Genomic DNA, 72089 nt, shown 5'->3' on the forward strand with positions numbered 1-72089 from the left:
AGACCCCAAAACCCACCCACAACAACCTAAAAGCCCGCCAAACAGCACCCCAAAGACAGGCAAGTGATCAAAATGGCAACATCTTTTTCTGCTCGGAAATTCTCCAAACCACTTTTATCCTGTATTAGACCTTTCCAGCAATGGCCCCAGACCCGTCAACCCAGGCGGAAAGAAGTAGAAGACCCCAAACAGCCAAAACGCAAAACTACAAAAATGGGGACTTAGAAATTTTCAGGCAAATTTCCAAAATCACTCCACGAGCGCTCTGCAGCTAGGCCCTAACTCCCCTTTGCCACCATGAATTTGCTTCAAACCTCTTGCAATCAAAACTATCCATACCCAGCAGTGCTCCCAGACCCCAAAACCCACCCATAAACACCTGGAACCCCCCCAAACAGCACCTCAAAGACAAGCAAGTCAGCAAAAACGCAAAAAAATTTCACATCCGATTTTGTCCAAACCACTTTTATCCTGGTATTAGACATTCCCAGCAATGGCCCCAGACCCCTGCAGCCACTCGCAAAAAAGCAGAACACCCCCAAACAGGCAAAAAGCAAAAATGGGCCTACTACCTTCAATTCTGTCCAAATGCGCTCTGCAGCTAGGCCCTAACTCCCCTTTTCCACCATGGATTTCCTGAAAAACAAATGCAATCAACATTAGACTGTGCCAGCAGTGCTCCCAGACCCCAAAACCCACCCACAACAACCTAAAAGCCTGCCAAACAGCACCCCAAAGACAGGCAAGTGATCAAAAGCGCAAAATCTTTTTCTGCTCTGATTTTCTCCAAACCACTTTTATCCGGTATTAGACCTTCCCAGCAATGGCCCCAGACCCGTCAACCCAGGCGGAAAGAAGTAGAAGACCCCCAAACAGCCAAAAAGCAAAGCTACAAAAATGGGAACTTAGACATTTTCAGGCAAATTTCCAAAATCACTCCACACGCGCTCTGCAGCTAGGCCCTAACTCCCCTTTGCCACCATGGATTTGCTTCAAACCTCTTGCAATCAAAACTATCCATACCCAGCAGTGCTTCCAGACCCCAAAATCCACCCACAAACACCCGGAACCCCCCCAAACAGCACCTCAAAGACAAGCAAGTCAGCAAAAACGCAAAATAATTTCACATCCGATTTTCTCCAAACCACTTTTATCCAGTATTAGACATTCCCAGCAATGGCCCCAGACCCCTGCAGCCACCCGCAAAAAAGCAGAACACCCCCAAACAGGCAAAAAGCAAAAATGGGCCTACTAACTTCAATTCTGTCCAAATGCGCTGTGCAGCTAGGCCCTAACTCCCCTTTTCCACCATGGATTTCCTGAAAAACAAATGCAATCAACATTAGACTGTGCCAGCAGTGCTCCCAGACCCCAAAACCCACCCACAACAACCTAAAAGCCCGCCAAACAGCACCCCAAAGACAGGCAAGTGATCAAAAGCGCAAAATCTTTTTCTGCTCTGATTTTCTCCAAACCACTTTTATCCGGTATTAGACCTTCCCAGCAATGGCCCCAGACCCGTCAACCCAGGCGGAAAGAAGTAGAAGACCCCCAAACAGCCAAAAAGCAAAACTACAAAAATGGGAACTTAGACATTTTCAGGCAAATTTCCAAAATCACTCCACACGCGCTCTGCAGCTAGGCCCTAACTCCCCTTTGCCACCATGGATTTGCTTCAAACCTCTTGCAATCAAAACTATCCATACCCAGCAGTGCTTCCAGACCCCAAAATCCACCCACAAACACCCGGAACCCCCCCAAACAGCACCTCAAAGACAAGAAAGTCAGCAAAAACGCAAAATAATTTCACATCCGATTTTCTCCAAACCACTTTTATCCAGTATTAGACATTCCCAGCAATGGCCCCAGACCCCTGCAGCCACCCGCAAAAAAGCAGAACACCCCCAAACAGGCAAAAAGCAAAAATGCGCCTACTACCTTCAATTCTGTCCAAATGCGCTGTGCAGCTAGGCCCTAACTCCCCTTTTCCACCATGGATTTCCTGATAAACAAATGCAATCAACATTAGACTGTGCCAGCAGTGCTCCCAGACCCCAAAACCCACCCACAACAACCTATTATTATTATTATTATTTAGCTTATATAGCGCAACAGCTACCCAACAAAGGGTTTCCCGGCGCTATGATTCAGTAGTAAATGACAGGACCGGCAGTTTAGATGTTGAATAGCCACGTTTTTAAGGCCTTCCTGAATCTTATATAGCTTGCCTCAGAGCGCAGTGCAAGTGGCATAGTATTCCACAATGAGGGACCAAGGAAAGCAAAGGATTTTCCACCCATGCGTGATAGTTTTATTTTAGGGATGACAAAATTGTGGGCTGTTGTCGATCTCAAAGCCCGGGAAGGGAGGTAAGGGCGGACAAGATTTTGTAAGTACTTAGGGGCTTTTTTTGTGGAGATCTTGTGCATGAAGCATAGGGATTTAAATTTAATCCGGTTCTCTATTCTCAACCAATGCAGCTCTCGGATGTATTTGGAGGTGGATGAAAAAGTAGGGATTTTCCATAACAGTCTCGCCGCTGCGTTCTGCACTGTTTGCAGTCTGTAGATCGTTGCCTTTTTTGCCCCCAGATATAACACATTGGCGTAATCAAGCCTAGAGGTTATTAAGGCATTGATGACCGTTTTTTAGTGTGTTCTGGTAGCAACCAGCAAATTTATTTTAGCCATTTTAGAATTGCGAAACAGGTGGCCGATGTTTTCACAGCTTGCTGGTGCATAGTCAACGAGTCATCAATAATGAATCCTAGATTACGAGCCTGTGTAGTTGGAAACGGGGGGGTACCCATTTCTGATGGCCAATGTTGGGGTCCCCAAAGTTCTTTATTTTTCCCAGGACAATTTACTCGGTTTTATCCCCGTTCAATTTGAAGAAGTTTTCTTGCATCCACCCTGCGATCTTTTCCAATCCTAGTTTTAGGGAGGAGGGATTATCGCTTCCCGCGGAAGAAAGAGAGAAGAGAAGCTGAGAATCGTCAGCGTAGGAGAACATCAGCAATCCAGTCTCCTCTACTACTTTTGCAAGCGGACTCATGTACAAGTTAAAAAGTAACAGGCTTAAAATTGAGCCTTGCGGTACTCCGTGTTTAAAAGTCAGGATATCTGAACAGGCAGATTGAGAGAAGACTTGGAAAGTTCTATGCTCTAACAATGATTTGATCCAATTTAAGGCAGCGCCACAAATGCCTATCGATTGGAGTATCCGTGTTAGTACCGCATGTGACACCGTATCAAATGCGGCACTGAGGTCAAGAAGCACAAGTGCCACCGTTTCGCCTCTGTCTATCAAAGCTCGGATATTCTCTGTAACATCTAACAGGGTAGTCTCAGTAGAGAAACCCGAGCGAAAGCCTGACTGATGAGAGGGCAGCAAGTCATGCATGGTTATAAAATCCGTGAGAGATTGGTGAATGTGCTTCTCCAGAATCTTAGAAAAAATGGGGAGAAGGGAGATTGGCCGGATGTTTGAGGGTAGATTTGGATCAGCATCAGCTTTCTTCAACAGTGGATGGATCATTGCATGTTTCCATTCATCTGGCACATGTTCCTCCTGCAGGGATGTATTTAAAAGGTCGGTGATAATAGACATAGCTAACCTAAAAGCCCGCCAAACAGCACCCCAAAGACAGGCAAGTGATCAAAAGCGCAAAATCTTTTTCTGCTCCCATTTTCTCCAAACCACTTTTATCCGGTATTAGACCTTCCCAGCAATGGCCCCAGACCCGTCAACCCAGGCAGAAAGAAGTAGAAGACCCCCAAACAGCCAAAAAGCAAAACTCCAAAAATGGGAACTTAGAAATTTTCAGGCAAATTTCCAAAATCACTCCACGCGCGCACTGCAGCTAGGCCCTAACTCCCCTTTGCCACCATGGATTTGCTTCAAACCTCTTGCAATCAAAACTATCCATACCCAGCAGTGCTCCCAGACCCCAAAACCCACCCACAAACACCCGGAACCCCCCCCAAACAGCACCTCAAAGACAAGCAAGTCAGCAAAAACGCAAAAGAATTTCCCCTTCCGATTTTGTCCAAACCACTTTTATCCGGTATTAAACATTCCCAGAAATGGCCCTAGACCCCTGCAGCCACCCGCAAAAAAGCAGAACACCGCCAAACAGGCAAAAAGCAAAAATGGGCCTACTACCTTCAATTCTGTCCAAATGCGCTCTGCAGCTAGGCCCTAACTCCCCTTTTACCACCATGGATTTCCTGAAAAACAAATGCAATCAACATTAGACTGTGCCAGCAGTACTCCCAGACCCCAAAACCCACCCACAACAACCTAAAAGCCCGCCAAACAGCACCCCAAAGACAGGCAAGTGATCAAAAGTGCAAAATCTTTTTCTGCTCCGATTTTCTCCAAACCACTTTTATCCGGTATTAGACCTTCCCGGCAATGGCCCCAGACCTGTCAACTCACCCGCAAAGAAGTAGAACACCCCCACAATTGCAGAGTCTTTCTTCATTGGGCGTAATCCAGCCATCTGCTTTGAGGGAAATAGGAGTCTGGAGGAGGAGGGGGAGGATAGAGGAGCATGTTCTTGTGAACTTGTGAACCTGAGGAATGCAGACTGCGGCACCTTCAAATCAATAAGCAAATAAGTGAAGACAGTTCTGTTGATGGGATTGTTTTTGTGATTAGGTGATTAAAGTTTTTTTTATATAGATTTTGCAAAACAAAGAAAGACAGACACACAGGAATAAAAGTGAATAAGGACGAAAAAGAAAGTTAGTGATTCATTGACTCATTTTCAGGGCTCGGTGTCAGGGAAGAAGAGCTCGTCCTCAAACTCTGCTAATTCAGACGGGAGTAGGTCAGTTGACAGGGAAGAACTTCCCTCATCTAAGTTGGTGTCCTCCTCGTCTTCTTCATGCGTGCATTCTCGTATTTTGTAATCTGGTGGTATGAAGTGCTGATTCATCTTGATCATTGTTAACCTCTCCCCATTTTTGGGCGAGAGGCGGGTCCTTTTTGAAGTTACAATGCCACCAGCAGCACTGAAAACACGTTCAGAAGACACGCTTGCGAGTGGGCAAGACAAGTAATTTATAGCCAGGTTGGTGATCTCTGGCCACACATCTCTTTTCCCATGCCAATACGCCAATGGGTCATGATGAACATAGACCTCTGTTGAGTCATTCAGATAGGCCTGCACCATCGACTCAAAGTTCTCCAGGGTTCCTCCACTTTGCTTACTTTTTTCTGGGACCTTTTGAGAAGCAAACCCGAGCTGAGTTAGCCAATCCTCTTCTTCACACAATGTTACTGTTGTGTCTGGTGCAGATGATATGGTTGCTGGTGTCGTTAACGGCTGAGAGGGAAAATCTCTCACTTCTGCCACAGCCACAGATGCAGAAGTGGATTTTTTTTGACTCCGGATGGCCTGCTGATGCTGATGTACTGCCTTTTCCTTCAATTTCCTGCCGTTCTCTTTCAAACCGAGTGGCTGACACAGCTAGCCAATGTTTGTACTTTGTAACATCTGCGTAATCAAAAGGAAAGAATAATCTGCCTGCCACTGCCTTTTTGTACCGTGGATCCAGAATAGCAGCAGAAATCTAATGCTGTTCTGTGTGGATCTTTTCAAGACGTTCATCGCAAAGTAGGCGCTGTAATAACTTCTCCGCCAACTCAAATGCTTCTTGCTTTCCATCTTTTTGAAACGTAGAAGACACCTCCTTCAGTTGGTGCTCTAGCATTCGCAATAATCGGATAGCTTTTCCCAAATTACAGTCCTCCCTGCTGACTGCACGCGTGAAGACTTCAAAACGACAAAGCATGTCTGTCAGGCTTTTAACTAGCTCCCATTGCTCCACCTGTATCCTCAGGTCTATGATAGGTGTACCCAGTTTAAAGAAATACTAATCGACTACCGCATACTGCTCATACAGACGCTCAAGCATGTAGAAGGTTGAGTTCCAACGTGTTACCACCTCCTGGATGAGTGCTTTCACTGCCACTTTACGTTCATGTTGCAGGCACCTCAGCTGCTTCCGGGCCTTAAAAGAATGGTTGAAATATGTGGACATTCTTCGGCAGGTGGTCAGTAACTCGTACACTGGACTTTCTTCACTCAAGAATTTTTTAACAACCAGGTTTATACAGTGCGCCAAACACGACACTCTGAAATAGTTACCCCTATCCATGGCCTTAACTACATTGACGCCATTATCCGTGGAAACATAACCAATCATGCGTTTTCTTGGGGACAGCCATTAAAAGACCTTTGTGTTAAACTCATGCAAAATGTTTTCTCCTGTATGATTTTTCTCCATGGCAAACATGGCTAGTGTTGCATGATTCCGTGCAGCTTTAAAAACTTTGTCCGTGTCAACACCTGCGTTTACCTTTGCTTTAACCCCTGAAAAAGAGACCCAGTGTGCAGTGATGCACATGTAATCAAGGGCTTGGCAACTGGTCCACATGTCTGTTGTCTGATGTATAGTGTTAACAGCACTCTTCTGCAAAGCTGCCCCAATCACCTCCAGCACATCTTCATGTAGTGCTGGAACCGCAACTCTGGCAAAATAGAACCGCCTAGGAACCTTCCATTTAGGGCAGAGCGTTGCCACTAATTCAAGAAAACCCACCCCTTCCACAAAATAAAAAGGGAGAAGGTCCAGCGCTAGCATTTTAGCCAGCTTAGTGTTATACAGACGCGCCGCTGGGTGGTTGCGTTCAAATGGCGCATCTGAAAACAACATGCTTCTAATGGTGGGCTGGACCATTTTACGGGATGATGATGACTTCTTCGACCCAGTTACGCTCAGTGATGATGAACTTTTTCGCATTGGTGTCTCACTCTCTCTAACACTCTTAGCGTGGCTCATATATCTTGCAGGGGGTGTGCTGCTGACAGGGCTACTGGGTGTAACTGAAGAAATGTTTGACGCTTCTTCCTCCTCGTCATCATCAGATGAAACATCAACGGATACAATTTGTTGACTTGCAATTCGGGCTGCCTTGATCTCCCTTAGGTGCGCATGCCATTTGACAGTGTGCTGTCTCTCAAGATGACCTCTCTGGTCTCCGGTACCATAGTTGGTACCAAGCTTACCACAACTAACTCGAACCTTACAAATGGTACAAATGGCTATGTTTTCCCTTGTTGGGCTAACACTAAAGAAGTCCCAAACTGCGGACTTCAAATGTCTGTGGGGGGCGGAGGAGGCGATACTGGGAATGCTAATGCCAGATGAAGTGGAGGATGTGTGTTGCCGAAATTTACTACGTTGTGTACTTACAGCACCACTAATTGAGGAAATGGAGGTCGAGGTGGATGGAGGTCCCTTCTGGCGAGAAACTATTGAAGCTGTAGGTGGTGGTGTACTAGTTAACTGCATTGGTGGTGGTCCCATTGACACGTCGCCAACATCACGCTCAGCAGCATTTCAGGATAGGGTAAAAATGTCTGTTTGCTGCATGCCCGCTGAGGCTGGAGTTACGTCTATGATGACTGCGTCGTCGTTGTGAGAGTCTTCATCAGCAGGAGTATACGCCACTTCTTGTTCAGCGTCATCATCACACTCCATAACTATGAGACTTTCAGGGACCTTCCTTTTACGCTTAGCTACCTTTGTCAGATCATGGTGTGCCTCACTCTCAGACGGCACTGGTGGTTCCCAATTTTCATCCATATCATCAGAAGGAAGGGGGCTTGAAGAAGATGTAGACACCATCCTTGAACTTTTCCTTGCTGAGGATCTGGAAGACAATGAATAATCAGGAGGAGTGGCTTCCTCAGATGATACCTTGGCTTAAATGTCGATTTCCTGATGTGCCCCTACTTCGGGAGGAACAACTATTGTGGGCTCTTGTGCCGCTCCATGCACCTCTGCTTGCGCGTCTCCTTGCGCCGTCTCTCCTTCCACATGTACTTGGGCTTGTACTTGCACATGTGGTTGTTGTTGCGGCTGTGGTTGTTGAACATTCGTCAGATGAGTTGCAACAACCTGTGTTGATTGAGGGATGCTGCTACTTTCTTGCGATGAGACAACATCACTGGTCGATGGTGATTGAACAACTATACTGGCTGCCTCTGCAGCACTCAAGTGCTTGGACCTAAGTTGGCATGTTGGTGGTGGCTCTGAGCCCAATGGAGGGGAGGTGCAGCTCCCAGCTTGGTCCCCAGCAGACCCCGCTGCTGCTGCAGGCGTACTTTTTTTCCCAAAAAATGCAGCGGTCGGCACACCAGTCTCCTTGGTAAGTGGCGCCACTTGCTTCTTCTGCTCCTTACTGGCAACTTTCTTGCTAGAGGAGCTATGGACAACTTTTTTGGGGCCATCTTCTTCAGATGTCAGAACAGCAGGCTGCAGTTGCACAAGTTGCAGAGTTGTCTGTGGCCACACGTGACGTTGTGCTGCACACACCGCAGCAGGACTTGTTCCTGGCACTGATGAGGAACGATGAGGCTGATGATTCGTCTTTCTGCACCTAAGGGCAAACGAAGCCAGAGGAACATCAGTTAAATAAATGTTGCATATGTAGCGCTTCAATTAATAGTTTGCAAGTAAGCATTTTTATTGTACCCACCCCCCAAAATGGAAAGACCAATAAAATGCACCACTGACAGAGTACTCCTGGGCATAATGGATGAAAGCATGGCAGACTGGGTGCAGGCCTATGGCACAACAAAGCACACTGCCTGGCTTCAAAATGGCCCCTAGACCCCCACCCACATGGCCAGGCCCTGCCTGGCCCAGGCCTCAAAATGACCCCCACCCACATGGGCAGGCCCCAACACCACCCCAAAAATTCGAAAAACACACAAAAAACACCACAATCCAATGCCATCCATGCCCTCAATGATGTTTACATTAAAGAGACCCCACAGAAAGACTCAGTCCATGCACCACTGAGTACCCCTGGGCAAAAGGCCCCAACAACAGCCAAAAAATCGAAAAACACACAAAAATCACCACAATCCAATGCCATCCATGCCCTCCATGATGTTTACATTAAAGAGACCCCACAGAAAGACTCAGTCCATGCACCACTGAGTACCCCTGGGCAAAAGGCCCCAACAACAGCCAAAAAATCGAAAAACACACAAAAATCACCACAATCCAATGCCATCTATGCCCTCCATGATGTTTACATTAAAGAGACCCCACAGAAAAACTCAGTCCATGCACCACTGAGTACCCCTGGGCAAAAGGCCCCAACAACAGCCAAAAAATCGAAAAACACACAAAAATCACCACAATCCAATGCCATCCATGCCCTCCATGATGTTTACATTAAAGAGACCCCACAGAAAAACTCGGTCCATGCACCACTGAGTACCCCTGGGCAAAAGGCCCCAACAACAGCCATAAAATAGAAAAAACACACAAAAATCACAACAATCCAATGCCATCCATTGGATAAGTGTGGCTCACTGGTTAGAGCGGCAGACTCCGAAGCAGATATCAGGCCTGGGACCAGGGTTCAAGTCCCGACGTGGCAGGGTCTTGGGCTCAATGTTCACGGACTCGATAATTCTCGCATCGGCGCCTACTCTAATCATGGGTCCCATGCTGCAACTCTGGGCAATAGCTTGCTTAATCTCCGCAACGGCCCCTACAACACTGGGATGCCTGGCTTCACCTTGAGGGTGCCCAGTAGAGGCATCTCACAGGGAGAGCCAGGAAGGGTTCCACAGCGTTATACAGCGCCGGGACGCCCCATTGGGGCAGCTGTGCGCTTTACAAAATACACTACATTCTCCATACATTCTACATCCATGCCCTCCATGATGTTTACATTAAAGAGACCCCACAGAAAGACTCAGTCCATGCACCACTGAGTACCCCTGGGCAAAAGGCCCCAACAACAGCCAAAAAATCGAAAAACACACAAAAATCACTACAATCCAATGCCATCCATGCCCTAAATGATGTTGAAATTCAACAAAACACTTGCATCATGCACCCATAACTCGTGCTCGTGGTGGGGGGTGGGCCTTCTGCGTGGTCGTCTGCGTGGTGGCCACCCTCCTTGGGGGAGGTCCCCATTCCCTGCCTGGAGGCCAGGAATCTTGGCATGTGGCTGGACAAAGACCTTGCCTTTGGTCCCCAGGTCAACCGGGTGACGGGGATGTGTTTCGGTGTCCTAAGAGCTCTGAGGAAAGTCCTAGACCTGCTTCCCATCTCTGCCCGAAGGACCCTGGTGCACGCCTTGGTCACCTCGTGGTTAGACTATGGGAACTTGCTCTATCTGGGGGCCTCGAGCAAGGTCATGGGTCGCCTCCAAGTGCTTCAAAATGCCACAGCGCGGCTTGTGCTTAGACTCCCCAGGAGGTCACCCTCCAAACCCGCCCTTCAAGCCCTCCACTGGCTTCCTATGGAGAAGAGGGTTGAGTTCAAGGCCCTCTCAACATGCCATCGCATTCTGAGCGGCAAAGCCCCTTTACCACTCCAGAGTCTGGTGTCCCATTATGAGCCCACCCGCAACCTACGGTCCTCTCAGACTGGGCTACTAAGGGTGCCCAGAGTTAGGAAGGCACGAATGGGAGGGAGATCTTTCAGACATCTTGCTCCCAGATGCTGGAATGTCTTACCACCAGAACTGCGTCTTGAACCATCAGAAATCCTGTTCAGGAAAAAACTTTAAACTCACCTTTTTAGCAGGTAGCTTCTGCGGGAGGGGGGGACGGCAACCACTCACTTATCATAGCGCGGGGACACGCCATTGGCGTAACCAGGCGCTTTACAAATGCCCTATAATAATAATAATAATAACTAACCCTGGTCCTACTGGATACTGTGGCTACCCACAATATATTGTATTTAATGTACTGAAAAAGTTCAAAAATTGTAGTTGCAGCAACTGTAATGCCCCAAACAAACTTACTTGTGAAATTTCTAATCCAAAAGTGATACAAAGAAAGTCGAAAAAGGCCTAAAATCCAAATATCCAGCAGCATCCACAAAAAGTAATCCTTCCAGTTCAAGATCCAAATCAAAGTAACCAGCACATGAAGAAAGCACTGGGAGGAGCCTGCTGGACAGGAACAGGAAGTTGGAGACTCTGGGGCACTTCCTTCCTCCCACCCCCCCAAAATGGACTCCTTGCAAAAAAAAGTGCAGGCAAATCTCAAACTGAGGAGTTATTCTGATACAAATCATCATTTTCAGAAGGTGCTGACTGCTGGTGGATTTCTTGTGCAAAAGTGCAAATTTTGCAATCTCGCAATTGCGAGATTGTCGCTGCCCACCGCATCTACGTGTTCGCAAGTGTTTACTCCCGCGATGCGTGATCACGGGCCTTTATGGCGTACTCACGTTGCCAAACTCTCGCTGTGCAAGGTGCCAAGCCGCGATGACGTAATCATCCAGGCACTGCTCTTGCACTCATCCATTCAGTCAGGCACTACACTTGGACTTATTCATTCACCATGGCACTAAACATGGACTCCTTCAATCTCCAAGACACTACTCAGGCATTCATCCAGTCACCCCGGCAGTATCCATGGAGTCATGCAATCACCCAAGCACTGGACTTGCACTCATTCATTCACCAGACACTGCACTGGTGCTCATGCATTCACACAGGCATTACATTTGGACTCAACAAGGCACAACACTTATACTTATCTACTACCCAAAGCACAGCACGTAGACTCTTCCAATGATCCAGCCACTACACTTGCACTCAGGCACTCCTCCAGGCACTTCACTTGTACTCATACAATCAATGACATAGTACCCATGCACTCATCCAATCACTTAGCCACTACCCATACATTCATACAATCGCCTATGCACTACTCATGCACTCATTGAATTACCCAGGCACAACACATGCACTCTTCCAATCACCCAGGCACTACAGATGCACTGATTAATTCAACCAGGCAGTACACATGCACTCATCCAATCACATAGGAACTCAACACACAGTTATCCAATCACTCATACACTCATCTAACCATCCATCCACCACTCATACACTCATTCTAAAATCCATCCACCACTTATGCACTCATCAAATAATCCATGCATTACTTATGCATTCATTCTAACATTCATACACCAGTGCTGTACATATGCAACAACTGATACGCCAGTCATTCACTATTGCAATCATTATAGACATACTTTTACATTCATTCATTCACTTCGTTTTTTTTAACTGTAAAAATGTTATTTTTAGGGGGGGGGGGGGTTTAAGCTTTTTTTTAGTGACAATTCAACATATTTTCTTTCCTTTCCTTTTTTGATACAAATATTAACTGGCAGTGGAAAAATTTGAAGAAGCTCTCAAAAATATGAGAATACTTCAAGGAACAAAAGAGAAATTCAACATTAGCGAGGTTTGCAAGTATTGCAGAAAGCTGTTATCACCACCCCCTTTTGTACATACTTTGCTCACCAGCACAAATCCTAACACCACAGTCCGTATAATAAGATGCCATCCGGCTAAATTCTGGAGAGAAATCTTCAGACTGTTGTTGTACTTCTGAAGGCACTCTTTGTCCAGGCGTTGATGCACTTGCTTAATAGGTAGATAGTTCTTCAGCCTCTTGTTGACTCTTTGCAGCTTTCAATCGGTTGTTGTGGAAATTTTTCATGCAGTAGAGCATTGAAGTTCTTCCACAAGTGTATTTGTTACTTGTGCCTCTCGACAACTTCTTATCACAAATTGTACATTGCACAATTTTAGCCACAGTTTTGGATTCTCCAGAAGGAATTGTGAAGAAGTTACATGCAATGCTGATTTTTGTCTGTGTAGGCCCCTCATCTTGAAACTCCTCAGAATGTACTTCCTGCACTTCCTGGTCATCCTGCTGCTGATTGCCCTCCACATTTTGCAGTTCTAGTGGCTGAGATGCCATTTGTAGAACACAGTTGGGAAAATCACAGCAGAAAATTGTAGACATCTCCTCACATTGATGTGCTCCCAGAGAATGGAACAGAGAGGTGTATGGGTTTGTTCTTCCCAATCTTATAGATGAAAAGTGTACCATCCAATCAAATTCCTTTCTTTCATGGTCACATGATCTTCGTGATGATCAGCATCTTTCTGAAGACCACAAATTGAAGAGAATAATATTTTATTTGAAAATAGGTACTCAAACATAAGTGTTAGTCGATTGATACTAAACCACAAATGTGGATCATACAATGTAATATGTAAAAATATGTGTTATACACTTTACTAAAATTCTTGAGTTCATCGCGGTTAAGGACGTCATCGCGACTTCTAACATCTCTGGGATCACACAAAATACCAAGTTAAAGGCTTTTAATTGAACAAGTGCTTCCAAAAGTTAGGTTTAAAGAGTATATCCATAAACAACTTTCGTCTAATATTAATAAAAATGTGTCTACACGCACATTGAGACTACCGACAATGCTGAAAATATATAAAACACCAAATTGAAGAGGTTTTTTCACAAAAGCATTACACAAACTCAAAAATAAATTCTACATTATAAAACAACTAGTTTCTGCTATTAAGTAGAATCTGTTCATATATATGTTTAAGACTTCCTCAAAAACATGCACGTTTCACAACGTCACCACTGGTATGGAGACGTTGACTTGAATATAAGAACATTGTAAAGAAAAAAAAACTACACTTATTAATCCACTGAAGAAAATACAAGGTTACAAAAATATACAAAATAGAGTCATACTAATTAAAACCTTAAAAATGTAATTAAAAATCATAGGTCACATGGACGTTACAGTTGGGAAATAGAATTTGGAAAACCTTAGAAATTCAGTGGAAAAAAACAAAAGTTACAGGGACGCTATAGTTAGGAAATAGAATTTAAAAAAAACATAGGAATTCACCGAAAAAGCAAAGGTTACAGGGACATTATAGTTAGAAATTAGTATTTAAAAAAACCTTAGAAATTCAATGAAAATACCAAAGGTTATAGCGATATTATAGTTTGGAAATAGAATTAAAAAAAAACAATATACATTCACAGAAAAAAACAAAGGTTACAGGGACTTTATAGTTAAAAATTAGCATTTACAAACCTTAAAATGTCACTGGAAAAACCAAAGGTTACAGGGACGTTATAGTAAGAAAATAGAATTTAAAAAAGTTCTCGTACAAAATTAGTGAAATTCAGCAGTTATAAATAGCTGAGGTTACTATAATATGCAGCCCTGCAGTGCACTGCTTATGACCTCACATATTACATCACTCATGACATGGTAAGTGACATCACTGATGACATTTCTACATCACTGCCAAGTGAAAAACTATTCGCAAATCACTCCGTCGGTATGGCTCCTTCTTCTAAACCCGAAAATCAAGATTGGAGATACGGAGAATATGACCGTAGGCTGGGCGTACATTGGTGTCTTTTCATTTTCCCATATATATATATATATAAATATTACCTACTGACTGTCGCCCGTAGGTAGTTACAGTTAGGACCTATTTTCCATTGGAAATCTGCAACATTCTATTTGGAATAACTTTGGCGCCGGTTGACGAATCTTCGCATAATTTTCAAAACTGGTGGGGCGCTCCGTTCTGCTCCTATCCTGAAAGTCGTGGTGTGATTCGTGAAGCAAGAGCTGAGAAAAAAGGGGGTCACAAAACTTTTTTTCCCCATGCAATTTTCCATAGGAACCGTTCATCGCTGCTACAGCCCGAATGGCTGAACGGAATTACATAAAATTTGGCAAAGTTGTAGTCCTTGGTTCAGACTCATGCCTTTTGCTTATATGGTGTAAATTTGTTCAGTAGTTCCTGAGAAAATCACAATGAAAAGTACATATATATCTATGGCCTCAGTGGATACGCGCATCTTGCGCGGACTATAAGCGCACCGTCGCGATCACATGCTGAATGCTGATTGACTGTCAAGTGGTTGTCAACATTCGAAACCAGGAAGTGGTGGCAGCCATTTTGTGCCTCGGTAGGAGCAAGGAACTAGAAATTAGTGGTACAAGTGTTCAAAATGTATAAAGGGGGCAGACAAGAAATATTTTGACCCTCTAGACCTGCTCAGGGTGTCCCACAAGGACCCCTAGGACCCCCCCCCCAATTTTTTTTATTTTTTTTTTAAACGGAGAAATGTGTGCTGGGTGCATGGATTCTCTGTGAAATAAATAAAACCAAAGTGCGGGCTCCTGAGCTTGTTTAAAAATTAGCTACCTGGGTAGGACCAATCCCGTGCATTTGAAGCGGGGGCAGAGAAGAAAGGTGGGGTCCCAAAACGTGTTTTCCCCATGCAATTTTCCATAGGAACCATTCATTGCGGCTACAGCCCGAACGGTTGAACAGAATGATACCAAATTTGACAAAGAGGTAGTCCTCAGTTCAGACTTGTGCCTTTTGCTGAAATGGTGTAAATATGTTCAGTAGTTTCTGAGAAAATTACAAGTAAAAGTACATATATATCTATGGCCTCGGTGGTTGCGCACCGTCCCGATCACACGCTGAATGTTAATTGGCTGTCAAGTGGTTTTCAACATTCGAAACCAGGAAGTATTGGCAGCCATTTTGTGCCTCAGTAGAAGCGATGGTCTAGAAATTAGTGGAACAAGTATTCAAAATGTATAAATGGGGCAGGTAAGAAATATTTTGACCCTCTAGACCTGCTCAGGGTGTACCACAGGGATCCCTAGGTTCCCCCCCAATTTTTTTTGAAAGAATGGAGAAATATGCGCTGGGTGCATGGATCTGCCTTAAAAAAAAGATAAACGAAGCGCAGGCTCCTGTGCTTGTTTAAAAATTAGCTACCTGGGATGGTCAAATCTCGGGGTCTAAAATATTATGTTTGATGGTGGTCCGGAGGGGCCCTGTAACCCAGGGACCGTCATTCCTCGGTGCTACAAAATACCTGGGTGAGGAAGCTCAAAGGTCCGTCTAAGCCCTGGGGATTACCACCCTCCAGGGATTTTTATATTTTGGGAGGGGCGGCTCGTGGTCTCCATTCTGGAGCAGTGGAAAGTATTGTTAAATTTGTTGTGGTTTCCTGGAAACGTAAGCGTAGTGGGCTGGACTGACGTATGCCAGTGCCGCCTGAGGTTGTGAACAATGATTTCGGAGCTATGGGCGTGGTTCCGTCGTGAGCTATATGAGAAATCGACTGATTTGGGTATCCGTGTTGTAGTGCTGACATCACCTGGGTCTTGAAAACAAATGTGTCATTATATCTGTAAAGTACTACAGCATGGCCAACTTGGAAGGTACGGGGTATCACTGACCCTATATTCATCCATAGTTGCACACATAAAACATGGTGGACATGACGTATTTCTGCGAATATGAATGTTTGTTGTATATTCAGCGGAGTGTTTTAGCTGTAGAATACAGGGCTATGAAAGGTTTAGGATGCAGTTTTTGATACATGAAGGGCAGCTAATATATATACGTATATATATATATATTCACTGAAAAAACCATAGGTTATAGACCATATATAGTTAGGAATTAGCATTTAAAAAACCTTATTTTACTCACACAAAACCATTGAAATTCCATATATAGTTAGTTGCACTAACTATATATCGCGCACCCGCAATCCACTGCTGATCATGTCACATATTACATCATTCATGACATGGTCAGTGACATCACTGATGACATCACTGATGACATCTCAAATGACATCACTGATGACATCACTGATAACAACATCCAGTGACTGTATGTTTCTGTAAAGTTAAAATATGTCTTACATATTGAAGAATGAGTGGATGTATAAGTGTCTGGATGAAGGATTTAGTAGGTGCGTGACTGACTGTATGAGTGAGTGATTAAATGTGTCTCACTGAATGCATGGGTTAGTGACTAAACTGTCTTAATTTGTGCATCATTATGTCTGTTGTTCTGTAAACTGCTGCATGTGTTGATCATTAGCTATACGAGAGGCTATATGTGTTATTAATTGGTTGCCCAAGTATTTCTATGGGAGATTGAGTTTGTGTGGGGGTGGCTGGAAGGTGTGTGACTCTATGCATAGATGTGTGAGCAGTTTATTCACTAGGTGTATGAGTTCAAGAGTGCATGTGGAAACAGCTACATGGGCAGTTGACTGTGTGCATGAGTGTATTGATGAGTGAATGGATATCTCAATGCTACATGTCATAGTAAGTACATATGTAAAACACAGTACATGTGAGAGTTGGCATATATAAATAACTGTGCATGAGAGCCACTGAATGAGTGAGTGGTTGTATCGATCATTGTGAACTTGTATCAGGGATTGTATAAGAGAGTAAATATGTGTTAGTATATGTTTCAATAAGTAAGGTGTGTTTAACTGTATAGTTGAAGAAATGGAGGTGAGATTGTTTCTTTGCATGACTGACTGGGTGTGTGAGTAACTCCATGGATGAGTGGCAGTGTGTGAGTGTCTGTATACACTGAGTGTATCTAAGGTTATATTAGAGTCTGAAGAGGTTTATCGTATTAGCACAAGAATGATGTCAAATGAGATGTCATCAGTGATGTCATCAGTGATGTCATTTGAGATGTCATCAGTGATGTCATCAGTGATGTCACTGACCATGTCATGAATGATGTAATATGTGACATGATCAGCAGTGGATTGCGGGTGCGCGATATATAGTTAGTGCAACTAACTATATATGGAATTTCAATGGTTTTGTGTGAGTAAAATAAGGTTTTTTAAATGCTAATTCCTAACTATATATGGTCTATAACCTATGGTTTTTTCAGTGAATTTTCAAGGTTTTGTAAATGCTAATTCCTAACTATATATGGTCTATAACCTATGGTTTTTTCAGTGAATTTCAATGGTTTTTTAATAGCAAATATCATAAGCTGTCGAATGTCAAGTACGTGGTAAGTGAAAACATTTTCGTGTTTATGCACACTGATCTGCTTTGAATGGTGCCCCCCCCCCTCATTTCTATTAGGAGTACTCTCTCTTTGCAGATAGGGAAAGGTAGTTAACGCAGGCCTTTGCCCCCGTTGTAATCCGTCGTGCCTGCTTCTCTCTCCATTTGATTGATTGTTATCCAAGTATTTACTATTTTAGAATTAGTTCTCTTTGGTTCATTCTCTATTTACAAACAAACACAGAGTCGCAATACTCTGTTTAGTCTTTGCAGATAACGAAAAATCGTGTAAAAAAAAAGAAAAGGAATCGAGCAAAATCAGTAGGCCACTAATGGGATCTCTTTTTGACCTCGCTAAAATAGAAACATTAGGAACAACCCCTCATGACAAATACAAAACTAGTGAGATGAACTGAACTCCACACAATGATGGCTGCAAAACAGCTCGGCTCCGCCACCCACCCCGCCCAAAATAACGATAAAGAGCGGCTGCCATGATTGGTTGCGGAATGGCCACGACGGAGCTACGAAATGGTGCTGCTCTCATGCTAACCCCAGCTTCAGTCTGAAACATCCAGAAACACTGTAGACTACCAATTCGATCAGTTCCGGTAGCGCCCCAATGTAACCCGGTAGAGAAGAACTAGCCCTCCCCTCTTTGACTGATGGTTCTTGTTGCCTGTCCCTTCTGTTGTCATTTAACAGAACTATTTAGCCTGCTGAAAGGGGTTGTGTTTCGACCGCTGGTTGGTGGAGACATTTTGACTATATTCTGGACCTGCGTTGTCGCGCAATGCGTCATATGACGCGCCGCGTTAGCGCATCCGGAAGTCATCCGGGGCGCGCAGCGCGTAACGTAAGCATAACAAGTCATGTGACTTGTTAATAAAACTTTTCATTGGTTCATTTTACTTTTCTTATTCTAATGATGAAAGCCTTGGTCATATCACCTAAAAATTACGCTTTTAATTACTTCCGAACATTATTTTTTCTTAAATATATGTTATAATGTTCCAGGCTAATGTACTTTCCCGGAAATTTTACAACTGTCCTGCAAGTAAAATATATTCTTTTTTCGAGAAAAAGAGCGTTTCTTCGTCCCATGACGGAGCCGTTGAGCAAAAGAGGGTCGACCTGCTGTCTTAGTCGCCGATACGCCTGAATATGAGATTCTTATCGATCACTTTATGTTGCAGGAATAGAAAACACAACAGCCCTTGACCATTTATCTTTACTGCGTTCCTTCGTATTATACCTTTTACCCTTCATGTAATTGGTCTGCTTTATTTCACTTGCCTTTTAATGATTCTAAAACAGTGACTATTATTAAAAACTTTACCAATGTATATACTACTACCATGTTTTCTTTTAAAAACCTTTATTGTGAAAATTTCATTATACAAATACGAGCCTATAACCACGTGGGCCTGCCACGGAGCAAACTGTAATCGTATATGATGAATAGACATTTACACTGTAGAGGAACGTAACGGGCGGGCCATTAGGTTGCAAGAACTAAGGTGTCTAACAGTTACGGAATCGGTGGACGTACATTTTATAATTAAAATACGACAGGGCCAGTTACAATAAAATTATCTAGATATATATTTGCGGGCAAGTACCATGGGTGACGTTAATTCGAACTTTCAACAGTACAGTAATCAATAACACATCAGAACTTAATATCAATAGGGATGTCGAAATATTCAATCAATTCTCGTCCCCGCCCGCCATGTGCTTCAAAACTGCATACGTATCTCGTGATTTCAAGGTTCTGCAACCAGTACACAACAAGGAGTTACGAGTCCCATTTATTCTGGCGCCATTTTGGGCGAGGACGGGCAGGTCCAGGATATAGTCAAAATGTCTCTACCAACCATCGACTATGATGATGTTCATATGCTGTATTTATTAGAGTAACACTCATCTGTCCACATGAAATTAATTTACCACAATCTAAACATGTCATTTTAATCTTTCCAAAGTTCTTCTAAATATTTGGGACCGTTTCCCTTGCCTCTGAAGCTCTCAGTGCCACTTCTTTGATGAATGTACTAGCAGGTCAGGGGTTCTCCTCCAAATCTCTCTTTTATGCAGCACTATAATTAATTGGTGCCACCTCTCCATATGACGATGCATGGTATAGTTACCACAACTATATATTTTTTCGGTTCCTCTGGAGAGTTCATCGTGGCAGATGAAGCGTGTAACGTACCGGGCATTTACCTTTTTTTGCATGTACAGGAAAGGAAAAAAAAATCGAGCGTCCAAGTTCTAAGGTGTCCCAGGGCCATTTTAGTGGACCAGGCCCAAATCCAAAGAACAGGCCGCCATTTTGAGAGTCCTCTTGCAGCCGCCTGTCGCTGTAGCATCAAGAGCAGCCGAAACTCAGCTGAATGGCAACTGAAACGGTAAATGGGCGCCCCACTACATTTCAGCATTGTAGGATGACCACACCAGTACAGCAACTTGCTAGACATCACCTCGGTGCCATCCGGATCTCGGCGCCCCACTGCAGATGAAGAGCCTCTCAACTATGAAACCACCACGGTGACATCCGGATCTTGGCGCGTTGTGCTGCCTTCGGCCTATTCGCACATCGGTCCGCTACTGACGCCATCTCACAGGCTAATGGGGTGACCCACGCCGAGTTTCAGCATTGTAGGATGACCACACCAACTTGCTAGACATCACCTCGGTGCCATCCGAATCTTGGCATCTCAACGCCTAGTTGTATCTTCCATACAGAAAATATTGTTACGCTGCCTTTGGCCCCATTCGCACATCAGTCCGCAACTTAGACATCACCTCGGTGCCATCCGGATCTTGGTATCTCAGCGCCTTGTGGTGTCAGTCAGAAAATATTGTTGCGCTGCCTTTGGCCCCATTCGCACATCAGTCCGCTACTGACACCATCTCACAGGCCAATAGGGCGCCCCACGCCGACTTTTACCATTGTACGATGGCCACACCAGTGGCACAACTTGCTAGACATCACCTCGGTGCCATCCGAATCTTGGCATCTCAACGCCTAGTGGTATCTTCCATACAGAAAATCTTGTTACGCTACCTTTGGCCCCATTCGCACATCGGTCCGCAACTTAGACATCACCTCGGTGCCATCCGGATCTTGGCATCTCAGCGCCTTGTGGTGTCTTCTACTCCGAAAATATTGTAGAAAATATTGTTGCGCTGCCTTTGGCTCCATTCACACATCAGTCCGCTACTGACACCATCTCACAGGCCAACAGGGCGCCCCACGCCGACTTTTACCATTGTACGATGGCCACACCAGTGCCACAACTTGCTAGACACCACCTCGGTGCCATCCGGATCTTGGCATCTCAGCGCCTTGTGGTGTCTTCAAATCAGAAAATATTGTTGCGCTGCCTTTGGCCCCATTCGCACATCGGTCCGCTACTGACGCCATCTCACAGGCCAACGGGGCGCCCCACGCCGACTTTCAACATTGTAGGATGGCCACAGAAGTGCGACAACTTACTAGACACCACCTCGGTGCCATCCGGATCTTGGCATCTCAGCGCCTTGTGGTGTCTTCTATTCAGAAAATATTGTTGCGCTGCCTTTGGCCCCATTCGCACATCGGTCCGCTACTGACGCCATCTCACAGGCCAACGGGGCGCCCCACGCCGACTTTCAACATTGTAGGATGGCCACACCAGTGCGGCAACTTACTAGACACCACCTCGGTGCCATCCGGATCTTGGCGCGTTGTGCTGCCTTCGGCCTATTCGCACATCGGTCCGCTACTGACGCAAACTCACAGGCCAACGGGGCGCCCCACGCCGACTTTCAGCATTGTTGGATGGCCACACCAGTGCGGCAACTTACTAGACACCACCTCGGTGCCATCCGGATCTTGGCGCGTTGTGCTGCCTTCGGCCTATTCGCACATCGGTCCGCTACTGACGCAAACTCACAGGCCAACGGGGCGCCCCACGCCGACTTTCAGCATTGTTGGATGGCCACACCAGTGCGGCAACTTACTAGACACCACCTCGGTGCCATCCGGATCTTGGCGCGTTGTGCTGCCTTCGGCCTATTCGCACATCGGTCCGCTACTGACGCAAACTCACAGGCCAACGGGGCGCCCCACGCCGACTTTCAGCATTGTAGGATGGCCACACCAGTGCTGCAACTTGCTGGACACCACCTCGGTGCCATCCGGATCTTGGCGCATTGTGTTGCCTTCGGCCTATTCGCACATCGGTCCGCTACTGACGCCGCCTCACGTGCCAACGGGGCGCCCCACGCCGACTTTCAGCATTGTAGGATGGCCACACCAGTGCTGCAACTTGCTGGACACCACCTCGGTGCCATCCGGATCTTGGCGCGTTGTGTTGCCTTCGGCCTATTCGCACATCGGTCCGCTACTGACGCCGCCTCACGTGCCAACGGGGCGCCCCACGCCGACTTTCAGCATTGTAGGATGGCCACACCAGTGCTGCAACTTGCTGGACACCACCTCGGTGCCATCCGGATCTTGGCGCGTTGTGTTGCCTTCGGCCTATTCGCACATCGGTCCGCTACTGACGCCGCCTCACGTGCCAACGGGGCGCCCCACGCCGACTTTCAGCATTGTAGGATGGCCACACCAGTGCTGCAACTTGCTGGACACCACCTCGGTGCCATCCGGATCTTGGCGCGTTGTGTTGCCTTCGGCCTATTCGCACATCGGTCCGCTACTGACGCCGCCTCACGTGCCAACGTATTTTCTCCGCATTTTACACCCTATGCCGCATAACAGGTCATGTGACTTGTTTATAAAACTTTTCATTGGTTCATTTTACTTTTGGTTTCCTAATGATGGAAGGCTTGATCATGTGACCTAAAAACAACACTTTTCATTGGATGAAAACTTTTTTTTTTTCCCAAACGATGAAAGCCCCACCTTGTTTCTGGATGTTTCAGACTGAAGCTGGCGTCAGCATGAGAGCACCACCATCTCGTAGCTCAGTCGTGGTCATTCCGCGAGCAATCATGGCAGCGGCTCCCCACCAGATGCCTGCAGGAGTCGGAGCCCCCAAAACTTTTGATGAATTCTCAAGGCGGAGGGGACGCTTTCGAGAATGGGGTCCAAGACCTAGCAGACAAGCGTCCGATTTCCAAGGTATCCCAGGGCCATTTCAGTGGACCAGGCCCAAAAAGGAAACAGCCTGCCGCCATTTTGAGAGTCCTGTGACAGCCGCCTATCGCTGCACCGCAAGAGTGGGCGCAACTCAGCTGAATTGCGGCTTTTGACACAGTGGACCAAAAACGGACGGAATGGCAACTGAAACGGTAAAGGGGCGCCCCACTACAACAGATGACACTCCACCTGGACAGGCCCGTTCACCGCCTCCCCCGGGGCGCCCCGCGCCGTTATTCGGAGCAGCATTGTAGGATACCAAAACCAGTGCGGCAACTTACTGGACATCACCTTGGTGCCATCGTTCTGCTGCCTTGGAACTATTCGCGCAACAGTTTGCTACTGATGACCCACCCCCCGCGACGCCCCATGCCGTTATTTGCTGGGTGGCAACTTACTAGACATCACTTTAGTGTCATCTAGATTTCAGCGCGTTCTGCTGCCTTGGAACTATTCGCACAACAGTTTGCTACTGATGACCCACCCCCCGCGACGCCCCACGCCGGAAATCTGGACGTTGTGCTGCGTTGGGACTATTCGCACAGCCGACCGCTACTTCGTTGTTTTTCCCTAAAAATGTTTATATGTTATTACTATTTTTGTTTTCTTGTATATATTTATAAATTATTAAAGTTTTATAATCTTACTACTTTGTCGGAGTGCTATATATTTTTAATGTGACACATAATTGTAAAAACTTTGATGTATAAAGAGTCATCCCTGGAATCTTCCGCTTCAGGCTCGGTCCCCTCCCCAATCACAATACAGGATGGTTTTCAGATAATAGCAACGCTTCTGCTGTGACGGATCTCATCGAGTGTGGGCCTTGATCTACTATAACTCCTTTGAAGAGGGGTGATTCTTTACAGCTGTGGCCATAAACTACATCTGCAGGGCTAGCTGATACCCTAGGACCAGCCTGGACAATCGGACACAGAGGAAAAGGAGTATCAGAGGGTGCGGTAGTGAATAGGGCGAAAGGGAGGTGTCGGGCGGGCACAGGGTGTGATTCTCAGGGAAGAGCAGCGCAGATGGGGGGAGGTTTATTACCCATGCATAAGACAGAGAGCGGGGGTGACCACTGCCTGGGGGAGATGCTTGCGAGGGTGGGGAGCCATGCTAAGGATCGACAGCGTGCACAGAGTGGGTCTGGTCAAGGCATCTAAAATGGCTGCCGTGCACGACAAAAGTGTGGCATTTGAAAAAAGACAAGATGGCGCAGACAATGTTTTTCAACACTTCCTGATTTCCTTCGAATCGAACGTTAACAGACGTTGGGGCATATTACCAAAGTTAAGCGATATTTATCCCTAACGATGCTTAGCAACGATTTTTTTACCGTCAGAAATTATCGCAGATAAACCTTGCTATTATCAAGGTTTATCGGAAATACGATAAAAAACGACCGCAATGCATTAATATCGCTGAAAACTCAGCGATATTCATGCATTACCGAGCTAATGCTCTTAGCCATGTTATCCACCTCCCATTGGATAACATGGCTAAGAACTGCTCAGGGCAGGTGGTAGCTTTTGGAGATATTCGCGCTTATCTCGAATATTTCCAAAAGTTGATAATAGGAGATAGCGATGTTAGCGACTGTTTCCAGTCGCTAACATCTTGGCATGCCCACTTTGCATGTCATTAGTGATAAATATCACTCACATGCAAAGTGGGGCCCAAGATGGTCGCTATCTTCTACTAGCCGTCGCTAACTGGTGTTAGCAACAGCTAGGTAATACACATATAATTTTATCTCCGCGAAGCGGAGCGCTGTTACAGATATATATCTTGTTTCTGAACGTTAATTTCTCAAAATGCACTGAAGCACATATATTGAGACCTAGCAAAGGCACATCGGGCTACCAGTCCCTACAATTTTGCCAAGTTTCGTGCAAATCCATTCAGCTGTTCGATCCTACCGAGAGACAAGATGGCGGCCGCTACGGACTGTTTGGAATGTTTACAGACACCGGAGAGCCAATCAGCTTCGCTTCGCAAAGCTCCGTAACGCGAAAAGTACGCGAAGCGGTGCGCTGTTACAGATATATATCTTTTTTTGAACGTTAATTTCTCAAAATCCACTGGAGCACATATATTGAGATCTAGCAAAGGCACATCGGGCTACCAGTCCCTACAATTTTGCCAAGTTTCGTGCAAATCCATTCAGCTGTTCGATTATTATTATTTTTTTTTTTTTTTTGCCCCGCGGGGCCCTTTTAAAACCTCCACATCAAACCTAGGGGGTGAGCGACAATGTACTATGCCCCCTTATGGTCATTTGCCCCTTCGCTTTGGCCTCCTCTTGTCTCTCGATCCTACCGAGAGACAAGATGGAGGCCGCTACGGACTGTTTGGAATGTTGACAGACGCCGGAGAACCAATCAGCTTCGCTTCACAAAGCTCCGTTGCGCGTAAAGTACGCGTCCTGGGACGCTGCCAGGTCCGCTGTTACAGATATATATCTTTTTTTAAACGTTAATTTCTCAAAATCCACTGGAGCACATATATTGAGACCTACAAAAGGCACATCGGGCTACCAGTCCCTACAATTTTGCCAAGTTTCGTGCAAATCCATTCAGCCGTTCGGGCTAAAAGTGAGGCCAACCGCCCTATGGAAAACTCAATGTTAAAAACACGTTTTGGGACCCCCCTTTTTTCTCGGCCCCCCCTTGACGAACCCCCCCCAAATTTTCAAGGGATGCTCAGAAACAAAATGTGCCATTTTCCTGAAAATTTCAGCCAATTCCGTCCACAAACGCCAAAGTTATTAGACATAGAATTTTCAAAAAACCCATAGAGAAAAAATCCTAACTATATATACCTACTGGCGACCGCCAGTAGGTAATACGTATGTGGTCATTCAGGTACACTGTCAAACTTGGTGCTGGAAATCAGTGTTCGAGTCCCTGAGTCGCATACACATCCTGTTATTGAAGAGAAATGACATAATCTATGCCTGCCTGAAAATATACTGTAAATGCGGTGCTCATGTAAATTGCTGATATAGTTTTGGGTTGACTAAGCGCTATATAAATATGCACACACTTCCTTTTTTCTCCGCAAACACTATTTTCTATTCTAATCTTTTTTAAAGTGTTGCCCCAAATTCTTATTAATATAAGAGGGCATGATTTACTTTCAGATAAAATAGAATAAAGTGCTACTACAAACACTCCCTCACTACTTCATCTTTCTTTTTTGTTTTTTTGTACATTTCTTTTCAATGACTATTTACGAAAACATTGTGACTGTTAAAAAGGATTATTTTATTATTTGTTAATTGACATTAATATTTTTTCCCAAGTTTACTGCTTGCAACGACAAATCTCCAGTTCTTCATGAGTGAAAATACGTCACAGTACTACACAATATACATACTGATAAACCCATTTTCACTCTAGAAGAAAAAGAGAATTACTTGATCATTTTTTTGATTTGTACATATTTCAAACCTTCTTTTTTCTGCTTCTTCGTAGTATTTTCAGTTTGCGGCGATAATACATGAACTGTTCCTACATCATTTTGTTTCTAAAGTACAATTATACTTTTACACGCTACATTTAGAAATTATTTTTTTGTTTAATGCTTTTTATTCAAGTTTTCATATTTATTACATTCCATTCCCCCCCCTCCACCCCTTTGAAGACCAAGATCCAAAAACAGAAAATATGTTACATCACCAAACAGAGAACATCTATGTAGATGAAAACAGCTATATAAATAATATTATAACAGGCATAACATAAAGACAGTAGGCAGCTGAATAAACATAGAAGACAAATTACCCTGGATCCTGAGCCTGTATCCACTGTAGTAGAGGTTCCCATATCAACATACCTCTTTGTTTTTTCCTGATCCCTTTATTTTTATATATGGCTATCTCGATGCTACAAATTGCCAATAGTCTGGCCCTCCAGTGTGTTATGGATGGTGGCTGGTGGTCCAGCCAAGCGGAGGCAATACAGAGCCTTAGGACTGCCATAGATACAAAGATCAGCCCCTGCTGGTTTAATGGGCGCTCAGAGCCAGCCAAACCAAGCATTATCTCTTCAGTTGATATGCTCAATTCTACGTTAAATATTTCAGAGATAAATTTAGAAATCTCATTTCTAATATTGGTAAGTTCTGGACACAAGGCAAACATATGAATATTATCGGCTGCCACTAGCGAGCAACGGGGACAAGCAGTGCCCGTTCCGCTAGCCCACTTAGACATTTTGAGCGGGGTGTAATATAGGGCAAAGAATGTTTTATAGAATTGTGCCTGCAATTTTATTGAGATAAGCCAAGTTTGCGATAGCTCCAGCGCACGGGCAGGCGTTCCATGATGCACCGCAAGATCAGAATGCCATCTATCCAAATGTTTATCTAAATCGTCAGGAATAGATTTATAGAATTCCTTATAGATTTCCCCAATTTTTGGGGTAATTTCCCTTCTTAAATTGTCTATTACCGCAATATTTTGAAATTTGCCTCGTCCCCCCGTTTTCCTTGATAGGAAATCCCTGACCTGAAGGAATTTGAAACAATCCCTATTGCTGATGTTATAGTCGCCATTGAGTTCTTGGAAACTTTTTATCCGATCTGCAGTAAAAAAACAGCCTAGCTTTGTGATCCCTGCTCCGATCCACCTAGCCATGCAGCCATCTAGAAAAATCTCTGGAAGATCGGTGTTATCTTTGATAGGGGTATAGTAAGAAAAGCGCCCCAGCCCTAGCAATTTACGGATATTAATCCAGACTTTCCAAATGCTCGAAATTGTCTTAAGTTTAGTTTTCTTGAAGAAATTATCATTTCTATGCCGCCATAGACATCCTTTACTTCTATCCCCTAAAATCATCTCCTGTGGACTTGGGGTTACTGCGGCACAGGAGTCGTTGTCTAAAAGATTCCCACAATATTTTACAACCGTGGCCCAATAGTACATCCTGAGATTTGGCATAGCCAACCCCCCTCTTTCTTTCGGTAGCATAGTCCATTTTACTGCCCTTCGAGGTTTCTTGAATCCCCAAATAAATCTAGATAACATAGATTCAATGGTTTTAAAATAACCCGGGGAAAATTCAAGGCAAATTGTTCTAAAAAAATACAAGAATTTGGGTAGAATCAGCATTTTAATTATATTACATCTGCCCCCTATCGTCAAATGTAAATTGTCTAACCTAACCAGATTTTTCCTAGTAGTTGCTATAAGGGGATCAAGATTTTTCTCTATAATTTTGTCCACCTTGGCGCCTATACAGACACCCAGGTATACAGCATGCTCCACTACTCTAGCATCATGCATCTCTATTTTATCGTTAATAACAACTTGGGTTTTTGCCGAGTTCAGTTTATATCCCGATGTTTTCCCAAAACGTGCGGCTTCTTCTTCCACAATCTTTATCGCCTCTTTGGGGTTGGTGGTTACTAAGGCTATGTCGTCTGCATAAGCAAGGACTTTTGTTTCAAAGTTATTAATCCTGATTGGAGTTACAGAAGGGTGGTTTTCGAGTTTACGAATGAACAGGTCTATGTATATCGCGAACAAAAGAGGGGAGCATGGGCAACCATGTCTTGTTCCTCTCGATATCTTGAAGTTCTCGGTCATCTTTCCATTTATCACAACACTCACGCTTGGGTCGACATAAAGTCCTTGGATGGCCCTAGTAAAACCCCTCGTTATTCCACAGTTTGACATTGCTGCCCACAAAAATTTCCAGGAGACCCTATCAAACGCCTTTTCCGCATCCAGCAGAATGAGGGCCATAGGGTCTCCTGTATTTTCAGTATAATCGAACAGGGAGATCACTCTCTGTATGTGGTCGGTTGTCGATCTGCCTGGAATAAAACCATGTTGCCGAATTGATACAATCTTGTGGATTATAAGTGCCAATCGCCTAGCCAAAAGTTTAGAACAGATCTTTGAATCTCCATTGATCAACGTTATAGGACGGTACGACCCCATCTCTGATGGATTTTTCATCTTCTTAAGGAAGATCATAATCTTTGCAGAAGACCAGGACTGGGGTGGTTTCCCTCCTTGGAATATTGACTTAAAGAGCGGTAACATGATAGATTTTAATTGCTCTGCGAATTTTAGAAAGAACTCCATGGGAATCCCATCTACGCCTGCCGCCTTGCCCATATTCAGAGACTTCATGGATAGCATAATTTCGTCCCAGCTGATAGGTGAATCTAATCCTTCTTTATCCTCTAATTCCAGACACTCTCCCAGATCGACCCCTAGATAATCGACAGGGATATCTTGCTCACTTTGTGGTTCGTTGTATAGTTCTGAATAGAATCTATGGAAGGCCTCTCTGATATCGTGTTCTTCTACTCGCAGCGTGCCATTGCTATCTTTAATAGCTTTGATCATATTCGCGGTTGTTTCCTCTCTGGTGCATACTGCGAGCTGGTGTCCCACTTGTTCGCTAAGTTCATAAGCTTTTTCTTTTGATATCATTGCTTTTGTTATGGCTTTTTCTGTAAATATCTCTATTATCTTATTTCTAGCTATTGCAATTCGCGCTAGTCCCTCCGTACCATGACCTGCTTGTACAGCTGTTATCAACTCTGTCTCTACTTTGCTCAGGTTCTGATATAAGCAAGCAAGTTGTTGTTTGCCTATTCGGTTATTCCTAACTGAGAATTGTAATGTCTCCCCTCTGACGCTAGCTTTCATTGTGTCCCATACTATCTCGATAGGAGCGCTGCCCATATTTGTTTCCAAAAAGGATGGGAGCCACTCTTTCATATAATTGCAGTATTGCTCATTTCTTAAAAGCGCTCTTTCGAAAGTCCAAGAACTTCTGGTACGAGAAGGACTATTGCATGATATATTAAGTTCGAGTGGGTTATGATCAGAGAGTACCCTAGGAAGCTTCCTTGTGGTACAGCTGTTCCTAATTGAGTTAGATAGAAGTATATAATCTAACCTGGCATGGCGGGCATGGGGATGGGAGAAAAAAGTAAATGCAGGATCCCCCTGATGTCCCTGTTGCCACCCATCCAATAATCCATGCCGTTTACACATGTCTTTGAAAGCTCTAAAAACTTTGGGTTTTCTCCCTTGATATTTAAATTCCAGGCCAGATGTCCAATCTCCTGGTAAATCAAGGTTGAAGTCTCCACATAAAATAAGAGGCAAAGGCCAATGTACCAGTTCGTTAGAGATACTTATTACAGTTTCGGGGTCATCGCCCAAATTCCCATAGACTGTGCATAATGTTGCTGTGTTACGTCCGTTATTATAGTTACACTCCGTGATAGCCCATCTCCCAAGATTATCTGAGCGTGAGCGATTAAATTGCAAGCCCCCTCCTTTAGCTAAAATGGCTACACCCTTGGTACGTGTTCCCTGAGTAGAGGCGATAATTAGTTGGAACCCTAGGGATTTTAATAGATGTTCTTGACTTCTCTCTATATGTGTCTCTTGTAGACAGACTATATTGGTCTCCATCTCGTGCAGGCCTTCTGCCACCCTTTGTCTTTTTTTGAGATCATTAAGGCCACAAATATTTATAGATACTATTCTTAATCTAGCCATTCTTCTTTTTTTTTTTAGAAATTATAATAATATACTTGCATTAGAAAAATATATAAAGCATAAACTTATACTATTAATTTACCTCTCTTTAAAATTCCTTCCTCCTTTCGTCGACATACATCCAACTCTTCTGGAGGGGATATAATGTTTTATATATTACAAAATATACTTTAACTTTATGTTCCCTCTGAGGAAATGGATGATAAAAATGGACGATAAACTGAAGATGAATCTGACGATCGTGAACTTTATCTTGCTCATAGTTTGGTCACCTGTAGTTAAATCACAGAAACGAAAGTAATCATCCTACGGGTGTGGTTTATATACGTTTTAGTTATTGAAGTCACTATGGAACCAATTTAGTGCTCCTCCCATTTTTTTGTCATGTTTTTCAGTTGAAATGAGCTCAAATTTCCACTGTTTTACTTGCGTACATGTTTTTTGTAAAAGTGAAACTTGTTAAACAGTTTTAGTTTCGTTTTATATCCTCATACGTATTCGCTCTTTCTTTTTCTTTTTCTTTTAATTCTTTCTCTTTTTCATTATATGAGTATTAAAATAAATACCTTTGTATTTATTTTTTAAAACAAGTATATTTATTGGTTACTGTGTACAGTTTCTGTCCACAATTTTAATACACTTCCCCATCCAAAACCCGTATTATCCGGATTTTTTTTAAAAGGTGCTATTCGTTTTTTTTTATTTATTCGAGTATTAAAATTAATACATTATTGTTGATGTGCGAGTTCCTTCCCTTATACACAGTTGATTGCCACATCTCTGAACATCTGGAGGTACCTGGTGGGCTAGTTGACCCCCAGGGACCCACAGGATTGAGGAGGAAATAATTCTCTAACTTATAAAGCACCACAGGGCATGTTTGCAGACATGTCACCTCAGGCCACGTCCCCTTTCTTCACCACTGGACCCTGTTGCGGGTTTTAAGTTGGGGAATTAATTCTCCTTCAATACTGATGGTCCCTGAGGGCCAAATAGCCTAACAGGTATCTCCAGTATGCTCCAGGGAGCTGCATTGCAGATACGTGTTCAGAGGCCTTGCCCCTTTTTACACCTCTCTGCAACACAGCTCTGTGGCACTTATTGGAGGTACCTAGTGGGATAGTTTGACCCTAGGGACCCTCTAAAATCAGCCGCACTACGAATTCTGATTCACTCACCTGATATCAGGAGATACCTCAGTGCTGCATCTTTGAGCCCAGTACTGATCCTGAAAAGTAATTCTAACCGTACTTACCAGTAACTTGAATGTCCTTCCATAGGCTAACATTGACTGGTTTCACTTGGAAAGTGTGGAGTTTTAGAACTTTAAAATATTGACCTAAAATCCTTCGAACAACAAATTCCTAGTTACTCACTTGTTATCACTAGAGACCCAGTGCTGCATCTTTTAGCCCAGCACTGACCCTGAAAAGTAATTCTAAGCGTACTTAACAGTAACTTGTATTTCTTTCCGTAGGAATCCATTGTCTGGTTTTCACAAGAAAAGGTTCTAAGCGTCAATTTTCACAAACTACAAATATTCCTTAAAAATCGTCTGGGTAACTTAAATGCATTCTTTAACTGTTTACAGGAGATGCACCAGTGCTAGATCCAGGAGCCACCACTGAGTAAGAAAAAGTAACAATAACACTACTTACTTGCTAAGTGAATTTCCTCCCATAGGATAACATTGGTGATTCTATGTGAAAAAGTTTTAAAGTGTCAACTTTTAAAATACAATATTATTCCTTAAAAATCACTACTGTAACCAAAATGATTTTGCTCAATTGTTTACAAGAGATGTCCCAGGACTGAATCTAGGATCCAGTCCTGTGGTTAGAAAAGTAATCCATGAAGTAACTAATTGCATTTAACTAGAAATTCCCATTGAGCTCAATGTTGCATTGTGTTTGAAATTGTGTTGCCCAACAACTGTAACTACTGTACTTAAAAGTCTGTTGCCTATTTGCAAAGTATTTAAACTAAAGTAATTCATTCCGAGAAAGTATATTTTGTAATGTAATGTATAATGTAATTATAATGTAATTTAAAATGTAAAATATCTAAAAATAAATAGTTTAAAAAAGTGTAGTAAATTAGTATAAAAAAATAAATATAACAATTAATACATTTAAAAATTGTCATTTGCAAAACCTTTGAAATTCACAGAAAATAACATATGTTTCAGACATGTTTAGTTAGGAATTAGCATTTATAAAACCTTAGAAATTCACTGAAAAAACAGATGTTTTAGGGGTGTTATAGTTTGCTGGACATTTCACTCATACAAAACCATTGAAATTCCGTAACAGTAGTTCTGCTAACTATAGCTCGCGCACCCGCAATCCACTGCTGATGATGTCACATATTCATTCATGACATGGTCAGTGACATCACTGATGACATCACTGATGACATCTCAAATGACATCACTGATGGCATCACTGATGACATCATACACGTGACAATCAGATACACCTCATCATACACTAGTATAACCTTTCATCACTCACTGTAAAATAAGAGTACCTTATTTGAATACAATGACAGAGCAATACAAGCATCTAAAAACCCACTCAGTGATTCCTAGATCTATACACACATCTAATCAATTAGAACACTATGATATATACTTATACACCTATATCGACAGAACACACCAGCACACATCCTATTAGCTTATGCAGTCATCCTACTCACTTTTGCAAACAATGTATTTTATTTACATTTACTCAGCTACACACTTTTACAAATAGCACTTCATCTATTTATATAGATAGTAACTCATACTTAGAGTGTTATGAAATCACTAGTACTAGTATTCAGTTATCTATACAGTCAAGCATGCAATCAATGAGTCTTATGTATACATATGTATATACAACAACTGTCACATACACTGCCTTTTATTTTTCTAGTTTGTTGGACATGTACCGATGAGAGATACATTTGCTCATCACCACACCCATAAAGGTATTCACTCACCTAAACAACTGTTTCCACAGGCAGTCTTAACCTCATATACCTATTGAATCAACTATTCACACATCTTTCGGCAGTCAAACACACACCCCACCGAACCACACACATTCACTATCCCATACAAAAACTCATTTAACTAATCAATAACTAATATAGACTTTCACATACCTAATAACCAACTGGTGCAGCAGTTTACACAACAACTGACAAAGTGATTACAGATATTCACACAGTTTAGTCACTATCCAATATATTTAGTGAGACACTATAAATTAGTCAAGTAAACAGTCAATCTCACTGCTACTAAATCCTCCATCCAGATATTTATATGTATATATCCACGCATTCTTCAATGCAGACTGCTATATATATAATACATATTTAAATAACAAACCAAACCATTTGAGTGATGTAATATGTGACATCATCAGCAGTGGATTGCGGGCGCGCGAGTTATAATTAGCAGAACTAACTATAACGGAGGAATTTCAATGGTTTTGTACGAGTGAAATGTCCAGCTAACTATAACACCCCTAAAACCTATGTTTTTTTTTGTTTTTAGCTTTGAAATAAAGCTGTTCCTGTCCTGAACTCCCCTTGTGGCCTCTGTTCTTCTCTTCGGAAAATATTTTTTTCTATATTTTTTGTGCTTGCCAGACGCACAATTCAGACGGCCCTGCAGCATCAAGAGACACGGAGGCAATTTGGCACCCTGCTGCTCGCAGCATTTTTTCAACCAGGGAACTGGTATCTCCGGTGTCCGCCATTCTCTACAGGAGCACGATAGTGGACTGAGATAATTCATCTCTATGGGGCGTGTAGCCTTGCATTTGGCTGCCCCCACTTGACATACTTCCTGGAGCGGCTGGCAGCTGCAGTCTGAGGGGACTCAGTACGGACTCCGCCATTTCGACTGCGCCCTGACCCACCCTACTCACCTGAAGCCCGTACCCATCCAACGATGTTACTCACTCCCCCACGCCACCATCTCGGGAATGCCAACACAAAGCATGCTGGGACTTGAAGTTCGTTATACTCAACGCGGACTTCTATTGGTGTGCTGATTGCTTAAGGGGGAGGAGAATAGGTACCAGCAGACATTCAATCAGGAGGAGCTAATGAGGGATGTGATCTTAACAGCTCATGGCGCTGAGGAAGGCTACTTTTGCCGAAATGCATCCGCCGACGCTGGGGCCCTTTGAAATAAAGCTGTTTCCTGTCCTGAACTCCCCTTGTGGCGTCTGTTCTTCTCTTCGGAAAAGATTTTCTTCTATATTTTTTGTGCTTGCCAGACGCACAATTCAGACGGCCCTGCAGCATCAAGAGACCCGGAGGCAATTTGGCACCCTGCTGCTCGCTGCATTTTTTTAACCAGGGAACTGGTATCTCCGGTGTCCGCCATTCTCTACAGGAGCACGATAGTGGACTGAGATAATTCATCTCTATGGGGCGCGTAGGCTCGCATTTGGCTGCCTCCACTTGACATACTTCCTGGAGCGGCTGGCAGCTGCAGTCTGAGGGGAGTCGGTACGGACTCCGCCATTTCGACTGCGCCCTGACCCACCCTACTCACCTGAAGCCCGTACCCATCCAACGATGTTACTCACTCCCCCACGCCACCATCTCGGGAATGCCAACACAAAGCATGCTGGGACTTTAAGTTCGTTATACTCAACGCTGACTTCTATTGGTGTGCTGATTGCTTAAGGGGGAGGAGAAAAGGTACCAGCAGACATTCAATCAGGAGGAGCTAATGAGGGATGTGATCTTAACAGCTCATGGCGCTGAGGAAGGCTACTTTTGCCGAAATGCATCCGCCGACGCTGGGGCCCTTTGAAATAGAGCTGTTTCCTGTCCTGAACTCCCCTTGTGGCCTCTGTTCTTCTCTTCGGAAAAGATTTTCTTCTATATTTTTTGTGCTTGCCAGACGCACAATTCAGACGGCCCTGCAGCATCAAGAGACCCGGAGGCAATTTGGCACCCTGCTGCTCGCAGCATTTTTTCAACCAGGGAACTGGTATCTCCGGTGTCCGCCATTCTCTACAGGCGCACGATAGTCGGTTGAGATAATTCATCTCTATGGGGCGTGTAGCCTCACATTTGGCTGCCCCCACTTGACATACTTCCAGGAGCGGCTGGCAGCTGCAGTCTGAGGGGACTCAGTACGGACTCCGCCATTTCGACTGCGCCCTGACCCACCCTACTCACCTGAAGCCCGTACCCATCCAACGATGTTACTCACTCCCCCACGCCACCATCTCGGGAATGCCAACACAAAGCATGCTTGGACTTGAAGTTCGTTATACTCAACGCGGACTTCTATTGGTGTGCTGATTGCTTAAGGGGGAGGAGAACAGGTACCAGCAGACATTCAATCAGGAGGAGCTAATGAGGGATGTGATCTTAACAGCTCATGGCGCTGAGGAAGGCTACTTTTGCCGAAATGCATCCGCCGACGCTGGGGCCCTTTGAAATAAAGCTGTTTCCTGTCCTGAACTCCCCTTGTGGCCTCTGTTCTTCTCTTCGGAAAAGATTTTCTTCTATAAATAAATATATATATATATATATTCACTGAAAAAACCATAGGTTATAGACCATATATAGTTAGGAATTAGCATTTAAAAAACCTTATTTTACTCACAGAAAACCATTGAAATTCCATATATAGTTAGTTGTACTAACTATATATCGCGCACCCGCAATCCACTGCTGATCATGTCACATATTACATCATTCATGACATGGTCAGTGACATCACTGATGACATCACTGATGACATCTCAAATGACATCACTGATGACATCACTGATGACATCTCAAATGACATCACTGATGACATCACTGATGACAACATCCAGTGACTGTATTTTTCTGTAAAGTTAAAATATGTCTTGAGTGGATGTATAAGTGTCTGGATGAAGGATTTAGTAGGTGCATGACTGACTGTATGAGTGAGTGATTAAATGTGTCTCACTGAGTGCATGGGTTAGTGACTAAACTGTCTTAATTTGTGCATCATTATGTCTGTTGTTCTGAAAACTGCTGCATGTGTTGTTCAGTAGCTATATGAGTAACTATATGGGTTATTGATTGGTTGCCCAAGTATTTGTATGGGAGACTGAGTGTGTGTGTGGGTGGCTGGGAGGTGTATGACTCTGTGCATAGATGTGTGAGCAGTTGATTCACTAGATGTATGGGTTCAAAAGTGCATGTGGAAACAGCTGTATGGGCGGTTGACTGTGTGCATCAGTGTATTGGTGAGTGAATGGATATCTCAGTGCTACATGTCAAAGTAAGTACATATGTAAAACACAGTACATGTGAGACTTGACATATATAAATAACTGTGCATAAGAGCCAGTGAATGTGTGAGTGGCTGTATGCATCATTGTGAACTTGTATCCAGGATTGTATAAGAGAGTAAATATGTTTTAGTATATGTTTGAATGAGTAAGGTGTGTATAACTGTATAGTTGGGAAAATGGAGGTGTGATTGATTGTTTGCATGACTGACTAGGTGTGTGTTTAACTTCATGGATGAATGATAATCTGTGAGTCTGTTTTTACACTGAGTGTATCTAAGGGTATATTAGAGTCTGAAGAGGTTCATCGTATTATCACATGAATGATGTCATCAGTGATGTGATCAGTAATGTCAAATGAGATGTCATCAGTGATGTCATCAGTGATGTCATTTGAGATGTCATCAGTGATGTCATTTGAGATGTCATCAGTGATGTCATCAGTGATGTCATTTGAGATGTCATCAGTGATGTCATCAGTGATGTCATCAGTGATGTCACTGACCATGTCATGAATGATGTAATATGTGACATGATCAGCAGTGGATTGCGGGTGCGCGATATATAGTTAGTACAACTAACTATATATGGAATTTCAATGGTTTTGTGTGAGTAAAATAAGGTTTTTTAAATGCTAATTCCTAACTATATATGGTCTATAACCTATGGTTTTTTCAGTGAATTTTCAAGGTTTTGTAAATGCTAATTCCTAACTATATATGGTCTATAACCTATGGTTTTTTCAGTGAATTTCAATGGTTTTTTAATAGCAAATATCATAAGCTGTCGATTGTCAAGTACGTGGTAAGAAAAAACATTTTCGTGTTTATGCACACTGATCTGCTTTCAATGCTGCCCCCCCCCTCATTTCTATTAGGAGTACTCTCTCTTTGCAGATAGTGAAGGGTAGTTAACGCAGGCCTTTGCCCCCGTTGTAATCCGTCGTGCCTGCTTCTCTCTCCATTTGATTGATTGTTATCCAAGCATTTACTGTTTTAGAATTGGTTCTCTTTGGTTCATTCTCTATTTACAAACAAGCACAGAGTCGCAATACTCTGTTTAGTCTTTGCAGATAGCGAAAAATCGTGTAAAAAAACAAAAGGAATCGAGCAAAATCAGTAGGCCACTAATGGGATCTCTTTTTGACCTCGCTAAAATAGAAACATTAGGAACAACCTGTTGAAAATAGCAATGTGTATGTACATAAGCGGCGTTCATTTGTGTTCACAGTACCCCTTGTTGATTGTTTGAATCGAGCATTGAATTGTTTGAAGTTGGTTCTCTTAAGGATCTTCTCTGCCTGCAAACGGGGAAGAATAGGAATATTCTCTCTCCCTTTGCAGATAGTGAAGGGTAGGTAACGCAAACCTTTAACACGTCGTGCCTATTTCGTTCCTCATTGATTGATTGTTTGCCCGAACATTGACTGTTTGGGAATTGGTTCTTTTTGGAGGTATTCCCTGTTTGCAAATAAACGTAGGAAAATCTTTGCAAGTAGTGAAAGGGTAGGTAATGCGGACCTTTGTCCCCCGTTGTAATCTGTCATGCCTATCTACTCCCCACTGATGGATGCACCTGTTTCACCCGGACCATTTACTAGAGATAGGTCATCTGGCCCGACCAGAGAGCACCCCTAGTGAAAAGGACATATGCAATAATAACGAAGTGATCACTGTATCCTGTTAACAGAAACTTTAGCATGAAACAACCTGGAAAGAAAGGAATAGGAAAACGAAAATCAGTAGGCCACTGATGAACTTTTTATTAAATAACAAACAAAGAAACAATAACAATACGTAATGATAAAACCTATTATTGTCCTAGAAACAAGAAACGTTAGAAGTAAGCCCGTAATAAGAAACCTGAAAACAGTAAGAGAAACCAAGTGTGACATTGCAATGGCCACAAGGCAACGAGGCTTCATCGCCCCTCACTGCCCCAAAACGTGTCTGTCCCACCGCCTGCCACGCCCAAATAACGGCAAACTGGGAAAGATACAAGTCAGCAGACATCCGCCCCATTCTGGAAACTTCCAAAGTGCAACAGGTTTGCGGCTACGCCCAGCCGGAAGCAACACATATAAGGCGGGTCCTGCTGCCAACCTTCGGCAGAAGATCATCACGTAGGGTGTAGCCGGAGGAAAGGCCGAGGCCAATGGGACCCGGCCAGGGGGATTGCTACGACAACCGTGGAGAGTTGCAAGGGGGGGAATGTCTGTGTCCTCGACCCTCCCCTCTCTCTCCCAGCCCGGCCACCATCAACCAGAGGCCGAGGCCGACGGGATCCGGCCGCGGTAACACTGGAGAGTTACAGGTTCGACCCCCCCCTCTCTCTCCCAGTCTGGACCAGCATCCATGGAGGGCCTGGGAGTGGAGAGGCCACTGCATGAAAGGCCCAGGAGAGGCGCCGCGCGCCACGCGCCAAGGTCTGTCCCAAGGATGGACTAAGGGACCCGTTCCTGGGGCCGTGGCAAGGAGCGTCCGGCCACCATCAACCAGAGGCCCGCCCCAAAAGACGCACTGGACATTTCTTTTTTCTTCCATAATGGCTGCAACAACCCTGGGGGGGGGATGTCTTGCACATGCCTCCGACCCCCCCTCGTCCTCATCGCCTGGTCCGGCCATAACAAATGTCAAGCGAAACGCCGTGGGGTGCACTGGGAGGGAGAGACGGTGCGAACAGGCCTCTCCCGCCTCCCCAGGTGGAGGCTTCCCAGCTGCACCCTCAGCGCTCCAGGCGCCCGGAAAAAAGGGTTCTTCCACTGTGGCGATGCTGCAACGTCTCGCCCGGCAGGGTGGAGCCCGTCCGCTCATTTGACCCCCCGATCGCCGGTAGCTACCGAACTCTCAAAATGGCGATCGACCTGGCAAGAGCGGGCCCAGCATGAAGTAATGGCCCGGTCACTGGTTGACTCCACCACCGTAGTCCTCCACGACCTTGAAGATTCTAGAGGAGCCGCGGGAGTCCCCGACCCCCGCAGACACCCCCGATGGGGAATGACTGCCATGATCGCCCATGGAGCGACGTAACTGTAGCCGCGGGACGTCGGCGCTCCCATGCTGGCGCCAGCCTCAGTTTGAATGACTAGAATCCTGCAGACCACAGTTCGGATCAGTTCCGGTGAAAGCACAGTGTGACCCAGTAGGAAAAATTGTTGCACCCCCTCCCCTTTTTGACTGATGGTTCAAACCACCGATCCTTTCCTTTGCCCTTTTAACGGAACTTTGGACTGCCTCCCCCCCCGGGGCGCCCCACGCCGTTATTCGGAGGGCGGCAACTTACTGGACATCACCTTGGTGCCATCCACATTTCAGCGCTTTCTGCTGCCTTGGAACTATTCGCACAACAGACCGCTACTGACGACCCACCCCCCGGGACGCCCCACGCCGGATACCCAAATCAGTGCGGCACCCAGGCAACATCACCTGGGTGCCGTCCAGAAATCTGGACGTTGTGCTGCCTTGGGACTATTCGCACAACCGACCGCTACTGACCATTGTTCCTTCTTTTTCCCTAAAAATGTTTAAATGTTTTTACTGTTTTTGTTTTGTTGTATATATTTATAAGTTATTAAAGTTTTATAATCCTACTACTTTGTTGGAGTGCGATATATTTTTAATGTGACACATAATTGTAAAAACTTTGATGTACAAAGAGTCATCCCTGGAATCTTCCGCTTCAGGCTCGGTCCCCTCCCCAATCACAATACAGGATGGTTTTCAGATAGTAGGAACGCGTGTGGTGTGACGGATCTCATCGGGTGGGGACCTTGATCTACTGTAACTCCTTTGAAGAGGGGTGATTCTTTACAGCTGGGGCCATAAACTACATCTGCAGGGCTAGCTGATAGCCTGGGACCGGCCTGGACAATCGGACACAGAGGAAGAGGAGTGTCAGAGGGTGCGGTAGTGAATAGGGCGAAAGGGAGGTGTCGGGCGGGCACAGAGTGTGATTCTCAGGGAAGAACAGCGCAGATGGGGGGAGGTTTATTGCCCATGCATAAGACAGAGAGCGGGGGTGACCAGTGCCTGGGGGAGATGCTTGCGAGGGTGGGGAGCCATGCTACGGATCGACAGCGTGCAGAGAGTGGGTCTGGTCAAGGCATCTAAAATGGCTGCCGTGCACGACAAAAGTGTGGCATTTGGAAAAAGGCAAGATGGCGCAGACAATGTTTTTCAACACTTCCTGATTTCCTTCGAATCGAACGTTAACAGACGTTGGGGCATATTACCAAAGTTAAGCGATATTTATCGCTAACGATGCTTAGCAACGAATTTTTTACCGCTAAGCATCATCAGAAATTATCGCAGATAAACCTTGCTATTATCAAGGTTTATCGCAAATGCGATAAAAAACGGCCGCAATGCATGAATATCGCTGAAAAGTCAGCGATATTCATGCATTACCGAGCTAATGCTCTTAGCCATGTTATCCACCTCCCATTGGATAACATGGCTAAGAACTGCTCAGGGCAGGTGTTACTTTTTGGAGATATTCACGCTTAGCGCGAATATCTCCAAAAGTTGGTAATAGGAGATAGCGATGTTAGCGACTGTTTCCAGTTGCTAACATCTTGGCATGCCCACTTTGCATGTCATTAGTGATAAATATCACTGACATGCAAAGTGGGGCCCAAGATGGTCGCTATCTCCTACTAGCGGTCGCTAACTGGTGTTAGCGACAGCTAGGTAATAGGGAGATAATTTTATCTCCGCTTTCTTGGCTTTTAAAGCCAAAAAAGCGGAGATAAACCCCCTTGATAATATGCCCCGTTATCTCTCCCACACTACCGGTCCCCCTGGGCTTAAACGCCGAGATGGTAGGGACTGCATCCCGTGGAGATAGGCCGAGACGTCACTCAGCAGAAAAAAAAGTAAAAAAAAAGTCTATAAACATACAATAAGTTAAAAGTCAATCATTCTTCTTTCCTTGTAGTACGCTCCCCAGTCCGCTTCCCGTTACGCTAACCGGGCGCACCCCACCAAAAAAACGATTTTTTTTTTTTTTTTTTGCCCCGCGGAGTCCTTTTAAAGCCTCCACATCAAACCTATGGGGTCAGGGAGGATCTACTATGCCCCCTTATGGTCATTTGCCCCTTCGCTTTGGCCTCCTCTTGTCTCTTGATCCTACCGAGAGACAAGATGGCGGCCGCTACGGACTGTTTGGAATGTTTACAGACGCCGGAGAACCAATCAGCTTCGCTTCACAAAGCTCCATAACGCGAAAAGTACGCGAAGTGGAGCGCTGCCCGCAGCGCTGTTACAGATATATATCTTTTTTTGAACGTTAATTTCTCAAAATCCACTGGAGCACATATATTGAGACCTAGCAAAGGCACATCGGGCTACCAGTCCCTACAGTTTTGCCAAGTTTCGTGCAAATCCATTCAGCCGTTCGATTATTATTATTTTATTTTTTTTTGCCCCGCGGGGCCCTTTTAAAACCTCCACATCAAACCTAGGGGGTCAGGGAGGATCTACTATGCCCCCTTATGGTCATTTGGCCCTTCGCTTTGCCCTCCTCTTGTCTCTCGATCCTACCGAGAGACAAGATGGCGGCCGCTACGGACTGTTTGGAATGTTTACAGACGCCGGAGAACCAATCAGCTTCGCTTCACAAAGCTCCGTAACGCGAAAAGTACGCGAAGCGGAGCGCTGCCCGGTGCGCTGTTACAGATATATATCTTTTTTTGAACGTTAATTTCTCAAAATCCACTGGAGCACATATATTGAGACCTAGCAAAGGCACATCGGGCTACCATTCCCTACAATTTTGCCAAGTTTCGTGCAAATCCATTCAGCCGTTCGGGCTAAAAGTGAGGCCAACCGCCCTATGGAAATTAACATTGGAAAAACGCGTTTTGGGACCCCCCTTTTTTCTCGGCCCCCCCTTGACGAACCCCCCCCAAATTTTATGGGGCTGCTCAGAAACAAAATGTGCCATTTTCCTGAAAATTTCAGCCAATTCCGTCCACAAACGCCAAAGTTATTAGACATAGAATTTTCAAAAATCCCATAGAGAAAAAATCCTAACTATATATACCTACTGGCGACTGCCAGTAGGTAATATATATATATATATATATATACCAAATTCAATCCTCCATTCCAAAATACTTCACCAAAGAAGTAGGCACGGACTCCTTCAAAGTGCGTAAGTGCTTTACTTTGGTTAATCCATAAAAACAAGCTAAATGATTTGTACATGATGGGTTTCGACCGCAACCATAGCCTGGGATCAGCTGAAACGCTTCAGAACGGACATCGTCTTTTTGACATGATTCAATAAAAGAATTTATGCTCACCGGGAGTGCCTGCATGTTCTCTTATATGTTGGGGCTTCTGGAAAATATATATATATATATATATATATATATATATATATATATATTTCCACACTTGTACTCCTGCTGCCACGCCACGCCATCAATCCTCGGCTGACCAACTAGCAAGAACACGGAAGACCCTAAATATATATCAAGTTTCACATCTCCACCACAGAGAAATGGAGATGCACTCTCTCTCAAAGATCTTTAATGCAAGCAGGAATCAAATCACGGCCAAACGCGTTTTGGACTTCTCAAGTCCTTGATCATGTGCAGCTGGCAAAACAAATCAAATCATATTGCAGTTACTGGTTAAATAGTCACATGATCTTCCACATCTCGCTCTATGTGAGCTTGGCATAATAAACCACAATGCACACCTAACCTGGGCTTCTATTGGAATTCTATAACGCATATTAGCAAGCCCGTTAACGCCATTTTAGCAGCAGTTTCCTGCCGCTAAAACGGCGATCATTTTAATGAGGTTCTTGCTAATATGCCCCTATGTTCTCCGCTAAAATTGCCCTTATGGTGGTATCGACATTCTTCCAAAATTCTTGGATACCTGGACAGGTGAAGAAAACATAGACATCATTGGCCCTTAACAGATTGCACCTTTTACAGCAGGGAACCTGTTGCAGCACAAACTTGGCTAATATTTGTGAGATCCAATATAACCTGTTGATGACAAAAAAGCTATGACGTCTGAAATTAGCAGGAGATACTGTAGCATATAAGATTTTCAAGGAATCTCTCCACAGAGACTGTATACTGCCTTCCTGTAGTGTGCTTATCTAGATGTCCGAGGGGGCCTGCAGTTTCCCATCTTCTGCCTCCAAGAACTGTCCATACCATTTTGCCACCTCTTTAGTGCTTGGGTTTGTATCCTGTAGTGAAGATTCAAAATCCCACCTGCCCCCCACCTCCTCAGTGGAAGAACATGAAGTAAGCTGCACATACTTAAACCTAGATAGCTTATTACTTGTCCGGTTGTTTATTACCTCCCAAGGGATCATACCTTCTGTTGTTAACAGGTCCCCCCAGTTTGTTATCCCCGCCTGTTTTTCATACACTCCAGTGTTCCTTGGAGAAAAATCAGAAAAATAACCAATCTTTAATAGTCATCTCACTGTAAGCCACAATTTCAGGGCAGCTTTTAGGACATTTTGCCTGACATTTAAAAAAAAAAAAAAGAAACTGGGCTCCAAATTTGTATAGGAATTCTTTGGGCTCAGTTCTTTAGCTATTTCTCTTAGTATTGACCCTCATGCGGTACTAATGGGCTCCCATGCCAACATACGGATATTTTTTAATCGGAAGGTCATGCAATAAAGTTTAAGGTCTGGCAATGCTAACCGGCCCTTTTTAAAGGCTGATCTGTACTTTTTTCCATGAGAGGTTCACCCCCGAGAATAAAACTTGATATTTTCCCCTGGATTTTATTTATTTCGACTATAGAAAAAACTAGTGGTATACCATTTGGGAGAACAGACATTTTTATCAAATTTACAGCAAGCAGGAATCAAATCACGGCCCAATGTGTTTCGGACTCCTCAAGTCCTTGATCACGGGCAGCTGGCAAAACAAATCAAATCATATTTCAGTTACTGGTTAAATAGTCACATGATCTTCCACATCTCGCTCTACGTGAGCGTGGCATTACTACCACAATGCATTCTGTGATCAGTGGTCTGCAGAACATTTCATTGTTACTGAAATAGGTAAATAGATATCCAGCACAATTATATCCATATTCTTGTTTGCTTAAAATACTTCACCATGCAAAAAAGTTCCATATTGAGATCCAATATCACAGGTCTCTTGGCCCCGCATATCGCGGTGGTGAAATCTCTCATTAGGCTACAGTAATATCAAGTTTCACATCTCCGCCACAGACAAATGGAGAGGCACTCTTTCTCAAGAATCTTAAATCTGGCAGCAAGCAGGAATCTAATCATGGCCCAATGTGTTTGAGACTTCTCAAGTACTTGCTCACTCTCAGCTGGCAAAGCAAATCAAATCATATTGCACTTACTGGTTAAATAAACACATGATCTTCCACATCTCGCTCTATGTGAGCTTCTAATGATAACCACAATGCATTCTGTGATCAGAAGTCTGCACAACGTTTCATTGTTCCTGAAATAGGTCAATAGATATCCAGCACAATTATATCCATATTCTTGTTTGCTTAAAATACTTTGTGACGCTAAAACGTTCCAAATTGTGATCCAACATCACTGGTCTCTTGGCCCACATATCGAGGTGGTGCAGTCTCCCGGTAGGCTACTGTAATATCAACTTTCACATCTCCACCACAGGGAAATGGAGACGCACTCCCTATCAAGCGTCTTTAATCTTGCAGCAAGCAGGAATCAACTCACAGCCCAACGCCAAATCCGTGATCACAGGCAGCTGTCAAAACAAATCAGATCATATTGCAGTTACTGGTTAAAAAGTCACTTGATCTTCCACATCTCGCTATACGTGGGTTCGTTGTTGCCTATTAATTTGGAAATTGAATAAATCGCCCCTTGCATTTTCTGAATTGGCCGTTTATTTTGGAATTGCATAGTGAGTCGTAATGGAATGAGGTAACCTTGTTCCTTAGTGCTCACCATGGCGGATGAGTCCCGGCCATAACGAGGTTTGTAGATTTGTTATATATATATATATATATATATATATATATATATATATATATATATATATATATATTCACTGAAAAAAACCATAGGTTATACACCATATATAGTTAGGAATTAGCATTTAAAAAAACTTATTTTACTCACACAAAACCATTGAAATTCCATATATAGTTAGTTGTACTAACTATATATCGCGCACCCGCAATCCACTGCTGATCATGTCACATATTACATCATTCATGACATGGTCAGTGACATCACTGATGACATCTCAAATGACATCACTGATGACATCACTGATGACATCTCAAATGACATCACTGATTTTCAGTGAATTTTCAAGGTTTTGTAAATGCTAATTCCTAACTATATATGGTCTATAACCTATGGTTTTTTCAGTGAATTTCATTGGTTTTTTAAAAGCTAATATCTATAGCTGTAAAATGTATTCTTCTTTAAATCCAAAAATATATTTTATATGTGTATTAATAATTATTTTTTAAATATTTTTTTTGTTTCGCTCCCGGTCCGCGAACCGGAAAGCTTTCCGTTAGCTCAAATTGATGCCGCGACCCGGTCCGCGAACCGGTAAGAAATCAACATCGTGACGCGTCGCGAAAGCGCGACGTATCGCGTTGCCGCGTAATGCGTCTTATGACGTACCGCGTTAGCGCACCCGGAAGTGCCCCGGGGCGCGGACCGAGGCGCGAAACGCAGCTCCCCGGAAGCGATCCGCGGCGCGTTGCGAAAGCGCGACGTATCGCGTTGCCGCGTAATGCGTCTTGTGACGTACCGCGTTAGCGCACCCGGAAGTGCTCCGGGGCGCGGACCGAGGCGCGAAGTGCAGCGACCCGGAAGCTAACCGGGGCGCGTTCCGCAGCGCGTAACATGAGCGTGAGAGGTCATGTGACTTGTTAATAAAACTTTTCATTGGTTCATTTCACTTTTGGTTTCATAATCATGTAAGGCTAGGTCAGGTGACCTAAAAATAACACTTTTCATTGGTTGAGAACTATTGTTTTTCCCAAATGATGAAAACCCCTCCTTCTTTCCTCACTCTGACTTTCATCATTGTGAGAGGAAGACCTTTATTAATACTTCAGAAATGGCTTCAGTAGTTGCTTCAGCTGGTGCACCCCCACCACCACCTCCACCTCCTCATGGGAAGAGAGGACCACCTCCCCAGGTCATGACCAACACAGAGGAGGAAGAGGAAGAAATGGAGGAAGAGGAGGGAGAAGAACCACAGTTCTTGGAAGAGCTGCCCCGGGTTTCCCATAAGAAAGCCAGTTTCATCTGGCAGTTTTATTCAATCCCTCCTGGCCAAAAAAAAGTGAATGCGAGGTATGTCACCTGCCTCATCTGCAAAGATAAATTATCAAGGGGGACGGATAAGAAGTATAGTTATGGGAACTATACTATGCACAGGCACATGACCAGGAAGCATCCACTTAATTACAGCCGGGCGGAAATACGGGATTTGGAGGAAAATCCAACATCAACTCCTGTGGCCAGATCAAGATCGTCAATTTCATTGACACCAGCAGAGGCACGGGAAACTGTGCCAAACATACAAGAGAATTTTGGCCACATGAAACATACTTGTATGCACTGTGGTGCGTTGATAGCATGTGGCAATATGAGTATAAATGCTATCAACCTGGCTTATGAACATCATAATTGCCCTAACCGCCCCCAGTAATTTTTTTTTTTGCTCCTGTTGAGCCCTTTTCAATGCCTGTTTTTTGTTGTTTCCCCCCCCCAAAAAAAACAAAAAAATATAAAATCGTTCAAAAAATACAAAAAAAACAAAAAATAAAAAAAAATAAAAAAAATATAAAACAACAAAAATATAAAAAAAAAGTTCTTTTCAGAACTACCTCCCCTTTCAAAAAAAATTGCTAGAATGTTTAGCACTCTGGCAAGCTCTATTTCTTTTGGTTCGCTTCCCGGTTAGCTTCCCGGTACGCGGACCGGGAGCTAACCAAAAACATTTAAAAAAAAAAAAGAGTAAGTATAAGGAAAGTAAACAGAGAGTGATGTTAAAAGAAAGACAGCTATAGGGAGTAAAGAAGAGATACTGTTTAATAGATCTATTTACCGAAGAAAAGACGGAAGAGGGTATAATTGTGAAAAACAAAATAGATAAGGAAGTGAAAGAAAAAAAAAGAGAGTATAACATTAACAAAGAAGAGTTTCTTGGAGAATGTGAGTGAATGTTCAAAATAAGATTAAAACATGGGGAATAACAGAGAGAAAAAATAGAAAACAGAAAACAAAAAATAACAGAAAAAGATTAATTGAAACAGCAAAGAAATGTAAGTAACATAGAGCCATATCATCAACATAGGCAATAAAAGTTTTGCAGCTTTTATTGGCAGAAATGTGTCGCTAAAGCCGCTTTTGCGGCAGAAAACTGCCGCTAAAACCACTTTTGCACCAGTTTTCTGCCAATAAAAACAGCAATAATTTTATTGGCTGTGTTCATAATATGCCCCTTAGTGTGCTTCAACTACACAGAGAAAGCATTATGAACAAATAGTGATAGAGTGATCAGTCAAAGACACTAAGAGTAATAGAGACGGAGTGAGTGAACAAGAGTGAGGAACTATGAGAAGAGAGGGACTGAGAAAAAGAGTGGAAGGAGTTGAGTAAGTAGGTAATAGAGAAAGGAATGAGGGAAGTAGCAAAGGCAGGAAACTGAGGGTTAAAGAAATGAAGCAGTGGAACTAATAGAAGTTAAATGTGATAGAAATGTAACGAAAAGAGTACAAAACATTTACCTTATAATTGTCGTTAAATTACTCACTTTTTGTTTTTATACTTTCAATCTGTGAAAGAGAGAACAAACATTTGAAAAATATTAAAACATGTATTTAAAAATTACAAAAGACAAGGGAAAAGATTGAAGGACAAACAGTTTTTCAACAACTTTGACACTTACAGAAGCTTCTGCTTCTCCAGGCCCCCTACACAGTCCTAAAGATATACATTTTAAACTAACAGTATCTTGATGCAGATGAAGTGAGGCCTATCTTAAAACATGGTGCATCTTTTGCATTGCTGTTGTCTCAGAAAAGTGTCGCAAGACACTAACATTTTAAATGATTGCTTCAGGATGCCAATAAGATGTGTCCTATCCAGAGGTTTGTTTGAGGTGAGGCCTACTCAGGGTTGCAGATGAAATTTCGAGTTGTTGAAGAGAATAGAGGACATAATACATGTGAAGGTCTACCAATGAAGTGAGTCATGTCCACTGCACTCTTGAACAAAGTCCAAACCTCCTATGTTTCCCTGGACAGACCTAAACTTGATCTGCACAATGTGATTCGTAATGATAGGAAACACAGGTGATGTAATTGAAATACGTGCAATTTCTTTTGCTCATTTCACAATCACATCACTTGTGTTTCCTTTGCTTAGGTATCTCATTGTGCAGATGTAGTCCAGCATATGAAAGAGTACGCAGAAGTGCAGCACTGCATGCAACAACTTTGACACTTACAGAAGCCTCACCTTCTCCATGCCTCCTACACAGTTCTACATATACATCATAAATGCAAACAGTACAGAATTAATTATACATGTTAAATGGTTTATTTTTGCTGTTCTCAGAATGTATCAAAATTCACTAAAAACAGTGACTTGAAGGTATTCATCATATAACAGCGGGGAAAAAAAACCACAATCAAAATGATTGTGTTTAAAAAACCCATACAACATAACAAATCAGAATTCAGAACTCCTTAAAGTTAACTTACTTTCCATGACGTCAAAGGATGTCCTATGAACAGCTTACACTCTGTTGTGCTGTTATTACTTTCAGCCCGCCACTTTCTGAAAGAAAACCTCCATCGTTTTTAAAAACATGTTACATGCAATAAATGACTTCTTGCTCTCTACCACAAGTTTCCACAAAGCCAAATCTTGTCAGAGCCATTTATAACTCTTGGATTTCTTGTAAGCCAATCCCGTCATTTGGCATTTCTGCAACTTTCAGAATTAAAATGTTGAAGATCATTTTCACAATCCTGGAATAGTAATATCTTCCCCTTCTTGCTCAGTCATGTTCTACATTTCCTATGACACTGATACTGCTTACTATGAAGCAGACTTACACTACCTCTATGACTACTACAATTATTTAATTCTCTACATCACTTTTAATCACAAAGCAATGTAAAACAGTAGACAGCATTGCAGACTTACATTCCCTCTACTCTATGTTTTGATTGGCTGCTTCAATTAGCTTATAAAAAGAAATAGTTTTTCTGAACTCATTCAAAGTGCACTTATTTCTCCATGACGTCCAGTCTTATGGTTAGAAGTTATGTCTCTGAACTACACTTATCCTCAAGGCCAAATCGTGTAGGAGCCATTAGAACTTCTTGAAATTCCACAGAGCACATCCCGAGATTCTTTCCCTAAAATTTTGGTTTTAAAAACACCAGGTAAGAGTTTTTAAGGTCATACGGCAATTCTTTTTTGAAAATTAAAACAGAATCATTGCAAAATGACCAGCCATTTCTAGACTTTAAATAAGCTGTGTAATGTCCTGATGTTATTGAAGGACCGTCATGATATATAATTGCTGCAGTTACAAAAGCCCTTCCTGATATTGACAACTGCGAAGCCACAAATTTTTTAATTAAAGTTGTCAATTTTGTTCCATCAGGCCTACATCGTTGGAACATTAAAATGACATACTGGCCATATGTTCGTATAAATAATGTGGACATCATTTCAGATTTACATTGGCTACACTCCATGTTGTGATCAGCTGCTTTTACTAGCTTATTAAAGGAGACTGATTTACTGTCTGGCAAAGTTAAATATATAAATCTTTCTGAGTCTACACTAGTAGTACTTGATACCATACAGTTCTCGCAGTCATGCTGCCATTGATAAGAAAGCCCAAACAGCTGATCTACATCTACACCTTCAGCATGCAATACATCAAGCATATACATTAAAAACTCCTGACAATCTTGCTGAATATTTTGAGAGAATTGTGTTTGGCCTGAACATCTGTCTAACAGATTTCGAATTTCAGACACACTTTCTATGTTTGTTCTATCAGTGCTACATTTCTCTAACACAGAATTTAACAAACTGCAAAATCTTTGATCAGAATTGACCACAATCTCTTCTTTTACATTTTCTAGAGAAAATAAAACATTAACCACTACATTAGCATAGCAGTTGACACCAGAACTGTTTTCAAATTGAAAACCAACAACATCTTCAACAGAATTCTTTTTGTTTCTGCTTATAATTTCAGGTTCATCGACTTTTCGTCTTTTTGCTACAACCTCCCCAGTATTGGTTACATTTCTTCGTTTCCGGCCTACCACACGTTTCTCAAACAAAGGATATTGAGGCAAATGTGGCGCATACTCTCTTCTTAACCTATTGTATTCCTTAACACAATCTAGATCCGCACAAATGCTTGTGACATCACACTCAATCAAGTACAATCCCGATAAAGTTCTAACTCGTGACAATGCCACATATGCCATACCCTCCTTGAACACAGAACTGTCAATATTCACCAATGCACTGTCTACACTTAAACCTTGCGATTTATGGATTGTCACCGCATATGCCAAGCAAACAGGAAACTGCTTACGGCGAACATATAAGTCTTTTACAAGCAAAAATCTAGCAGAGCAACGACCAATTAGCTGTACTTCCTCAATGCCATCAAATTTAATTTTTAAAAATTTAATTCCATCTCTATTTCTGTATTTTACAAAATCAACAACATTACCCATTGATCCATTTACCAGACCTCTTTCAACATGTAAATTCCTTCTTAAAATTATACGGCAGTTCAAGCACACATTCAGAGTCTTTTCAAAACCTGCAGTTTTAGATATACTCTTCTCTAATGAATCCAATTTTGTTTTCAGATTCTCAGACAAAATAATTGTTGATCCCATATGCTCTACTCTGTCAATAGCTTCCAGTTTCACAATCTCTTGCTTTTCTAAATGCAACATTTTGTTGTTGAATTTGGCACATTCTGCAAGAGTTGGCATCAAACATATTCCAGATTTCTTCTCAGTAATTTTCTGAAAAATATTCTCAGGCACAACATCTTGTTCTGGATATAAATTTGACAGTAATCGTGCATGTAAAGCTTCTTTCCCATGCTCGGTCACTTTTCCAATTCTAACATCTTGTAGAATAGTCTTGTAAACTTCATCCTTCGCCTGACGCATATTTTCATGCAGTTCAGCATAATTGAAGTTTAACCATATATTGACGTTGCCAATGCTGCCTAGGCACTTCCTGGTATCTTCATGCGTGAGCATTTTGAACACAGGTTGCCCTTTCACTGGTGTCAGCTGCAGAAGATCTCCGAAAACAATGATGTGTTTGCCACCAAATAACACATCATACTCTGTTTTGAGAACTTCTTGCATTCTCAAATGCACAAAGGCAAGCATGACATTGGAAACCATGCTTACTTCGTCAATGATAAGAAGTTTCAATTTCCTCAAGATTCTTGAAACTTCAAAACAAGCATCTCCAGATAGCTTGTGATATTGTAATTTGTTGTCATGCTCCATTGGCAGCATCAGTAAACGATGTAAAGTAATCCCTTTAATGTTATGTGCTGCACGTCCAGTTGGAGCGGTGACAACACAAGACAGCGATGACTCTGTCCTTTCCTGCAAATAGCATGAAATTGCTTTAATGAGGAAACTTTTTCCAGTTCCCGCTTCTCCACTCACGTACAGTCGGACAGGCTTCAACGACGTACATGAGCACTCTTTCTTGTCATTACTTAATCCATGATCAATTTGCATGGTAACTTCGTCATATATTTTCCTCTGCTCAACGTTGAGTTGTCTTTTCCAACTCTTCTAAGTTAACCGCATCCTCCTGAGCATGTGCCATGGCTCTTTCCACTTCATTCATAGCAGTGGCAGCTTCATTTTCGATAACAGGTCCTCCTAGTGGATCCTGACTCAATGAAGCAGAACTCTGACTGTCCTGAGAACTGTCTCTGGCAATCTCGGCTGCAATCATTGCTTCCTGCTCAATTTCCGCATTCAACATTTCTACGTATTTGGGAAAAGCAGGACATTCTATGGTCTCCTTGGCGGCATTGAAAGAGTCTTCGTAACAGAGAAAATCTCCAAGCAGTTCCTCTTCTGCACGCCAAGGCTTGAAAAGTTGCAAAAGTGCCAAATAGAAAAACTCCTTTTTTTCAGGAGATTCGCCACTCAATTTTCGATGGTTTACCAAGTGGCATTTTCTTTGCTTGACCAGACATCCCTCACTTCCTATTACAGCATACACTCCTTTCTCAGTATCTTCTTTGATGTTCCTCTTGAATATGTAATTTTGCAGAACCTCATACAGACAAACATTCTCGAGGTGACTGCTTCGATTTGGATAATATGTATCCAACATGTTGGTCTTCAAAATGTCGGTACTGTTTGGCTCCTTTTCCGCCAAATACTCAATTTCCCGCACAGGTTTGAGAACTCGATTACGCGTTGCAGCAAGACCAAGACTCGCCCAAATGATACTCCTGGACTTGGCATAGAGACTTGCTGAAGACAACCGGTCAGAACATTCGTACGCTCCGATTTCTCGATGCGACAACATCTTCAGACTGAAACTGTACAACTTCTTGCTGAGGCTCTTTTCATGGGAAATGTCCTCCCACATATCCTTCAATTCTGTCTTCTCTTTTTTGGTGATGTAAGACGTCACATACCGAGCCACAGCCATACAGTTATCAGCCACAAACTGTATATCCATGTTAGCATTCCACATGGACAAAATCACCGGGTTGTAGTCGTTGATGTACTTGGACTCTTCGTTCCTCTTCAAATTGTATGTGTTTTTAGGTGATTTCTTCATCACATTATGTCGCAGCGAAGACATCAAACTGTTTACTCTTCCTTTAGAAATCACCGGTCGTGGAAAACCGAAACGACATTTGGTGTAGAACTTGTCCTTGTTTCGGAATTTACGACGACAGTACTTTCCACATCGATGGCTTTGGAAACGCAGAACTTTTTCTCTTAGGCTTTTCTTCTCCTTTGCGTTTGGAACAGCACACGTAGAATACTGTTGTATAAAACTCATCACTGAGTCTTCTGGATCCGTTCCAAATTTAGGTGCATCCTTGATCCACAGCAACATATGTATATGAGGAGCACCTTTTGCTTGGTACTCCTTTCTCCAGAAGAAATCCAACACCTCTCCAAGAGGTGGATTCTTCTTATTCATGATGAAAGACATCATAGCTTCAAATCTATGATTGAAGTACCTACATACATTGACTGGATCCAAAGAGCACAGTTCTCCGGGTGTCTTGAATTCGATGTTTTCTACGTTAGCATTTGCCTCTCGTAGAAATTCAAGTAAGTCTTCCCAGCCATACTCGGCACAGCTCAGAGTGAGGAACCATGTGGGAGTACCTAAGTTCCTCAGCATACATTTTAAATCACCATGACGACGGTACCAGTACTCATTAGTACCACGCTGACACGCCATGAGATTAATCAGGTGAGAATCCAAAATACTGTCTTGGACATTGACTTTATCCATAAAGTCACTTGCCGAGATGTTTTGCATGTGTATACCACTTTTCAAGATGTGGTTCACTGCATATGACAGTCCAGACAGATCGCTTTCAAACAGGAGATGAAACAAATAAGGAATGCATTGTCGAAACCTAGCATCTCCTGCATACAATCGCAAAGTCCGGTATTCAGAAGCAGGAATTTGATGAGGTCGCTCATCATATCTTCCTCCCTGACCTGTTGGAAAAAGCTGTGGGAAACACAGAGCTTCCAAACTTTCCTCCCAAACACTAATGGGACTCCCTTTGGCTTGTTTCATTTGAAACAACTCAATAGCATTCCCCATGACTTCCTTGGAATGCAAAGGATGAACACTATAATGTTCATATATTTCTTCACTAGTAGAAGTTTCTACTTTCTCAATTTGACCAGCACACAAATCGCTATCCTCTTCCTCACTTACTTCCTCTTCTGCAACATATACATTCTTATAGTATTTTTTTTTTTTTTCAAATACAATGTTGCCTTTTTAACTTTCCTAACATCTACTAAATCTTGCCATATTTTCTTATTCTTTGTCGGAACCCCATTAACTAAGATAACCAGAGGTTCCTCGTCCACTTTTTCTACTCCAATTGTGTTAATGTTTTTCTTCAAATCTAGAGGCAAATAAACAACTCTTCCCTTTAATCCTCTCTGTAAATCTGATGGAGGCAATTTCCCTGTCTTTGGCTCCATTCTTACAATAGCCTGAAAGGGATGGATACTTTGAATCAAAATAGATTCATAAGTATTTAAATCCTTCAATTCAGAAGGAATCTCAACCAATTCCAGATTATTATGAACTGCTCTAGCAGGCATCTGGTTTTGATTTAATTTGCAACAACAATAAGTACACACACGTTGATCCAATCCCAAATCAAAACAATTTTCTACCATCAAGTATGTTGCGAAATCCTTCCATTCACTATTATTTTCCCTTTCACTTTTTGCATATAAATCCACTAACTTAGTCTGATTCTTATAATAAGTGCGTCGACAACACACACAAGTGAAATTGGGCCTCTCACTTGATTTGACCTGAAACGTGGCAATTTCCCTCTGGAAATTATCTGTACTGGAAACCTGTACACTATCTTCCACATTACCCGCTTCTTCTTGGTCAATTTCAACATTCTCCTCTTTACTTCCAAAGTAACAAAACTCAATTTCTTCACATATATTCTTCACATCTATTTCAGAACCATGCAAAAGAGCAGCACATAATTTTTTAAGCATAATTGCTGGACTCTTAGCATAATACAACATTCGAACTAATTTCCTCACTTTATTATGATGCACTGCTAGCATCCTGAAATGATGAAAAACACTCTGGCATACTCTCCTGGAAAGACAAGCCAGTGAATGACCATGCAAACCTGTCACTTCTCTCACTCTGCAAGGATCTAATTCTTGCAACAACCTTATTTTCTGCTTCAAACTTTTCTTATTAAATGACCGTACAAAATCACAAAGCAAATTGATGGAATCCTGTCGCACACTGCAAATACTACTACACTTCCAGGTGTACACAGGACCCTTAGCACGTCTTCCTAAAACCTCATTACCTAACACCTCTTCTGCCTCTGTTGTCACAAGTTTTTCTTTTTCAACTGGACAACCATCTTTCACTTCATAAGCACGACCACTGGTGTCAACTGCATGCACCAAATCATTATCCTGGAAATAACTCTCCTCATTAAAAAATGCCTCACAGCTTGAACTATGCATCCATTCTCCAGAAAAAACTTCACAAAAATTACTACGATTAACTATTCTCTTCCATCTACTATTTCTTTTGAAATCATAAATTGCCTTGTTTAGCTTCCTAATTCTATTGATTATCAAAATAAATAACTTACGTTTAATTTCAAATGCCTGATCAATAACTTTCTCAACTTTTTTTTTTCTCTTATAAAAAACCACTTTCTGTTGACCTTTCTTAATATTTTTTAACAAATTGCCAATTATCCTGTTGCGGAACATTCGTTTACGAATGTCCCTAAACTGTTGTTTCCTTCTACTATCATGCACAGAGTTATCTCTTGCTCTAGCAGTAACATTTTTGAATGGCCTTTCCTTTCCATTTGAATTGCTTTTCTTTTTCTGGACTGAAACATTTTCTGTAGTAATATTTTTTTTACTGCAAATATTTCTTATGAATGTTTTTGTACTCTTACCCGGTGCTTTCTTGTTGACTTGACAAATCTTTTTGTTAGAGGACTGCTGCTTTTTTTCAATCACCTGCTGTCTTTGACGTTTTGCAGCCTTTCTCAGTCTTTCTTTCGTTGGCATGGTGAAATGTTGAAATGATCTGCAGTTGAATCTGTGGTAAAATATATTAAAAAATGTTATTAACCACTATTACCCAACAGTACATCAATAACAGTAATCAAAAACTTAAAACACTACTTTACATTTTTACATATAAGATTTTTTAGTGCATGGCAATTTTAGAATACAGAAATAGCAGAAAAGAAATGGAATTTATAATCATGTTACCTGTGCTATCTTATATGTGAATCTGATCTAATTTTATGAGCATATTTTAATATTTTATTGAAGACACTGCACATAACCTGTTTTTGAAGGTGTCTTTATTTTTAAATTAAACGGTTTACATTTTTACTTTTTTTTTATTATAAATTTTTAAAATAAATGTTTATAGTTCCATAGGCTCAAGCAGGTCAGCTTCCCACCCTATGTCATATAATTCGGACAAATCTGCATCCTCATCACGTTCTTCTTCATCCTCAGGATTTAAATCATCCAAGGGATCAACATCCACTGATGTTTCAATTACAAGTTCAATGATGAGGTCAAAATCAACTGATTGCAGATTATCGCTCATGTTGATGTTGTCTTTATCTTTAAAGAAAGATAACAACAATGAGATGTTGCAGAGTAGGAGACAAATCTCAGAGATTATAATAGTAAAATTGTTTAACAAGAGTAACATTTTGCAGCTATTATTTAGCCATGTCCAGCGATGCTGAGCAGGTGAAGCCTATGTCTAATTTTTCAGTGAACAGGACTCATCTCTTCTTAACCTTGGATAAGCCTCACCGACTCTGTGTCCCCTGCACATACTTAAATGTAAAGGGGCAGATTTATGTTAAATGGCACATCCCCAGGCATGCACCAGTTAACGTGCACCGCTGCTCTGCCACCCATGGTGTGCCGCATTTACAATCAGATAGGAGAAAGCTGCGTCAAAACCCTGCGCCTGCTTTAAGCAGGCATAGGTCTTGACGCAACATTGTGGAGATGGGGCACCTCTGAGCCTTGCTGGAGCTGCATCACACTTGCAATACAACTCCAGCAATGCGCCACCTTTACAGCACAGATACGTCACGCATCTGTGCCATTTTTGCCCCATGCTGCGCCGCATTGTAAATGCAACACACCATGGGTGGCGGAACAGCGGCGCAGGATGACTGGCACATCCCTGGTGATGCGCCAGTCATCATAAATCTATCCCTAAGCTTCTTATCTTGTTACAGATGAACCGCCATATGTATCATCAAACTATTTTGCATTTCCTAAATAGCAAATTTTAAGGAATAAATAGCAATTCTTTACCATTCCTAATTTGCAATGAGCAAATTGCTAATTGCAAATTACCCATTCATTTCCATGGGCTAGGAGGCTCATAGGAATGAAGGTGCAATTTGTGATTAGCAATTAGCTCATCGCAAATTAGGAATTTTTTCAAGGGTGCAGGGGTGTCTCAAGAACACCCTGCTGCACCCCTGAAAAAGAAATTTGGGGGCATATGGCGCACATACATGCCCTAAGGGCATGTATTGGCGTCATATGGCACCTTTTGTTTTTTGGAAAAAAAGCTTTTTGAAAAGAATTCGCAAATTACCACAAACTAGAAGTTGGTGGTAGTTTCCAAATCCTTAATGTCATTTTTTACATATTTTTTGTTTGATACATTGCATTTAAGGAATCGCAAAATTTGCAAATCCTTCAGTGCAATCGCAAAATAAGGAATAGCAAATATTGCTATTCCTTATTTTGCATCAAACTTGTTTGATACATACCATTTGTCTAATTAGCATTCGCAAAGGCCGAAATTTGCAGAATTTTTATCTTTGCGAATGCTAATTAGCTTGATACATATGGCCCCAAGTGAGGCCTGTCTTGCAACATGGTGCATCTTTTGCATCACTGCTGCATCGGTTTCATGTGGCACGTTTTTTTTACACCATGACACATCTGCCTAAATGCATCAATTTGTAATTTTGTCGCCTCATAGCAAATCTTTTGCACCGCCGCTGCATCATAAAAGTGACGCACAGTGGCGCAAAAGAGGCATACACCTATCATAAATCTGTCCCTAGCATTTTAAATGATTAATCCAGGATGACAATAAGGTGTGGCCTATCCAGAGGTTTGTTTAAGGTGAGGCCTACTCAGGATTGCAGATTAAAGTTACACTTGATGAAGAATACAGAGGAGATAATACATGTAAAGGCCTACCAATGAAGTAAATAATGTGCACTTTATTGCGCCAGTCATCATAAATGTATCCCTAAGCTTCTTATCTTGTTACAGATGAACCGCCATATGTATCATCAAACTATTTTGCATTTCCTAAATAGCGAATTTTAAGGAATAAATAGCAATTCTTTACCATTCCTAATTTGCAATGAGCAAATTGCTAATTGCAAATTACCCATTCATTTCCATGGGCTAGGAGGCTCATAGGAATGAAGGTGCAATTTGCGATTAGCAATTAGCTCATCGCAAATTAGGAATTTTTTCAAGGGTGCAGGGGTGTCTCAAGAACACCCTGCTGCACCCCTGAAAAAGAAATTTGGGGGCATATGGCGCACATACATGCCCTAAGGGCATGTATTGGCGTCATATGGCACCTTTTGTTTTTTGGAAAAAAAGCTTTTTGAAAAGAATTCGCAAATTACCACAAACTAGAAGTTGGTGGTAGTTTCCAAATCCTTAATGTCATTTTTTACATATTTTTTGTTTGATACATTGCATTTAAGGAATCGCAAAATTTGCAAATCCTTCAGTGCAATCGCAAAATAAGGAATAGCAAATATTGCTATTCCTTATTTTGCATCAAACTTGTTTGATACATACCATTTGTCTAATTAGCATTCGCAAAGGCCGAAATTTGCAGAATTTTGATCTTTGCGAATGCTAATTAGCTTGATACATATGTCCCAAGTGAGGCCTGTCTTGCAACATGGTGCATCTTTTGCGTCACTGCTGCATCGGTTTCATGTGGCACGTTTTTTTTACACCATGACACATCTGCCTAAATGCATCAATTTGTAATTTTGTCGCCTCATAGCAAATCTTTTGCACCGCGGCTGCATCATAAAAGTGACGCACAGTGGCGCAAAAAAGGCATACACCTATCATAAATCTGTCCCTAGCATTTTAAATGATTAATCCAGGATGACAATAAGGTGTGGCCTATCCAGAGGTTTGTTTAAGGTGAGGCCTACTCAGGATTGCAGATTAAAGTTACGCTTGATGAAGAATACAGAGGAGATAATACATGTAAAGGCCTACCAATGAAGTAAGTAATGTCCACTTTATTGCGCCAGTCATCATAAATGTATCCCTAAGCTTCTTATCTTGTTACAGATGAACCGCCATATGTATCATCAAACTATTTTGCATTTCCTAAATAGCGAATTTTAAGGAATAAATAGCAATTCTTTACCATTCCTAATTTGCAATGAGCAAATTGCTAATTGCAAATTACCCATTCATTTCCATGGGCTAGGAGGCTCATAGGAATGAAGGTGCAATTTGTGATTAGCAATTAGCTCATCGCAAATTAGGAATTTTTTCAAGGGTGCAGGGGTGTCTCAAGAACACCCTGCTGCACCCCTGAAAAAGAAATTTGGGGGCATATGGCGCACATACATGCCCTAAGGGCATGTATTGGCGTCATATGGCACCTTTTGTTTTTTGGAAAAAAAGCTTTTTGAAAAGAATTCGCAAATTACCACAAACTAGAAGTTGGTGGTAGTTTCCAAATCCTTAATGTCATTTTTTACATATTTTTTGTTTGATACATTGCATTTAAGGAATCGCAAAATTTGCAAATCCTTCAGTGCAATCGCAAAATAAGGAATAGCAAATTTTGAATTAAGGACATTTTAAGTCATTTCCACATGTGCAGTGTTTTCAAATTTTGATTTGAAAATCTTTTTTAGGGAAAAAGAATGGTTTGTAAATTTATGACAATGACATAATGGTGTATGCTTCTTTATAAGGCATTTCACTGTCTCTGATGTCATTTTTCCCATATTACATTATAAGACCTTTCCCCATGGAGCACATTCCTTGTAAATATGCTCCCACCTGTGCATGGTGAATTTAGATTTTGACTGTTTGAGTCACATAGCCATGTTAAAAGTGACCCAAAAAAATTGCAAAGGCTTTAAAAAAACACTTTCATGTGTCTTAAGGACATTTTAAGTCATTTCCCCATGGGCAGTGTTTTGTAAGTGGTGCAAAAGAGGCATACACCTATCATAAATCTGTCCCTAGCATTTTAAATGATTAATTCATGATGACGATAAGGTGTGGCCTATCCAGAGGTTTGTTTAAGGTGAGGCCTACTCAGGATTGCAGATTAAAGTTACGCTTGATGAAGAATACAGAGGAGATAATACATGTAAAGCTCTACCAATGAAGTAAGTGATGTCCACTTCATTGCGCCAGTCATCATAAATGTATCCCTAAGCTTCTTATCTTGTTAGAGATCAACTGCCATATGTATCATCAAACTATTTTGCATTTCCAAAATAGCGAATTTTAAAGAATAAATAGCGATTCTTTACCATTCCTAATCTGCGATGAGCAAATTGCTAATTGCAAATTACCCATTCATTTCCATGGGCCAGGATGCCAATAGGAATGAAGGTGCAATTTGCGATTAGCAATTAGCTCATCGCAAATTAGGAATTTTTCCAAAGGTGCAGGGGTGTCTCAAGAACACCCTGCTGCACCCCTGAAAAAGAAATTTGGGGGCATATGGCGCACATAAAAATTAACAACATTCCTTTACCTCAAAAACGATTTTCAAGTCATAATTTGAAAACACTGCCCACAGGGAAATGACTTAAAATGTCCTTAAGACACATGAAAGTGTTTTTTGAAAGCCTTTGCAATTGTTTTGGGTCACTTTTAACATGGTTATGTAACTCAAACAGTCAAAATCTAAATTTACCATGCACAAGTGTAACCATATTTACAAGGAATGTGCCCCACGGAGAAAGGTCTTTTAATGTAATATGGGAAAAATGACATCAAATGTCCTTAAGACACATAAAAGCGTTTTTTGATTGCCTTTGCAGCATGTTTGTATCACTTTTAACATGGCTATGTAACACAAACATTCAAAATCTAAATTTGCCATGCACAGGTGGGAGCATATTTACAAGCAATTTGCGCCACAGAGAAAGGTCTTACATTGAAATGGGAAAAATAACATCAGAGACAGTCAATTGCCTTATAAAGAAGCATACACCATTATGTCCTTGTCATAAATTTAAAAACAATTCCTTTTCCCCAAAAACGATTTTCAAATCATAATTTCAAAACACTGCACATGGGAAAATTACTTAAAATGTCCTTAAGACACATAAAAGCGTTTTTTGATTGCCTTTGCAGCATGTTTGTATCACTTTTAACATGGCTATGTAACACAAACATTCAAAATCTAAATTTGCCATGCACAGGTGGGAGCATATTTACAAGCAATTTGCGCCACAGAGAAAGGTCTTACATTAAAATGGGAAAAATAACATCAGAGACAGTCAATTGCATTATAAAGAAGCATACACCATTATGTCCTTGTCAGAAATATTATAACCATTAATTTTCCTCAAAAACGATTTTCTAGTCATAATTTGAAAAGACTCCACAGCTCCTATGCAGAAAAACACCCTGTCAGTACTAATACTTCACATTTTCTCCAATTACATTTTCTCAAAGAAACAAAATCTATTTGTAAAACACTTGAGACAAAGCAACATTTGAAAAACACAACTTTCTTCATAATTTTCTCCTTAAAGCACACTATTCTCTATCTAAATTAAAGAAATATTTTCTCACCTTAGCAAATACTTTGAGTTTGAAAACAGTCTCAGAAACACACCAATTTGTCTTCAGCAGAGCAAAAGGTATGCACTCCAGAGTCTGCAGCTATCAAAAGCACAGAAATGCTGTAATTCTTCACACATATCTCTCATGTCACCCAATCAAAACTCTTCCCTCACTTTTTTTCAAATGAAAACCCTTCCCCCCTCTGCCATTTCATGCCTTTTCTGCATGGCAACCACCTCTTGGAAGACCTCTGGTGTTTGCAAGTTCACACAACAATGTTGCAATTGAACTCTGAACTCTCAGTGCACCTGCGTATCCACTGCAATCTTTCATTTAATGATTTTTTATTGACCATTCAAAATACATCTTTCAAAGAACTCATCCATGCACCCTAACTTTCTGTTTTCAGCAATCAAAATCCACCAATCACTGTTACTGCTTCATTAACACAGAAACTCCACAGTTTTTTTCATTTTAAACTCTCATTTTTTCAACTGCCATTTCATTGCCACACTTCATCTGACTGCAGCAGAACCTTCTCTCACCATGTTTTCTGTCTGGATTGTTGGACATAGTTATATCCACTGGGCTCACAGGTATGCTAAGAACAGAAATTTACCTAACCTCAATTTACAAGATGTGGAAATTAAGTGGTTTGGCCACAGAGGATTAAAATGTCACCAATTGATACCATTGGTGAAAACCTTTATGCATTTGCCAAAACCTGACCTGTTAATTGTGCACTGTGGAGGTAATGATTTGGGCACTTTGACTGGGGTAGGTCTGGAAATGCTTTTAAAGGACACCTTTGAGCAATTGATGGCATTTTTTCCTCAAACTGCCTTGGTATATTCAAATATATGCCAAAGACAGAAATGGAGGTGGTCAAACCAATTTTGTCCACAAATTGAGAAGTCGAGGAAGCATGTAAACAAATCTGTTTCAGCTTACATGAGAGACCATGGAATGGGCTCCATGTACAACAATAACTTGCGTTACTACATGCAAGATATCTACAGAGGAGATGGAGTTCACTTCTCAGATGAGGGCAACAGAATTTTCATTCTGAATTTAAGACTGTGCATTGGTACCTACTTATAAGTACCTAAATGTACCATAAACCCAAAAGCTCTTCTCAGAGCTACCCTACATCTGATCACTCACAATTATTATTTTACTCTAACATTTTTCACTAATTTTCAAAAAAGTACGCTCCCTGGGGTGCTACCCGGTACGCGAACCGGGAGCTAACCTCGCTAAATTTTTAAAAAAATGTTTTTTTTTCGCACATATGGGCCTCCTCAGCCACCCTCAGAAAACCTAGGGGGTCAAGATAAGTCTACCGTGCCCCCTTCTACCCATTCTGAACATTATTTGCCCTCCATCTTGTATCTTAATTCGACCGAAACACAAAATGGTGGACCCCCGTAAAGCTTAAGGTTCGCGAACCGGGGCGCTCAACAGTTCGCGTACCGGGTCGCTCCCTGGGAAGCGCACCATCAAAAAAGGTGGGAAAGTAGTTTACAGAAAAGCCACTGGAGACAATTTCACCAAATATAGATTAGCTCATACTACATACCAATCCCTACCATTTTCACAAATTTGATTGGAATTCCATTTAACCATTTAGCCTGTAGACCTCTCTAAATACCCTGAGGTAAATTACTTCTCAAAACACATCTGAAGTGTTGGAATTGACAACCAATGAAAATGTTACTTTCATTTTCTACTTTTTTTACCTGAAATTTGATTGGTTATGTACCTGAATATATATATATAGAAAGAGAGAGAAACACAGCCATTTTGACTACTACTTCCTGAATTACATTGCAAGATCATTTTCACTCACAACTTAAACTTGTTTTTAGAAGGTGAGATATTATTTTATAAATTTGAAAACATTTTCAGATAGTTATATACTATCCCTCTGTAAGAGTTAGACATTGGGAAAGGCTTCTTTATTATAATTATGGATTGATTTAGGTTTCTGTGGTATAATTATGAATTTACTTAGGCTTCTTCACAGGCACTTTTTAATAGTACTACTTCACGCCTGAAACCATACAGTGCCCATAGATTACTTCTCTGTTATAAACTCACAAGTACCTGTCTGAACTTAAACCCAACAGTGTCCTATCACTACTGATATATTTATTTTTTATGCAAATTACAGCAATAAAATGGAAGGTGAGCAGAATGTTTCCTTCGAAATTGTTCTGGACAGCAACAATGAACAAGTTATGGAACCCATTGATGACTTAGAATTCATGGATGAGTCACGGGACTATGAATTACTTCAATGTGTAGAATCTGTCGATCATTTACTCCATTATGATGACGGTCAAATGTGGGAACTTATGTTCACTCAACAAGAGGACATATCGGACAGTCAAATGCTAGACGTTCTATTAAATTTTGAAAAACAATCTGAAAAATAAAATTGTATGTAAAATAAAAAAATTGTTTGAGTCTTTAATCATTTTTATATGTAATTCATAAACTAGTTAAATGTTAGAAATGTTATTAAATTTTGAAACACAATCACAATAATAAATAATTGCTTAAAAAATAAAAAAATTAAAACATAATCAACAAAACCAACAATCAATTAACATACAGTATTTGAAAAGTCTATCATTCATTTTTCATTATAGTACGCTGCCCAGAACGCTTCCCGGTTCGCGAACCGGGCGCTACCCACGCAAAAAAACAAACATTTTTTTTTTTTTTTTTGCCCCGCGGGGCCTTTTTAAAGCCTCCACATTAAACCTAGGGGGTCAGGGAGGATATACTATGCCCCCTTATGGTCATTTCCCCCTTTGTTTTGGCCTCCTCTTGTCTCTCAATCCTACCGAGAGACAAGATGGCGGCCGCTCCGGACTGTTTAGAATGTTGACAGACACCGGAGAGCCAATCAGCTTCGCTACGCGAAGTTCCGGTACGCGTAAAGTCCGCGAACCGGAGCGCTGCCCGGTCCGCTGTTACAGATATATATCTTTTTTTGAACATTAATTTCTCAAAATCCACTGAAGCACATATATTGAGACCTAGCAAAGGCACATCGGGCTACCAGTCCCTACAATTTTGCCAAGTTTCGTGGAAATCCATTCAGCCGTTCGGGCTAAAAGTGAGGCCAACCGCCCTATGGAAAACTCAATGTTAAAAACACGTTTTGGGACCCCCCTTTTTTCTCGGCCCCCCCTTGACGAACCCCCCCCAAATTTCCAGGCTGCTCAGAAACAAAATGTTCCATTTTCCAGAAAATTTCAGCCAATTCCGTCCACAAACGCCAAAGTTATTAGACATAGAATTTTCAAAAATCCCATAGGGAAAAAATCCTAACTATATATACCTACTGGCGACCGCCAGTAGGTAATATATATATATATATATATATATATATATATATATATATATATATATATATATATATATATATATATATATACACATATACATATATATATATATATGTATATATATATATGTAAATTACCTACTGGCGGTCGCCAGTAGGTATGTATAGTTAGGACCTAGTTTCCATAGAAAATCCACAACATTCTATTGAGAATAACTTTTGCGCCGGTGGACAAATCTTTGTGAATTTCTCAAAAAAGATGGCCCGCTCCGCTCCGCTCCTTCCATGAAAGTTTTGGGGGGATTCTTCAAGTGGGGACTGAGAAAAAAGGGGGTCCCAAAACGTGTTTTCACCATGCAATTTTCCATAGGACCTTTAGACACGGCTACAGCCCGAACGGCTGAACAGAATTCAAAGAAATTTGGCAAAAAGGTAGAGTCTGATTCGCAGATTGCCCTTTTGTTTAAATGGTGTAAATTCCTCAAGTAGTTGTTGAGAAAATTGAATTTGAAAAAATGTATATATCTATAAGCGCGCACCGTGCACGCACCCCTGCGCGCACCAGGTGTGCGCGAGCAGAATTCTGATTTGCGTTAGACATCTGTCAACATTCCATTTGGACTAAATCAGGAAGTGTTGGCCGCCAGTTTTTTGTCGGAGGCAGAGGCCAAAAGTGGAAAGTGTGAAAAGGGGGCAGGCCAAATAAATATTTTTTTTTTACAAAAAAAATTGCGAGGTGCGCGCACGGTGCGCGCACATGTGAATAAAAACCAAAAAAAAAGTACATTCAAATAACAAGTTTGTGTATTTAGATGTTGGGTGGCTCTAAATAGAGCCATTGTGTTCATTGAGTGTTTTTTGTACCTACAAGTAAGTACTGATGCAGAGTCTAAAGTTTAAAAGGAAGACTTTGTTACCCTCATCTGTAAAATGTACACCATCTCTCCTATAGATGCCTTGCATGTTGTAACGCAAGTTGTTGTGGTATATAGAACCCATACCATAGTCTCTGAGGAAAGCAGAAACAGACTTATTCACATGTTTCCTTGCTTTCTCAATCTGTGGACAATATTGGTTGGACCAGTTCCATTTTTGCCTTTGGCATATATTAGAATATACCAAGGCAGTGTGTGGAAAAAGTGACATCAATTGCCCAAAGGTGTCCTTTAAAAGCATTTCCAGATCTACCCCAGTCAAAGTGCCTAGGTTATTGCCACCACAGTGCACAATTATGAGGTCAGGGTGTGGGAGATGCAAAAAGGATTTTACCAATGGCATCAATTGGTGACATCTCAATCCTCTCTGGCCAATCCACATAATATCCACATTTGGTAAATCAAGGTTGAGAAAGCATCTATTTGCTGCATACCTTTCACTCCAGAAAATATAGCTATGGCCTACAATCCATACTCTAAGCATCTTGAAGGCAGATCTGGTTGTACTCAGATGGGCTCTGGAGATGAAATGGCAGTTTGAAAAATAGGAGTTTAGAAAAAAATGTGGTTGATATTCAGTGCACTTGAAAAACAAGAAACGATTGGTGGTTTCTGATTATTTAACATTAAAAACTAGGGTGCATACTACTGGTTTCTAAAAGGAATAATACTATTGGTTTAGAAAAAGTCATTGAAAAGAACATTGCACAGGATAAGCTGGAATATTGAGAAGTCAAACACACTTGCTGCTTTGGTTTGCAACATTGAGAGATGAACTTTTCACCTTTTGACTTCAGTTAGGCGGTCTATGGAGAGTTACCATGGTAACAGGCAGAGAGAGCAGTGGAGGAAGGTTGAACATTATGAGAGTTTGAAAGTGTTGAAATGTACAACCAATTAAACTGTTAGTTTGGTTTTGAATTTGTGTGGGAAGAAATTTCATTGGTTATGTACAGAGATATGTGTGTTTAATGAGAGGGAATAAGGGCCATTCGTGGTTGCAGTGTCTGAGGTACATTTCAGAGATTCTGCTTAAGAAAATCTGGTGTGTGATTGACACTGTTCTTAATCTTCAGAAGCATTTTTAAAGATGAATTAATATTAATTTGTGAGGGGATATATGTTGTGATTTTAAGTTAATAATAAAAATTAGTTGCAATGTGGAAGTTAGTCACTCTCCTGCTCTTTCACTCTTCCTCACTGTCTTCCTTTCTGTCCAACACTGTTCTTTTTCCTTCTTCAGTTTCTCTATAAATCCTTCTGTTTTACTTACACCTTTTTCCTTTTTCTTAATATGCTTTTTTTTCTCTCACTCTCCTTTCCTTACCCTCATATCCCTTTCCTTCACTCCTGTTTTCTAACTGCTTCTCTCCATCTGATTTACTTCCGTTTGTTTATTTCTTCCCTCTAATTTTCTCTCTCTTTCTGTTTCCTTTACCTTTGCTCTATTTATACATCACTACTAGGAAGGTCCCCTCCTCCCCCCCTTTCACTGTAGTAATCATTTGACTGAATTGCAAGGATTTCTGTTATGTCACAGTGTGAGTCTCGGATGTAATGCTGGGATAAAAATAATGCTGCAAATTGGAAATGTATTTTGAAAATGGCTCAGGTTTCTACACTGCAATGTAGTCTCTTAATCGTTTTAGTGTGGAAAATGTGTTTTGGTCAAATGTGTGGTTTGAAAGTTTTTGTCCAAGACCACACTGTGTGTCTGTGTAAATTATAGAATTATATTTGCACCTTTTTGCATAATCTCCTCTGTCTCTCCTCACAGTGTACCTCACTCTGCTTCCACTCGTTCCTTATATTTTCTTGTCTTTTTTAGCTAAGTTACCAATGACCCATTTAATATAGATAGAGTGCTGTATACACTATGGGCAGATTTACAATCATATTGGGCCTCTTTCTTCCTGTATTGTGTCTCATGTTTGGATGTAATGCTGGCAAAAAACTAATGGTACATATTGGAAATGTATTTTGGAAATGAGTTAGGTTTCTGCATTGTAATGTAGTGCTCATTTACATGGGCTGTGTTCTGTGTCTTAAACGATTTACTATGGTATATGTGTTTTTGTGAAATGTATGGTTTTAACATTTTTGACTATGATCACACTGACTGTCTGTGTAATTTAAAGAAATATATTTGCACCTTTTTGTATAATCTGCTCTGTCTCTCCTCACAGTGTACCTCTCTCTGCTTATACTGTGTTCTTTCTTCTGATATTCTGTCTCATGTTTGGATGTAATGCTGGCAAAAAAAAAAGCAATGCTGCAAATTGGAAATGTATTTTGAAAATGAGTCAGGTTTCTGCATTGTAATGTAGTCTCTTACTCATTTTAGTGTGGTAAATGTGTTTTGGTAAAATGTAAGGTTTTAAAGGTTTTGTCCAGGATCACACTGAGTGTCTGTGTAAATTAAAGAATTATATTTGCACCTTTTTGTATATTCTCCTCTGTCTCTCCTCACAGGGTACCTCTCTCTGCTTATACTGTGTTCTTTCTTCTGATATTGTGTCTCATGTTGGGATGTAATGCTGGCAAAAAAGTAATGCTGTTAATTGGAAATGTATTTTGAAAATGACTCAGGTTTCTGCACAGTATTGTAGTTTAGAAATAGATAGGCTGTGTTCTGTCTCTTAAACTTTTTCGTGTGGTAAATGTGTTGTGGTAAAATGTATGGTTTTAATCGTTTTGTCCAGGATCACACTGAGTGTCTGTGTGTACCATTTTGTCTCTGTTTGTACTTTGTCTCCCTCTGTGTGCTAAATCACCTAAATCATGAACTGAGTCATGGTTTAGGTGATGTAGTTGTATAAAGTCCTATGCAGTATGTGTTTCAGGCCTCTTAATTTTCCAATTGTGTTTAAGCTGTGCAATTTAGATGCTGGGTGTGCTGTTGAGATGCTAAAGCAACTGTGTATGTAGCATGTAGTAATTATTTCAGTGAATTTGATTTGTACATTCTCAGTCTCAATTTAACTCACTACACTGGTTTAAGTACACTTCATTATCCTAAACCCTGAAACTCCATTCCTAGAAAAATATTAAAAACTCTTGCAAATTAAAGAATTATATTTGCACCTTTTTCTATAATCTCCCCTGTCTCTCCTCACAGTCTACCTCTCTCTGCTTATCTCATTTTCTGTCTGCACCAACCCTCTCCCACTGCCTGCATCCTCTGATGTGCATCTGTAGAGGCCTATTATGATATGGCTGCTGGTGTGTGTTAGACAGCGCTTACATGTTAAATCTTTTCCTTCTCTGCCTATAGTCTCGCACCCTCTGTGTGTATCATTTCATCTCTGTCTTCACTATCTCCCCCTCTCTGTGTTCCAATTAGTCTTTGCATGTAACATTTATTTTACTGTTTCCTGTATTTCTTCTCTGTTGTACCATTTTATCCTCTGTGTGTACCATGTCTGTATTTGCTTGCACTATCTGTGTTTCTGCTTGAACCATCTCACCCTTTCTCTGCACCACCTTTTTTGTGACTGCACCATCTCTTCCTCTGCTTGTATCCCTGCATCATCTATCCTTTGATTGTACCAGTTTACTCTCTGCCTGCAGTATCTCATTTTCTGTCTGCACCAACCCTCTCCCACTGCCTGCACCCTTTAATGTGCATCTGTAGAGGCCTATTATGATATGGCTGCTGGTGTGTGTTAGACAGCGCTTACATGTTAAATCTTTACCTTCTCTGCCTGTAGTCTTGCACCCTCTGTGTTTACCATTTTGTCTCTGTTTGTGCTTTGTCTCCCTCTGTGTGCTAAATCACGTAAATCATGGACTGAGTCATGGTTTAGTTGATGTAGATGTAGAAAGTCCTATGTACTATGTGTTACAGGCCTCTTAATTTTCAAATTGCGTTTATGCTGTGTAATTTAGATGCTGGGTGTGCAGTTGAAATGCTAAAGCAACTGTGTCTGTAGCATGTAGTAATCATTTCAGTGAATTTGATTTGTACATTCTCAGTCCCTCCTTAACTCACTGGTTTAAGTTCACTTCATTGTCCTAAACCCTGAAACTCCATTCCTAGAAAAATATTCAAAACTCTTGCAACACAACTGCAGTGTTTTGATTAAATGCTGGTATAGAAATAGTGCTGTAAATTGGAAAAGATGGTGCAGAGAGAGGGTGAGATGGTTCAAGCACAGACACAGATAGTGCAAGCAGACACAGACATGGTAGACACAGAGGATAGATGGTGTAGGGCTGCAGGCAGAGGGACAGATGGTGCAGTCACAGAAAAGATGGTGCAGAGAGTGGGTGAGATGGTTCAAGCAGAGACACAGACATTGCAAGCAGACGCAAATATGGTACACACAGAGGATAGATGGTGGAGAGCTGTAGGCAGAGGGACAGATAGTGCAAGCATACACAGACATGGTACATACAGAGGATAGATGGTGTAGGGCTGCTGGCAGAGGGACAGATGGCGCAGTCACAGAAAAGATGGTGCAGAGAGAGGGTGAGATGGTAGTGGAAGCAGACACAGACATGGTACACACAGAGGATAGATGGTGTAGGGCTGCAGGCAGAGGGACAGATGGTGCAGTCAGAGAAAAGATGGCGCAGAGAGAGGTTGAAATAGTTGAAGTAGAGACACAGAGGTGATGTAGTTGTAGAAAGTCCTATGCAGTATGTGTTTCAGGCCTCTTAATTTTCAAATTGTGTTTATGCTGTGCAATTTAGATGCTTGGTGTGCTGTTGAAATGCAAAAGCAACTGTGTCTGTAGCATGTAGTAATCATTTCAGTGAATTTCATTTGTACATTCTCAGTCACACCTTGACTCACTACACTGCTTTAAATTCACGCCATTGTCCTAAATCCTGAAACTCCATTCCTAGAAAAATATTGTAAACTCTTGCAAAACAACTGCAGTGTTGTAAACTCTGAAAGAATATTTCCTTCAAGATTCCCTTTCATTGTAGTAATCATTTTACAGTGTGAGTCTATTTTCATTTAAGAGGAATGTGGCAGAATAATTTATGTAGTTAATGTGTTTTAAAATATGGGAATACATGTACTTATAAAATTGATAAAGGTAGTTTTTTATTATCTATTAGTGAAAATGATATAATTAAGTGTTTATATTTTTTTGCAAGGTGCAACAAAATTATCATATTGGTGCAATGGAACAGCATCACGAGAACTTTGCTTTAAATTTTGACATCTCAAATGAACTAATAGAGGAGTTAAATTGACCTTTTGCAGAGGAAATTAATAAAGAAAAGACAGATTTCTTTGATGAGACTTTGGACAATGAATTTCTGGAAGCGGTGGAAGATATTGTATTTGAAGATCAAAATTTTGAAACTGAGGAAAATCAAAATGAAATACCGGATGAAGTGATGTTGGAGGTTTTATTGGAATACGAAAAGTTTGAT

The sequence above is a fragment of the Lissotriton helveticus genome, chromosome 1_1 (genome assembly GCF_964261635.1).
Source record: "Lissotriton helveticus chromosome 1_1, aLisHel1.1, whole genome shotgun sequence".
In the NCBI taxonomy this organism is placed as follows: Eukaryota; Metazoa; Chordata; class Amphibia; order Caudata; family Salamandridae; genus Lissotriton; species Lissotriton helveticus.